Below are 72,089 nucleotides of genomic sequence, written 5' to 3' on the forward strand. Positions count from 1 at the left end.
TAAATCTCAGTTCCTCTCCCTCCCTGTAACATACCACCATATTAACCCTCATCTTGAAATCAGTGTTAATTATTTTTCACTTATCTCTACAAATTTACCAGTATTATTGGAATTCTAAAAAATTCTTTAGTATCATTTGCCTTTGAATTCTGGATAAATTAGATAATGGCTCTGTAATATGACTTAATTCTATCATTCAATACCATATTTATGAATTTTATATAAGGTAGATTCATTTTTACATAATTTTGTATGTGCTGATCATTTTAATAAAATATCATTTCATTTTGTGATAACACCAACATATATTTATTTGGTCCATTGTTGCTTAGAAAATTGTGTTACTTACAGCTTTACTACTATGAATAATGCTGCTTTCAAATTTTTATACTGCTTTCCACAACACATGTGTTAGAGATAATTAGAGATACTCTGGGATAGATATGTAGGAGTCGAATTACTGGCTCACAGCATATGTATATCTTCAACTTCACCAAATAGTACAAACAATTCTCAAAATGGTTGTACCAAGTTTGCCGTGCACAAAAGCAATTTATGAAAGTGCCTCTTCCTCCACCTACTGGCCATTTCATAGACTGGCAGACTTTTATATTGTTGCCAAATAACTTGTATAATGCCCATTTGCTCTCTGTACTATTTGCTATTTCATAAAAGCTTTTAAATTTTTTTTTGTAACTAATCATTCATCACATATATGTGACATAAAATTGTCTCTGTAATGCTTTTTGAAAGGAATTGTCTATTGTTTAATTTTTCTCTTATGCTTCTCAAAATCGTAATTACATACTATATTGTCTTCTAGTAAATGAATAAATTTGTATTTTATATTTAGAACTTTCATCTACTTAAAATCGATTTTTCTGTATAATATGAGATAGATATTCAACTTTATTTTCCATATATGGGTAACCAGTTTCCCAGTACAAAGTGTTGGAAAGATCATCAATTTCCAATCTCTGTATAAATCTAAATTTCATATATGTGTAGTTTGATTTTGGACTTTGTTTTCTTTCTTTTATTCGGTCAATATATCACATCTACATGAGTGCAGCACTATCTTAATTACTATAGCATTATAAAAATTCTTGATGACTGGAAAGGCAAGTCTCACAGCATTGTTTTTGTTCTTTAGCAGTGCTTGTCAATATAGGAATTTTGAATGAAAGTGCATTGAATTTATGGGTAAAATAATGATGCATCTTTAAAATATGAAATAATTTATGAACTTGATATAGCCTATAAAATTGAGTTCTTTAAATGACATTTAAACATTCTTCTTGGACTTTTTCCTTAAACATATTTCTAGAAACTTGCATTTTGTATTTTGCCACTATAAATGGTGTTTTAAAGACTGTGTTTTCTGACTTTTGTATCCATTAATATTCTAATTATGTAACTCTAAGTTGTTTTGCTTTTTCTGTCTAGACAATTATGTCATCTCCTACTAATAGCAGTTTTATTTTTTCATTAATTATAAATTTTAATATCACTTTCTAGCTTTGATGTACTGCTTAAAACTTTCAGTACTCATTTGAATGGAGGTGGTGATAGCAGGCTCTCTTGTTTTGTTCTAAATAAAACCTTCTAAGCATCTCATCACTAAGTGTAATATTTATTATAGGTGTTCTATTGCCTTTGTGAGGTGAAGGAAGCTATCTGCTGTGAATACTTTCTTGAGTTTTCTCTTTAAGTCATAAAAATTAATATTAAATTACATTATTTTTAAATCCTGGGATTTTTCACTCCTAATTTAAAGATGGCCAAGCTCACACCTAATAGACTTCTGGGGAATCCTGAAGATCTAAGTAGAGCCCTGTGGTCTGTGAAGAGCAGTTGAAGCTTCAGAATTAACTTAAATGGAAACTCAGAAAAATAAAACACAGAACACTTTAATTTCAATCTGGAAAATGAAGGTTGTTTTTCCCCAATAACAAATGAAATCAGATTCTAAAAGCAAAACAAACAACTGACCAAAAGGGCTGTCAGAGATATAATGCTAAAAAATATATGGTATGTATTCTATGGTAGCAACTTGGGAGATATTGTGTAGATTACCTAACCTAACACAGAACCTTATACATAGTAAGAAAGGGGTTCTGATCAGTTTACTGCTAAAAAGTTCCTATTGTAGATTATAACTGACATTATTCATAGTCAATGGCAGAAAATATGATTAATGCATTTAGAAAATTATATCCTAAATATATAGTAGAATAATATCTGAAACAAATTTATTTTGAAATACATATATTATATAGTTGTTAAAAATACATACTATTAAAATATGTTGGAATTTTGAATGAACCCTTTTTTAACAGATAGTATTACCATTTTAAAACAATTTCCAAGTGTTTTCCTTTTTAGAGTCACATTGACATAAAAGTTAGTTTTCTTTGGCTCTTGAGGATGTATGAGTAATGATCATTATCTAAAAGATTAAAGAGAAGTATGGTACATGACATTAAATAAAAATTACAAGAGGCTATTGTTTTAGAGTAAGCTCCTGCACAGTTCATGCTCAGAGTGAAAGTGGATTTATTCACACTGAAGTGTCAGGTCACTAAGCTGAAACTAAGCTGTTTGTTTGATCTTTGGAGAAATCAGGATTAGAGTGTGTTAATCGGCTTTCCATTACTGTAACAACAACCTGAGGTAAACCAGCTATAAAGAAGAAAAGTGTATTTTGGCTCACAGTTTTGAGATTTTATTCTATGACCTATGGGCCCCATTTCTCTGTGCTGGTAGCAGGAAAGTATGTTGTGATAGGAACATGTGGCAGAGGCAGCTCATTAACCTTATGACCAGGTGTGAAGAAAGGAGGGGAAGAGACCAGAGTCTCAGGATCCCTTCAAGGGCACGACCCCCACACCAATGTTCTAAACCCTCCCATTCAGCCCACCTCTGAAAATTTCTACCATCTTCCAACAGTGTCACAGACTGGGGACCAAGTCTTTAACACATGGATTCTTTGGGGGCTGTTTAACTATACCACAGTAGAGAGGGAACAGACAAATCTCCTGAAAAGACCAGTTTTAATTGGCATGATAATGAAATTTCTTCTATTTTAATCCTCACATGAAATAAGTAACCTGAAATAACCTAATGTTAATTAATCAGTTATTTTCCTATTGTTCTGTCTCCCTGTCCCCACCTTATAAAGAAAGTAATTTTGAAATGGCCAATTGCCTTTTTGTTTTGTTCTGTTTTCTTCAAGCCCTTCTCTGTCTATAAAATCCAAATCTTTTGTTCAGAGCCCTATTCTGTTTCATGGAATGAGATGTTGCCTAATCTGGCATTGAAAATAGAGCCAATTAAGATGATTAAACTAAATTCCTGTGATTTTTGTCCCTTGAAAATGCCAAAGCATCTTGATGTTAGTATTTTTTTTCTTAAGTAGACTATTATTTAAACAAAATTTCTGTTCTAGATTTGAATGAATGGAACTATACTTTTCATGTCATGTGACAGGATATTCAAAGTGATCTATGTTGTAATTATCTTCCCTAAATATCCCAGTGATGAGTTGTTAGGTGAAGATCAGCACCTAGTTCTTACACAGATCAAACAGACATATTAGCTAAGAAAATTTTTTTTAAAAAATTATTATTTTTTTCTTCTTTAGAGGATATCCTTTATCTCCAACATGGTGTCAACTCCAAACACAGTCGGCCAATCATTGGGTAGAAAATGGATAATAAGAATAGACCTTGAGACAAGGATTGAAGTGCAAGTATGTGCTTGAGAAGCACAGGGAAGGTTAGCAGAGAAGTAGACAGAAAACACTGCCAATTGAGGGTGTACTATTAAACCAGCTGCCCTGACACTGTGGACCATCAACTGAGCTCGTATAGTAGGCTGTGTTAGAGGAAGATCTGAATGATGTAATTCCATGGTCACTGGAGATAACAAGCCTCATATTCAGGAATCCCAACAAATTACATGCAGGGCAAATTAAAAGAATTGCATACCTTGACATCTCCAAGTAAGACATCAGAATGCAGAGGACGTAATGAAGATCTTATAATAAATTAATGTAATCTCCTATTGGTCAGTGTCTTACACAAGAGCATGGACAAATCAATTCATCCCATCTCACAAAAATGTAATTGGCTCATTATAAAAAATGAATTGATCTGTCTTATACTTAAAAAAAAAATGTGATTTGCATGGCTTTTCAGGTTCATTTTTCTTCTTTTTTTTAGGTACCAGGAATTGAACCCAAGGACACCTGGGCCACATCCCCAGCCATTTTAATTTTTTTTTTTTTTTTTATTTTGAGACAGAGTCTCATTAAGTTGCTTAGGACTTAACAAAGTTGCTGAGGCTGTCGTTAAACTTGTAGTCCTCCTGCCTTAGCCTACGGAGCGCTATGATTATAGGTGTGCACCATCGCACCCAGCTCAGGTTCATTTTCTGTTTAGTGAAATGTAAGTTTACAATACAAAACTAAGCATCAAAGTTTTGTATTGATCACAAACTCTGTTTTGAGATGGTTTTTGTATTTCTGGAGGAATATGGTAGAAACAAATGGTCATAGTTTATCCACTGATTTGTTTACTTAGTTTCACTTCCTCATTTTTGTAGTTTCTTTTTATATACCTGTAACATCCAAAGCAATGATCTCCTCTTGTTTGCATGGTTCAGTAGAAAGACTATATATAATTAACAGTTAAAATGCTAGTGCAATCATGAGCCAGGTCCTTGATAGCCAGGTAACCTTCAGCAAGTTATTTTGCTGCTAATAATTTAAGATTCCTAATTACTTAGCTATGAAACTCAATGCTCTAGTTACATCAAATCACTCTTTTCTTCCCTGAAATGACCATTTTCTGTTCTGGATCAGGACTTTACCCATTCTGTTTCCTTTAACTGAAACATCTTTCATCTCCTCACTAAGATTTAGCCCATTCATCTGGTTAAGTTTTACTGACTCTTCAACTCTTAGTTTACAAATCACTTCCTCCAAGAGACATTTCCTGAGCCCTTCCAGTATTATTTAGCTAATGAGATGTCATGATAACAATCATTTCATTTTACTATGATTTGCTAGTGAAAGGAAATGAGCAAAGAGAAATGAACTGACTTGTCCAAGGTTATAAAACCTACTAACGGCAGAGCCAAGGCTTGATGCCGGATTGTTGTCTCCAGTTTCTTCCATTATTACCACATCAGTAAGCAGTACCCAACTCCACCCCAGTTTCACCCAGCCTCTGTGGAATACTGAGATGTAAAATCTAAAAAACAAACAAACAAACAAAGGCCTTCTATGAGTGCCTACATGAGGTGGAGCTAATTCAGGAAGCCGACTAAGACATCCTGACTGCTGCTCCTTGCCAGCTCTGCCAAGCCTCCTGCCCTGGAACATCAAGTTCTATGATCTTACTGAGGACTGATGCATATCTGCTTTCTTCTTGCTGCCAATGTTAACATGTAACAATTATAATTTGGTTAGCTCTCCCCAGAGTTCACATTAAGAGCCCACTGTTCTCTGTTTTGCCACTTTGCTTTTTGAACAATTCCCTCAGGAGCACAAAGTATGTTTTGCATTACTCTTTGAAGCTAGACTACAAAGAAAAAAAAAGAAAAAAGCAACATAATTCAAGGCCATAAAAATATGTTTGTTTTCCACCCCATTCATTTAGGAACTCCAGTTACATTGTATTTTGTGTCTTAAAGTTAACCCATGGCTTGCTGATGACTTATTATTATTTTTTATCTTTTCCCTCTCTCTCTCTCTCTCTCTCTCTCTCTCTCTCTCTCTCTCTGTGTGTGTGTGTGTGTGTGTGTGTGTATATATATATATATATATATATATATATATAACATTTATATATAATATAATAAATTTATATATATAATATAATATAATACATTTATATATAATATAATACATTTATATATATAATGTAATACATTTATATATAATGTAATACATTTATATATATAATGTAATACATTTATATATATAATGTAATACATTTATATATATATATATATATATTTCACATAAGAAAGAAGTGAAGGCTGGTACCATGGCACAGACTGTATGTAATTCCAGCTATTTGAGAAGCTAAAGCATGAGGACCACACGTTCAAGGCCAGCCTGGGAAACTTTATGAGATACTGTCTCAACATAAAATGTGCTAGTGATATAGCTTAGTGGTAGAGAGTTTGCCTAATATGTGAGAGGCCCTTGGTTCAATATATATATATATATATATATATATATATATATATATATATATAGAGAGAGAGAGAGAGAGAGAGAGAGAGAGAGAGAGAGAGAGATACACACACATATTGGGTATAAAAAAATGGGTACTTTACCACTAAGCTACATACCAAGTTTTTTTTTTTCTCTTTATTTTGAGACAGGGTCTTGCCAAGTTGCTGAGACTGGCCTCAAACATGCCATTCTCATGCCTCAGCCTCTGGAGTTACTGGGATCACAGGCCTGCATCAACACTTCAGTCTTCACTTTTTTTTTTAAATTGGTACATTATAGTCGTACATAATGATGATATTTGTCATCACATATTTTTACATACACACAATATAAAAGTATAATTTGGCCAATATAATTCCCCAGTATTTCCTCTTTCCTTTCTCTCCTCCCTCCCCTGATCCCTTTCCTCTATTCTACTGATCTCTGTGATTTTCATGAAATCTCCCCACCTTTTTTTCCCTTCTTTTCCCTTTAGTTTCCACTTATGAAAGAAAACTTTCTTTACAATTATCCACTCGTTTTCCTGCACATGACATAATTTCATTCTTCTTCAAGGCTGTATAAAACTCCATTGTGTAGATATACCACATTTTCTTATTCGCTCACCTGTTGACAGACACCTAGACTGGTTCCAGGGGCTATTGTGAATTGTGCTGCTGTAAACATGGGTCTGCATATATCACTATAGTATGATGTTTTGAATTCTTTAGGAGAAATACCAAGGAGTGGTATAACTGAGTTCCTATGATGGTTCCATTCCTAAACTTTTGAGGAACTTCTGTCTCGCCCGTGTCCCACTTAGGCAATTGAAATGGGGTTCCTCTCTGTGGAATGGGCTGGCTGCAAAATGAAAGCTAAGAAAAACAGAAATGTGAAAGAACTACAGAACCCAAAATATTTTTAGAAAGAAGGGCCAGGCGGGTTAGCCAATCTTAGGGATCAAGTTTCCACACTGAAAAAGGCAAAAGGCAGCCTACTCTTGCTTTATTTATATGGAAAGACATCAAAGGTAGGGATAAGGTTTCAAGGGCAGAGTCTTGAGTTGTTTTTCAGTCAGCAGGTTGATTGACATCTTGGCAGGTCATACCCATCTCAGGTGCTGTATGGGACCTCTGGCAGAGCTTGAGGGGGAAGTTCACCTGCATCAGGTGATCCAGGGGGTGTCACAGGAGGTTCCCAATGCCAGACTTAACCCCTCATTCGGCTACTATGGACAACATAGTCCACACAGCCCACAGACGGATTGTGACACTTTTGCACTAATTTCCATAGTGGTTGTTCTAATTTACAGTCCCACTAACAGTGTAAAAGTGTTCCTTTTTCTCCACATCCTCTCCAGCATTTATTATGGTTCATATTCTTGATGACTGCCATTCTGACTTGTGTGAGCTGAAATCTCAGTGTAGTTGTGATTTGCATTTCCCTAATTGCTAATGATATTGAACTTTTTAAAAAATATTTTTTGGCCATTTGTATTTCTTATTTTGAGAAGTATCTGTTTAATCCACTTGCCCATATACGTTTTTAATTTTTTTTTTGTAGTTGTAGATGGACAGCATGCCTTTATTTTATTTTATTTTATTTTTATGTGGTGGTAAGGATCAAACCCAGTGCCTCACACATGCTAGGCAAGTGCTTTGCCACTGAGCTACAGCCCCAGCTCTATTTGCCCATTTATTAATTGTTGTTTTTTTTTTTTTGGTGTTAAGTTTTTTGAGTTCTTTATATATTATAGATATCAATCCTTGATCACAAGAGTAGCTACCAAAGTCTTTCTCCAGTTCTGTAGATTCTCTCTCCACATTCTTAATTGTTTCCTTTCTGTGCAGATGTTTTTTAGTTTGCTGTCATCCTATATATTAACACTTGGTATTATTACCTGAGCTTAAGAGGTCCTATTGAGAAAATGATTGCCAGTGTCTCTATGCTAGAGTGTTAACCCTATGTTTTCTTCTAGGAGTTGCATAGTTTATGACCTAATTCTTAGGTCTTGATCCATTTTGAGTTGATTTTTCTGCAGGGTGTAAGTGTCATTCTTCTACACACCCATAACCAGCATCATTTGTTTAAAAGTTTGTCTTTTCTGTTTTTAGCTGCTTTGTTAGGGAATATTTGTGTGGATTTGTCTCCATGTCGTCTATTCTTTACCATTGGTCTATGTGTCTGTTTTTATGTAGTACCTTGCAGTTTTTGTTACTATAGCCCTGTAGTTTAACTTGAAGTTAGATATTGTAATGTCTCCAGAATTGCTTTTTTGCCTTAGCTATTCTGGGCCTTCTATTCATCCAAATAAATTTTAGGACTTTTTTTTTTCTAGTTTTGTGAAGAATGTCACTGGTATTTTTATGGCGATTACATTAAATCTGTGTATTGTTTTTGATAGTATGGCCACTTTAACAATATTAATTCTATATATTTCTTTTTTGATGATTTGTATGTCTTCAGGTTCACTAATATTTATGCCACATCAATCTGTCATTAACTAATTTAGAAAATGAGAACAGTAGCAGACCTATGCTTATATGAGATTTCACATACGAAAGAAGTGAAGGCTGGTACCATGGCACAGACTGTATGTAATTCCAGCTATTTGAGAAGCTAAAGCATGAGGACCACACATTCAAGGCCAGCCTGGGAAACTTTATGAGATACTGTCTCAACATAAAATGTGCTAGGGATATAGCTTAGTGGTAGAGAGTTTGCCTAGTATGTGAGAGGCCCTTGGTTCAATCTCTAGTGTGGGGGAAAAATGTGAGGTTGCAAACAAGAGAAATGGATGGATTAGTAATAAATGCTCTTGTTATAATTGCTAGTTAATATTTAACAAAAATATATTTGAAATATAGTTGAGCCTGGTATGGTGGTGCACACCTGTAATCCCAGTGGCTTGGGAGGCTGAGGCAGAAGGACAGCAAATTCAAGGCCAGACTCAGCAACTTAGTGAGACCCTGTCTCTAAATATAAAAAAGGGCTGGGGATGTGGCCTAGTGGTTAAGCATCCCTGGGTTCAATCGCTGGTGTGTGTGTGTGTGTGTGTGTGTGTGTGTATGCAAGATGTGCATTGTAATCCTTATTAGAAATTTGAATCTGTAAATCAAAACTTATGTAAAAAGCTCTAGAGTAAAAAAGCAGAAATATACATGTATAATCTTAAAGTAGGGAACAATTACTTTAACATTACAATAAGCTCCAAACATAAAAGATTGATTAGTTAGACCACAAATAAGAAATTTCATTTATTGAAAATCTCAACAAAAAAGAAAGACACAAACTTAAATACCTGTTACTCATGAAACTGAAAATGAATTGACATTCAAATATAAATCACATATCAATTAGAAAAAAAATAAAATGACACATTTCATAGAAGAGAAAATAAAATGCAGATGAAAAAGAAAAAAAATATGCTTCTTAATTAGCAGTGAAGAAAAGTAAATAAATTAAGCAAATTAAGATGTTTATAAATCCTACTTATTGCCCAGTCTATTAGCTAAAACTAAAAATATGACTAATTTATAATCTTGTGAAAGATGTGATTCAGTTATTTATTTCCTATTTCTGGAAATAAAAAAGTTAAACTATAACTATCATGTGATCCAACTACCCCAGAAGAGGTATAACAGCCAAGGAAATGGAATCAGAATGTAAAAGAGACATTCACATTCCCATGTTTATTTGCAGTACTACTCACAATATCCAAGACAAATGAAATCAGCTGAAATGTGTATCAATGGATTAGTGGGTTTTAAAAAATGTGGTATTTATATGTAATAAATATTAGTCATACATAAATTATTTTTCATAAAAACAATGCAATTCTGTTATTTAGGGTAACATGATTATATTTGGGGGATGTTATATCAAATGAAATAACTCAGGCACAGAAAGACAAATACTATATGCTCTGGCTTGTATGCAAAAACTTAAGTTGATCTTATAGTGTAAAGAGTGGAATAGGGGTTACCAGAGGCTGGGAACAGTAGAATGGAGGATGGGATGGAAAGAGGTTAGTTCTGGGGCACATTAAATCAGATTGATAAATTCTTGTGTCTGTCACATTGCAGAATGACTGTAATTATTGCATATTTTAATAGAGCTACAATTATTGCATATTTTAAAAGAGCTAAGAAATTAGGTGATGGATATACCAATTGACTTGTTTTGATGATTATACAAGGTATATATGTACCTCTCCCCCCAAATCATATTATACTAATCCATCCATTTCTCTTGTTTGCAACCTCACATTTTCCCCCCATACTAGAGTTTGAACCAAGGGCCTCTCACACACTAGGCAAACTCTCTACCACTAATTTTATATTTAAAATTACTGAGTCAAAATCATTTTAAAATAGTGTTGAAAAAATTAAATTTAATGAAGTTTTGGGGGTTTTTTGTTTGTTTTTTAAAGGAGCAGTTAGAGAAAAGCAGGAAGCAACAATCTGTATTCAAAAGAACCATTCTAGGCCAAAAAAATGTAGTGATCCTAAAATATCCTCTGGAAGTTGCCCATCCAGGTTGATATTGCCAAGACAACTTTCTTCAGCTCCTTGGGCTGCTGCTTCCTCTCAGTCCATAGCTACTCATCTGGCTATTGCTTGGGCGTCACTCCTGTTTCTTGTATCTTGTTTTCCTCCACATCTAAGCTCTTTGTTGAGCTTTTGACCAACCTTCTTCTTTGCTCTTCTCTGTTCACAGTAAGCTAATGCACATGTCATTAGTACCAACTCTATTTGCCTCAAGGCAATCTACTCTTATTTTGCTGGCTTCTGATACCAGTTTTAACTGTTTGCATTTTAATAATCAATTTTTTTTTTGCACTGGGGAATAAATCCAGGGCTGCTTTACCACTGAGCTATATTGCCAGTCTTTTTTATTTTGAGACAGAGCATCATTATGTTGTACAGGCTGGCCTTGAACTTGTGATTCTACTGCATCAGTCTCCCAAATCACTCTCAAATATTTTGTTACAATAATGAATATCACACACACACATTATATATATATAAATTAGACCAATGCAGATTAATAAAGTTATCTAAGACAGTGCTTTGCCTCAAAAGTAGAACATGCTCACTCACATAATTTTTTAACACAGATGTCAACACTTCATAGTTACTTTGTGGCATGACTTTTCATTTCACTCTTTCTTTCTTATAAAAGTAGGAAGTGAAAAGCAAGCTAGATCCAGGATGGCACAGGAAGTGTTTGAGTGAATTATTGCATACCAAGATAAAGATATTATCTTTTAACTCATTCATATTTAACACTTTATAGATATGTAGAGACTACCTACAAGGAATATGAATATATTAACTGTAGAACTCAATCAAATGATGATTATAAATTGTTTTAACAATTATTTCTTTAAAAGCTTTTTGAGTCTTTTGATTTGGTACAAATTAACACTTTTAACACTTTTGATCTGAGTTACTTAAGATAGTTTTAAAGGTTTTGTCTTTTCATATCGTGTTAACATTTGTGAATTCATTTAGTCCACTGAAAAGTATTAAATTAAGTCAACTTAACTTAGGCAACTGGGGTTTTTCATCTAACACTAACATTTCATGCTTTCCTTAAGAGTCATCTTAAGAAAACTAAATTATTTCTGTTTTAGTCAGCTTTTTTGAAGCTGCAACTAAAAGTTTATTTGGTGGCTCATGATTTCAGAGGTCTCAGTCCATGGGCACCCGGCTCATTCTTCAGGTATCCAGGTGAGGCAAAAGAGCATTGCAGAAGAATGTGGCAGAGGGAGATGGGTCACAAGATGATCAGAAGGCAGAGACAAACTCCACTTGCCAGATTATATATATATATATATATATATATATATATATATATATATATATATATATATATATTTATACACACACACACATACCCGAAAGGCACGCCCGCCATGACCCACCTCCTCCAGCTACTCCCTTCCTACATTCAGTTACCACTCAGTTAATCCCTCTCAGGGGATTCATTCACTGATTGGGTTCACCCACATGGAACTGCCCACCAAAGCTGCAACCAAAAGTGGAGATGTACATAGAAGATGTGACAGCACCAACAGCACCCAAATCAGCCCAGCCCTCATACCACACAGATCCAATTATGGCCACTGTAAATCCACCATATGGAAAGCTTGAGGGAGAGGCCAGTTGTAATTTCTAAAAAACACAGTACAGGAGGTTCAGACATTCAGTGGAACTTGCTGGTCCCATTGCTGTTTGTGCTCATGATCACAATTTTTTGTTTCTCTCTTCCACATCCTTTCTAGAACTTTCTAATTCTTGGCCATTACTTCAGCTGTAATCTAAGCTGTTTTCTTGGAACAGATGTCCACACCTTCACTACTGAGGCCTCAGAGACATTATTACAGAGAAACATTGAGTTACTTCTCTGAATTCTCTACCCATTATGTAGAGGGCTAGTAATCCTGCCCTTCACTGTCACAGGGATGACCACTATTATAATGCCTTTCCTTGCTGCTGTGACACCACTGTGGAAATCCCAAAGTGACAAAGGGGCAGCTACTTTCAGATTTTGTGGAACCTTTCCTGTATTGCCATGTGCCCCCGTCTACCTACTCTTCAGGATTAAAGATGTCTATACAGCAGATCCTAAAGGTGCCTAGACCTAAAGCATAAATTCTGCAAATGAGTTCATGGAAATTATGTTGAAAGAGGCTGGTAATTGCTTGGCTTATGGACCTGTTTCCCACTTTTTGGAAACAGAACCTATGGATTTAATGTCAGTTTCTGTAAGCTTACAAAAAGGGTGAGATAGTAAATATTTTTGGTTTTACAAATGATCGTGGTCTTTCTTTCAATGACTTTGCTGTCGAAGAGCAAAAACAGCCATAACCAATACAAAAATATAACTCCATGAGGACCTATATCTTAATGCAGTGGTCCCCAAAGACATCAGGGATAATGACTCAGTTATTGCATGTCATCATTTTGCCACCAATTTGCTGACTTGTATGGTCTCCTGGAAGGGCAGGACCATACTAAAATATTAATTGCCCTCAGTCAATCAACCTTGGTGCTAGCCCAGGCTCTTGTAGGATCCATTGACAGCCTCCACCTCTGCCCCCTTGACAGCTCTTTTCTAAAGCCTATTGGAATCAGAAAAGACATCTCAAAAATCAGTATTACTACTTGTCAAAAGGATATAAGTGCAAGGAATTTTAATAAATTTCAAATCTTAGGTGCATGAAGATGACTTCAAAAACAGAGAAAGTGTTATATTTATTACCTCTTTAACACCTTTCTACATTACCCACATTTTCTTCCCTTCTTCCCTCCCTCCTCAACACACTGAGGAACATTTAATAGCAGCAGTCTTCTTTAAGTCTTGATTGGCATCCAAAGAAGAGTAACTGGGGAATAAATATCAACTGACATTTCATTTACTCCTGCATGATAGATCAGTTCCCGTCCTTTATAGATTACTTCTGACATGCAAGGAAATAAGAACAAATTACACAAGCATACATATGTGTTCTTACAGAAATTTCTATCAACTAACATTTTATTTTTTAACCTAAGAAAAATAATATCACACTTTTTAAATGTTCCTCAATTTAGAAGTTTGATAAGATGGTAATTTTTATTTTGTGTTTATTGACTCAATAAAAAGTATATAAAAAGGAAATTATAATGGAAAGAATAAATAAAATATGGTACAATTAAATGTCTAATAAATCCCAAAGAAGATATTGTTAATTTGAGCTATTTTTTAACCTGGCAGATATATGTTGTGTATAAATATGCATATATATTTCTCTCTGTGTGATGATTATATGTAGGTAACTGTAAGCACAGATACAGAAAAATTTTACCAAAAGTAGAAAAAATTATTTGACATTGACATTTCCATAAAACTTGGTAAAACAGATATTATTTGATGCATTAATCAAATGTCATAAAAAGCAGTATTCTTTAAAGTGTAAAGATAAACATCTAAAGTCAGCTCCTTAGACTGACATTGCAGCAACATGGAAAAGCACCCAATGATGGGTCAGTTATATTCCTAGAGAACCAAAGTAACAGGCATCTACATTGGTGAGTCCCTAGATCTTTTCATTCCTGTATTTCCTTCTGCAAGAGGGATCTAGACACAATGTGATACCCAAAATTTGATCCTAGAACAATAAATGAACATTAGTTAAAAAAAAACGGGGGGGGGGGGGGGATTTGTAACAATTGTGCAATTTGAACACAAAGATGTCCCAATGTTAATTTCTGATCTTTGACTGGTGGAGCTTGAAATATAAAAAGTTAAAATTAAATGAATCTTGGCTAAGAGCACATAGCAGATTTCCACACTCTCTTTGCACCTTTTCTGTAAATATAAGCTATTTAAACATTTAAAAGCTTTTTAAAAATGGAAGAGGGAATTAAGCATGTAACTTTCCACAAAAAAATACAAACCTGAGCTGCAGTGATGTTCTGATAATAGCAACAGAGAGGAATATACTTAAATCATTTCAAAAGCAACCCATAGAGAGAGGAGGAGGAATCAGAGATTAGGAAGGTGCATGCAGGACTCTCCTGTCAGGTCACATTCTACTTCTTGGCCTGGACTGGTGGCTGCACATGTGTCATCATTTTATGGTAACTCACTGAATTGTATTTTTTTGTTGTTGTTACACTGCCCTTCAACAAAAGAGAAGTTCTTAAACACAGTCATAGTACTGGTAAATAGTTCTCTATTACAGGTAAAGAATGAAATGAGTATACATAAATAAATTAAATCTGCAAGCATTGAATGGGATCTTGTGTAGGCAAAGATACCCAAGTTATTAAACCACAAGCATAACATTTTCAGAGCTGAGAGAGCATTAGAAATGGCCAAATTCAGCCCTGACAAGTTCTCCATGGAGGCGGCTCTCCAGGTGCTCCTTCAGTGGGAAAGGCAGGACCTGACATCTGTGTCTTAGCAAAGCCCTCAGAGATTCTGATGTAGCCAGATTATATACCACTGAGACATGCAAGGAGGCAAAGTGAAATTTCAGAGGCAGAATGTCCCAGAAATGGCACAAGAGTCATAACCCCTGACCCTGGCCCTCAACTCCACCTGCAGCCCAAGACCCCAGCTAAGACTCCTGAACTCTTACAATTCCATTAGCAAATATCTGTAAGTTCCACCAATCTAAATTATCTTATTTAAGACATGTTTTTTTTTTATCATCACGGATCTGTTTCACCCTAGAAATATCATTATGTTTTCAAAGTAATTAAGTTTCATACTTTTAATACAACAGTTACACAAGTTATTTATTTAATGGGATCATATTTAATGGTAGAGTCACAGAATATCAAAACTGGAGGGCTACTAGCCAGCCTACTCATTTTGTACATGAGGAACCTAATGCCAGAGATAAGAGAAAGTTGTCATGAGTTTCTAGAGATCAATTCTCCTTTTTTCAGGTCAATAAATTAGCCTGGATTTCTTCCCAACACTTATTGTCTGAGGGAGATAAAGTAATATGCACTAAGAAATACCATCAGATTTTGGCTTTGGTTTTTGGATATATAATTCAGTTTGTTGTTGTTTTGTGATCTTTTCTATTGAAGATGATTGTTGCTGATCAGCAGTGTGATGGAACTGAATAGAAGACAATAAAAAAATCATTAACTACTGACAGCCAATCCAGGTACTTTTTAAATGTGAAATTAATTCATAGTAAATGGAAGTAAAATTTAAGAATTTCTTTTAAGGTATAACATTCTTAGGTAGGCAATTATGAGAAAGATAATCATCAGAATGGACAGAGCTACATGATTCATCCACAAGCCCCAAGGTGAGATATCCATGTCCTGCATTAACAAGAATTCTTCACCAGAACATCTGAAATGAAACAGAAAATATAACTTTATTCCTGGCATCTGTGAAATTTTGGTCAATTTATTTGCTTTTCTTTAAAGAAACCTATGGATTAATAATATCTTCAAAATTATCCCTTCACATACAATAGCTATCAGTCATTGTTACTTGATGCTATGCTAAATAACTTGCATATAATTTCTTACTTATCCCTAAAATGTTCCAAAGGGGTATAGATATCATATTCATTTAAGAGGAGGGGAAGAAGGCTTAATTAACTTAGCCAAGTTTACAATCATATTATAAACCAAATTTCTAGTGTAAGTAGAAACCAGATTCATTTGTTTCCAAGTATATAATGCTACCCTCTTCAAAAACCAGAAATAGGCCAGGTGCGATGGCACAAATCTGTAATCCCAGCAGCTCCGAAGCTGAGTCAGGAGGATGGGGAGTTCAAAGCCAGCCTCAGCAACTTAGTAAGGCCCTAAGCAACTAAGTGATTCCCTGTCTCTAAATAAAGTATAAAAGGGCTGGGCCTGTGGTTCAGTGGTTAGTTGCCTCTGGGTTCAATCCATGGTGCCAAAAAAAAAAAAAAAAAAAAAAAAAGCACAAATAATTATCAACTGATCTTTCACTGACTGCTGATGGGGACAACTTGCTCACCCATGAGATAGCCATCCTGAAAAAAAATGGCTAAAAATTCTAAAACCAGAAGGGAGCAAGGGCTTGTGGGCAGAGTCAAGTCTGTCAGTTGTCAGTCTAACACTGTGATGACCATCACAGATACTCAGCTACAGGATGTTACCTGCAGGCACAGAAAAAAGACTCAGACCTTAAGAACCAGCTGAAGCAGGGCAGGATGGAGCATTCCTGCCACATAGAAAAGTACCTGATACTAAAACACATGATGCAGCCACAGTTGTTGCCTGCTGCCATTTTTGTGCATGCTGGCATTTAGCAGTTCCTAAAATAGCCATGCCCTCATTCTGCCTAGAGGAGAGATTCCTCCTTCCTCTTGTGAGGATAGCTCTTTGTGAATAGTTAGGCTGTCGTGGCTTCTGCTTATCTGTTCCCCTGTTTCCAACCACTGCATCCTGCCTAGAAGCCTGATGGTGACTCTGTGTTACAAAGACACCACAGCCAGATCAAACCAAGGTCAAGGGGGCCCAGTAGAGAAAACTCTATTCATAGAGGTTTTACCTGTCAGTAATTCAAAATAGGAACTTGTCTGATTATTACAAATTATTCTATGTTATTTGAACATTCAAAAGGGATTCAGGACATCAGCATTCTCTTTTCTCTCATTAATAGGCACCTGGCCTATTAGCAGCAATAATAGAAAAGTAAAATATTAAAATATAAAACAAGGTCTTTTAATTTTTTAAACCTCTGCATTTCTTTTTTAAGGACATGATGCAGAAATAATATTTACTTCTCAATTGGCTGAAATATGTGTTTCTTTCATTGAAAAACATAGCCACTGTGAGAGAATATTCCATTTCAGAACACATACACACACAAATATATATACACACACACAGGCACACACTCACACATGCACTACATGGCCTTGGATTTTATGTGTCTTCCAATGGCCTGAGCAAAATGAAGGGCCAAAATCTTGGGGGACCATGTTCACTTCATGTATACTATGGCTGCCCTGAAACTTCTTACTAACATGAGCTCAGCTGACATGTAGCACAGAACCCATACACTGAGAGATTAAAACCTTTGCTAAACTGTCAGAACAACCCATTTTCAACTTAAATGGCCTGAAAATTGAGAACTCAAAATTACCCAAAACTCAACTGTAAATTAAAAAGTCAACATGATCTTTTGAAAGGGCCCAAACATTTCTCCACAATAAGTACAATTTTCACTGTACTTATAGCATGTTCATATTGATTAGTGCACAATGACTCAATTTATGAGGGAGAAAATATAGGCTCAGAATGTTTGTTGACCTTGAAAGTTTTCATACCAGCTATAAGCCCAGGGAACTTGCTGTATCTCATTACAGTATTATGTAAACCCCTGATGACACTGGACACAAACTCACATTACATAGTCAGGACACTTATTGCTGGTTGTTGTATTGAGTTCTGGACAGAAGTTTCCTCCCCAAAACTCATTATGCTGCAAAGCCTATGTGACACAAAGAATAAGACATGATGATTTTAAATTTCAAAAACTTTCCAAAGAATTATCACAATGAAATCCTCAAACTTAATCTTTACTAGTCTTTTTTATTTCTGCTTTTTAGTTATATATGACAGTAGAATGTATTTTGATATATTATAAATACATGGAGTATAACTTATTCTAATTAGCATCCTATTCTTGTGGTTATACATGATGCAGAGTTACACTGGTCATGTACTCAAATACAAGGCTAGGGAAGTTATGTCCAATTAATTCTATTGTCCTTCCTATCCCCTCTCCCTCTCTTCTCTTAGCTTCCCTTTGTCTAATCCAATGGACTACTATTCTTCCCCTCCTCACTCTCCTTTGTGGGTTAGCATCCACATATCAGACAGAACATTCAGCTTTTGGTTTGGGGGGATTGGCTTATTGAGCTAAACATGATATTTAAAAGACAAACCAAGCTTCATATTCACAATCTGTCATGGCAAAGTGATTAAAGTTATGAATCAAGAGGTCCAGAGTTGGGATGATGTTTTCAATTAACCAAGAAGAAAGACCTCTTGTTAGATGACCCCATAGCCCTTTCCATCTTCTCTCCCTGTGACCTCTACAGCTTTATAAGTAAAATGATTCATTGTTGGTCATTGAAAACTGAAGACTTATTTTAATGACACTTCTTCTTTTCAATAAAAACACTTACAATGAATGATAGGTGGTAGAATCTTGGTTACACTGTATTAAGACACTGTTTTCTTTGGAGTTGGTTAGCTTGCTAGAGCCAATAGGGCTGAGTGTTACATAACCTTTGTTCCTCTTATAATTTCCCTTTCAACATGATCTACTATTCTGGTCTCCCATCTTCTCATTTCCTTATTGAATGCAAACAATGTTTCACATCATTATTTCTGCTTTACTATGAGATTTATTCTCCCCACCCTTCCTCACCCTCAAAAAACAGGATGATAGAAGGAAACTACAGATGATGCCCTGACCTTGTGCTAATGAAGGCTATTAGGAAATCCTCATTCACTGCTCCTGAAAGGACATTCCTGGGTGGGAGGTGTCCACAGGTCATAGCAGGGAAGGCTGGGTTTTATTTTCACTGTTCCCATCTTGGAGAAACACTCACAGGTGTAGATAAGGACAGCTTACCATAAAGCCATAATATGGAATGCTGAAGTACTGAAGCCAGGGGAACTGAGATCTTCTGGTTCCAAAATACAAAGACACACCTGAAAGAATCTACAGAGAAAAAAGTATGAATTAGAAGAGTCCAGAGATTTCAGGAAAAATTGTTCAGAAGATGCCTTTTGAGATCTCTAGAAACTTCTCCACATTACTGCTGGGAAGAACTCTTGAAATCCTTTGCACTTATTCTAAACATTAACCTTCCTTTACATGTGTAAACCTCTGCCTGGCAAAGGATGTTCATGGTTTTAAGTTAATAAAAATATACTAACATCTATATTATATAGTCCATTTATTTGAAAGATCCTTATTGTCAATACTTTGTACTTAACTTCCTCTGTACCAGTACACAATGGAAGATTAAGAAGTATACTTTTCTCTTGGGAGATCAACTCCAGGACACATGCATACAGATACCCAAATCTGCAGATACTCAAGGCCCTTTATTTCACAATAGCATAGTATTTGTGTGTAATTCCAAGTAAATCCTTCATATTTAAATGTATATATATTCTTTGATTTTAAATTAGCTCCATATTTCTTATAATACCTAGTAGCATAGAAATGCTATGTATGTATTTTATACCATAGATAACTTATACATACTAAATAGTTTAGAGAATAATGAATAAAAAAAGAAAAATTATGCAGACACAGTACTTGTTTTGTAAGTTTTGTTTGTAGTCAATTGCATCTTATAATCCATAAAGTATGTATTTGAAGGGCTGACTGTACTCTATATTCTAATTATATCTCTACCATGTGTTACCTCTAAAAATCTTAGAAATCTAGAAACATATACAGAACATTCCTGAGCAACACATATCCCTCTCTACTTCCATATATCAATAAGTGTTGTTATTTACAAAGTTTGCATGTTGTATCCATGATGTTAATAATAATTTGGGCTTCAGAATTGCAGGTTTCAGGTTACCCAAAGCCTAGAACTGATAAACAGCAGAATGCAGTGTAGTACAGCAAAATACATAGTGAATCTTTTCATTTAAGGCTATAAAAAAGCAGCAGTGTAATGCTGACTCAGGAAGGAATGCTGGAGATGAACTAGAGGGACTGCTAAGGAATCCACATTATACTTGTCCTAACTTGTACAGGGTATGTTGGGATATGCATAGCAATGATAGTGTTGGTGTACCTGCGTATATCAGAATTGACCTAACAAGTGCCTGATACATAACATGGCAATCCTGAGTGAAATGCAATTTCATGACTAGCTTTTAAAATTCTACATGGAAACCTTTAAATAAAAAAAATCAATCAAGTATCAAATAAAACAAAACATTTTATTTTATTGAAGTACATTTTTGTTACAGTAGATGATATAAAAACAAGACATCACTTTTTTAATGATATTCATATTCATATTCATCTCCAAATTCAGAAACAGAAGAACTCAACTTTGGCAATAGTATGTGCTAAGCTATGCTGGAATGGTTAAACCCAAATGAACCCCAATATTATTGGATAACTATAACTCAATAATAAACAATTCTTAATAAGAATATGTGCTCCATAAATGTCATTGAAAGACATCTTTTCCTTCTGTAGGTTGAGCATGTCTGCATCACTGACATAGTAGTGGAGGGAATGTGATAATTTGTTCTGTTTATCTGTTGATTCATCTAAGTGAGGGCAAGATTTAGGAGCATGATAGATTAAGCAACTTTTTTTAAAAGCATAAAACAGAAATATATTAATGTAAGAGATTCTCAGTAACCCACACAACAGGTGACCTAATACTATGGACTTTAGAATTTTCCAATAAATTTTAAAACGTTTTCAAAATGCAAGAGGCATCTGGCTAGACCCCCCTAATACACTTCTCAGGGAGCTTGACTTTCACCTTGGAGAGTAGTGAATCCAACCAAACCACCTCTGCTGCTTACACAGCTGGCAGTTCTCTAACACCAGCATGAAAGGCAGGCAGAGAGCTATGTTTTTTTGTGAGGGAATCAGCCAATTTTTCTGGGTTTTGAAGTCCCAACCTATGAAGGTTTTATATGTCACCAAGAAGTCCCTTTTAAAAGCTCATTAGTAAGTACATGGGGCCAAAGTTAAGTAACTACATTAGAAACTGGCAAAAAAGACTGGATAAGAGGAAGAAGAAAAGTTGCACATTCTCTAATGTAAACTGTATTTTAATATATAACCTCCTTGAAGCATCAGAGACCCATCCCACAATCCTCAAAGCTGGTTTTACATGACAGAAGGTGAAGGGACAAACAAGGGGAAAAATTCTGTCCCAGAGAAGCACAGTTCACACTCACCAGCATAAATGTAAAATAGGTGTCCACAACATTTCCTTGTATAGAGACTTTGCTATAACCTGCTGCTAGAGCCAGGGTCATGGAAATGGATGAAAAACCAAAGATAAGGAGGGTAAAGGTCATGACAAAGAAAGTCTCCGTCCATGGCTTTGATCCTTAAAGAAAAGAATGGATGAGTCCAGCTGGTGTAGCTCCCTGTGTATTTATAAATATTTATTGTGCAAATATCAGGATAATATTAAGCAAACAGTAAGAGAACAAAAATAATCATCCTCTGTCCTAACACCCTGGGTCACCAATTTCATTATTTCCCTCCATATAACTGAGAGGGGGTATCACTAAGTACTCATAGACAAATTGCCACATGACTCTGTGATTGTGAATAGGGCTGCTAAGTTCTTAAAGTAGTTTATAATTATCATGAGCTAATGCTTTGTGTCATATGATCTGAAGATTTGGGAACAACTGAAAAAACACTGATAGGAGTTCAGGGCTCCAGATTCCATGAATAATTCTTATCACATACATATATTTCTAAAATGGAAAGTTTAAGCTCTATCAATGATTCAAACTCTATAGTGGGTTGTTAAAGAAACTTTTGTTGTGTGTGAATGTATGTGTTTGTGTATGTGTTTGTATGTGTGTATCAGTGAAAATTATGGAAACAATAACTCAATGAGTCTAGGGTAAACCCAGAGTATAATTCACAAATGATATTGTCCACTTCATCAAACAAGTAATTTCATTAAATCAATAAACCCCGAAGTCATCATCTTTATCTAATTAGAAAAGTAAACATGAAGAGAATATAAGTGTATAATGATTTCTTATCTCTCTATATATGTCTCTACAGATATTAGAGGTAACACTTCCTATTGATATTTTATCTCTATATTGAAATATATACAGAGAGAGAAAAAAAAAAAACGTAGAAAAAGGCAATAAATATCCTGGCTCCTCTAGCACAGTTTCAAATAATTTTATAAATTTGGACCATATTTGTGTAAAACACACAGCATCTGTATAGTTTTATAAATGGTGATAGGTAAATTACCATTTTATAAGTAGTTTTAATAGTTCAGTTAGGAAAAGTCTAGAAAAGAGTGTCCGCATTAACCAGCTATTTATAAAGTACTCAATAGACACATGCTTTCTCCCTATAGATTGCTTTGCCATTTGGGGAACAAAATTCATGTTTGCAAACAGAAGTTAACTTCTCCACATATCCAAAAGTAAAGACACATTCTCTTTGTCGTGTTACTTACTGGCCATAAAGTATAGTGTATAAATAAATATAAAACTTGTCAATATCATGTCGAGTAGTAAATCAAGCAAAAGACTTCCAAAGAAATAAGATGACACTCTGTAATACCCACTGATGGACACATGTCTATAGAATAAAAACATACACCACACAGGCCAGGTTAGTTTAAAAAGGCACAGCCCAGATAAGATGCTGTTCAGACTCCTGCTGCCACCAGGTCTAACCCTGCAGCTGCCCACAAGCTCTGTGCTCATCCCCCCATGTCCTTCCCCATCGCAGGTGCATCCTCTCTGGGACATCAGCCCCATGCTGTGGACCTCTCTCATGGCAGCACCCTTCCTGCTTCCATCCCCTCTGGCCCCACATCACCCCTCCAGGAACACAGAGTCTGCATTTCCTCACTCTCCTCGGAGCCTCTGCTTTTCCTCTGAGGCTAGCTCACTGCAAAGGGCTAATATCAGTGGTAATAGAGGCTTGGTAAAAGAGGCTTTTCTGGCTTGGCTTGGCACTCACTCGGTGCATGCCTGTAATCCCAGAGGCCCTTGAGGCTGAGACAGGAGGATTGCAAGTTTAAAGCCATCCTCAGCAAAAGAGAGGTGCTAAGCAACTCAGTGAGACTCTGTCTCTAAATAAAACACAAAATGGGCATGGGGAGGTGGCTCAGTGGTCAAAAGCCTTTGAATTCAATCCCCAGTACCCCTCCCCTCCAAAAAAGAAGCTTTTCTTCTTCCCACAAGTGAACTTGTTATACTCATGACAAAGAGAGTCTCCATCCATAGCTTTGATCCTTAAAGAAAAGAAGGGATGAGTACAGCTGGTGTAGCTCCCTGTGTACTTGTGAATATTAATTGTGCCAATATCAGTATAATATTAAGCAAACAATAAAAGAACAAAAGAATCATCCTCTATCCAACATAGATGAAGATCCCAAAACCTCTTTTCAAATCTATTCTTATGTTGAAGCAAGAAAATGATCATGCCTTTCAACAAGATACCCTTGTCAGATACCAAACCTTAATCTTTGCTATTCCTAATGCCTCTCTTTCCAAATTCCAAACTCTTTCACCACTGCCTTCATTCCTTCCCTCTGCGGTGATCCCACTCCGGGCATGTAGGCATGGGCAAATCTCCTCCATCTTTGCAAACTACAATGAACAAAACCATCCTGCCCTTTCCTGTAAGGCTGCCCTCTGGCTCTCTCCATTCTTTGATCCACTCAGGGCTGCGCTTGGCCACATACTTTGTAAACTTCATATCCCATCTCCAATTTGATACTTAACACTTAAATATCTATCAAACTCCTGAATTTTCCTAGAGAGGGGCTTTATGACCTATTACTTTTTCAAAACCAAAGACAATTCTCAATCCTTTTATTCCTCACTTTCTCTGCAAAATTGGGACTTGCTGACCACACCTAAACCTTGATATTTTTTTCCCTTAGTAGCAGACCTCATGTGCTCTTGGTTTTCCACTCCATTGAAGACTGCTTTTTCTCAAATAATATTGGTAAACTATATATACTTCAAAAGCTTGTGTTGTACAGATAGACACAATTTAAATATGACAATTTTAAACATAAGATATGGGAAAGAAATGAGAAGAAAATAAATTTTCCAGTTATCCCCATTATGAAATCCTTGGCCCAATTCTGGATGTGACCAGTTTGCCCACCAGGCTGCAATGCCCCTTCCCTGAACAGAGTCCAACTCACACAAACCGCTTCTTCTGGATCATGAAGAGATCCACTGCCACTGTTCTTCTGCAACACAGGTAGACCATCAGGAAGAAGAGCATCAGTGCTCTGTCAAGAGAAAATGGGAATAAAAGCAGCTCAGTCAAATCAGAGCTCTTAGGTTGGTTTCTTCCCTCAGAACTCCTTCCAGAAGTAATGTAAAATCAAAGACATTAAAAAAGTGGAACTTTTTCATTTAAACAGATAGGAAAGCATCACCCCATCAGGGCTCTCCCTGAGTGTCCTCAGAGGTGCCCTGGTTACTCCACACTATAGTACATATTGAAATTTCTGTGTGGACTGCTGTGCACTGACTTGTATTCACTAAAATTCATATGATAAAGAAATAACCTCCAATGCAATAGTACTGAGAGGTACATTTTTAAATTTTATTTATTTATTTATTTTGTAAGGAAATGACAGTGGAATGCATTACAATTCATATTACACATATAGACCACAATTTTTCATACCTCTGGTTGTATATAAAGTATGCTCAGACTAACCCGTATCTTCATACATGTACTTTGGATAATGATGTCCATCACATTCACCATCATTTCTAACCCTACGTCCCCTCCCTTCTCCTCCCACCCCTCTGCCCTATCTAGAGTTCATCTATTCCTCCCATTCTCCCATCCCTACCCCACTATGAGTCAGTTACCTTATGTCAGAGAAAACATTTGGCACTTGTTTTTTTGAGATTGGTAACTTAAGTAATGAGGTTTAGGCAAGGTCATGAGAGTGGAGCCCCCATGATGGGACCAGTGCCCTGGTAAGAGCAAGAAACCCCAGAAACTCTATGCCATGAGAGATGCAGGGTGATGGCGCCATCTATAGGAAGAGCAGGACCCTCACAGGAGCCTACTGCTGGAAGGGAGCTCTGAACCCAAACTCCCAGACTCTACAACTGAAACAAAACAAAGTTTTGTCCTCTAAGTCCCCCAGTCTGGTGCATTGCTATGACAGCCTGTGCTAACACTTAGGTTATAAAATACTTTCACCTTGAATTTAACTCACAAAAATCCTGAGTATCATTCCTAATGTATGAAGAGAAACTTTAAGTTAAATAGAGCTCCAAAGGGTTAAGGTATTCAATTCAATTTGGTTTTGAAGTGAAGAAACAAAAGAGTAAAGGCATGTGGAAAGAAAATGCCAGAACTACACAAGACCACCAGAAAGCCTGGACACCATCCTTGATTTGGAACAACCACTTTCCTATGGGGTTTCCAAAGTGATAAAAAAAAATCAAACTGATGTTTATTCATAATAAAAATCAATTTGATCACCTGTGTGAAGACTATTAATATGTATATCAGTAAAATAATTGAGGGTTAGCAAGAAAAGTGTTCGGCTAGTTTATATTTCAAGTGAAATAAGTTTATATTTCAAGTGAAATAAGGAGTTTGTCAACATCCTTAAAACATGGGCTTCCCTGCCTAATCAGACACCTAAACTGATATTACTATAAACATGTAAAGAAAGGATATATGTACATCATTTAAATTACTTAAAAAAAGAGAAAGTTTTTCAAATGTAAACACAATTGAACAATTCCAACTACCTTAAAGAGTTTATAGAAAACTTTTTATTCATGCACATGAGAAGGTTCATTTGAAACCTATACATAATCACGCTTTCCCAGCTTATATCCATGTTATAAAAACAGCTATCCTCCCTACAAGCAGTAAGTACACTTTACTTCATTCAGATGTGGGTGTGAATGTGTACTTTCAATTTAAATAAACACTCTATATCACCTCAAATCACCCACTTAAGTCCATCCTTTTCCACAACAGCCTCTCATCAACAGAAAATTATGGTGCAGCCTGGCTTCTCTAGACAGATATTTATCACATCTAAGAAATGAAGAAGTAAGAGTGCAGGTTCTTTTAAATATGAAAGTTCATCAATAATTAAAAAGAATGGAAAATAGTCAGGTCCAAGAATCAAACAGCCAAATAAGTATTAGTACATAGTAAACCTAATATCAAGCTGAAGGTCCATGGGAAAACAATGGGATAGAAGAAAAATTCAATTAAATTTTTTTCTCACATTTAACAATACAGTAATATTCATAAATCCTTTCTAAGACAGAAGATGATTTACTTCATAATAAACAGGTTTTTATCATGAAAAAAGTTTAATGCACTCAATGTTTTTTAAGGTGGCAATTCATGTGCCATGTATAAATAGAGATCAGATTTTTTTTAAATTTTTTATTGTTGGTAGAGATCAGATTTATTTTTATTTATAAATTGACAAACTATATTCATACATTTGTAGGGCACAAAGTAAAGTTATCCTTCAAGAATTCAATGCTAGTTGGGTATGATGGCTCATACCTGTATTCTCAGGCACTCAGGAGGCTGCATCAGGAGGATCACAAATTCAAAGCCAACCTCAGCTATTTAGGGAGGCCCAAATCAACTTAATGAGACTCTGTCTCAAAAAATTAAAAGGACTGAGAAAAAAACGTCCCTAGAGAGTAAAATGTCAAAGAATAATAAAATGAGTCTATTATGGAGATCCATTACTTTTAAAGTTAATATACTTTAATTTTCATCATTTTTATGGTGAGAACATTTGGAGTTTATGCTCAGCAAATTTGAATTCTACACTATTATTTACTGCATTCACTACCCTGTTCAATGTATCTCAATAGAAAGAATATCCTATTCTTCCTGCCTTCTTGAGATTTGTACCTTTGACCTTCACATACTCCATTCTGGCATACACCATTCTACTCTTGTCTTTAAAAGACTAAAAGTGTCAGAATTTACATATAAGCAAGAATATGTGGCTTTTGTCTTTCTCAGTCTGGATCACTTTATTTAGCATAACATTCTCAATTTCGTCTATGGTGTCACAAATGGTAAAATTCCTTTTCCTGTGGCTGAACAGCATTCCCTGGGGCATTCACCCATTTTCCTTATCTGTTTGTTAGCTGACAGATACTTAGATTGATGTCCAAATTGACTGTTGTGCACAGGGCTACAATGAACACTGGAGCGCAGATCCCTCTTCAACTAATTGACTTCAAATATTTTGTGTGAACACCCTGAAGTAGGATTAATAGATCCAATTAAAAAAAAAAAAACCCATCATTTTCCTAATTTGTTTAGCTGTCAAAACAACACATTAAGGCTATAAAGTCAAAGTGCTTCACACTCTACACAGGATTCAAACCCAGTTCCTCAGTTACATAGGTAAGAGGAATTGCTAAGACACCACTTGATTCCAAGAACAGTACTAAACCACTGGCTTTCACAGCAATGTCAAATGAAGGAAGGATATTCCTGCCCAAAGAAAGTTCTAACTACTTGGTTCCAGAGAAGAAGCTGAGACATCATTTTCTTACCCAAACAGTCATCACTAATCACCTGGTCATCCAAAGCAGAGGTAGATGAACCACACACACAGAGGCTACTCTCACAGAGTCCAAATATTCTTTAAAAAGTAGCTAATGATAGTCAAAAATGCAAATTAAAATAAGGTTAGTGTCCAATTTCTCCAGAAAACATCTGAAGAAATGACTACACTCATGTATTTCTCTGACGTTTTTGACCAAAAGCTGTGGTGGTCAGCTTTTCATTTCTTTCAAACTGCAGTTGATGACAGATTCCTCAACACAGTCTTCTTGCTGCACAGTATACATGTTTCATGGCCTCAAAACCCTGTGATTCTTCTGAGCTTTGTTAAGAAACAGCATGTACATAGGGCACAGACACTAACGGTTGTAAAAAAAAAAAAAATTCAGAGATCTCTTCCTGAAGAAGGTAAAAAAGTGACTTAACTCTGGAAAACAGCTGTAATAGTCATCTTTTTGTAAGAAAACACCATCTACTTCAACAAATAGGAAAATCCACTTTAATAAACAAATTTAAATAAAGAATTTTTATGGTTATTTTTCATTCAAAAACAATTTGCCTGTATCCAGAGTTCACTTCAGGCTTTTGGTATGCATCTTGCTGCTCAAACACAGGAGGCTTAATTAAAAACTGACATGTCTTCCTTTTCTTTTCCTTAGTCTTTTCCTTTCCTCCTTCCCTACCTGTGGGGATCAAGATTAACACTGTTTCTCCCCCAGGACGGTTGTCATGTCCTTCAATTCTTGGGTTCAATTCCCAGTACAAAAACAAAAACAAAAACAAAACAAAACAACAAACAAAACACCATCTCATTATTTGGATCAAGATCAGCATCTGGGACAAAGACCAAGCTCCACCATTCTCAACAGTAAAATGGGGATGAGACCACCCACTCCTCTGGCCCTTGGGAGTTAACATTAGCCATAGCTGTCAAGCATGAAGCTCAGTGCCTAGTGAGAAGTGCTTCTGTATATATGAATTGTGATGAGAACCATGAATTCTGGAATGTTGAGAATCTATGTTTAGAACATGAGCCAGCTGTTTAAAATAACACCTAGGAATAAGAGTTTTAAGGGCACATTATGACTGAAACTAGAAAGGAGCACAACACTAATGTAAGTGCTTTCCATGCAGAGTTAGGAACAACTGACTCCCATCCATACATCTTACACTCCCAAATCATACAAACACCAAAATTGAGGAAACTGTCTCACAAACCACCAAAGAAAACAGAGCAAAAGTATATTTCAAAATCAAAAACATCTCAGCATAAAAGGCATTATGAACTGAGTGCAAAAAACCCCACAAAATGGAATAAAATGTTTGTAAATCATATATCTGAAAATGAATGAAAAACCCATAACTATAAAGAATTCCAACCATCATCAACAACAAAACACCCCAAAACCAAAGAATGCAACTTAAAAATTGGCAAAGGACTAAAAACAAACATCTCTCCAAAGATCATGTAGATCACTGTTATTTGAAAACAAAGTAAGTTTTTGTGAGAATGAGAAGATATTGTAACTTTATGTGTTGATGTTAAGAATGTAAAATGCAGTAGGAGAGGCTTTGGCAGGTATTCAAAAAATTACCACATGACCCAGCAATTCCACTGCTGGGTATCTGCCCCAAATGACTGTTGAAAGAAAGATTCAGACAAGTGTGTGCCCACCCATAGCAACATGACTACAATAGCTCAAAGGTGTAAGCAACCCTGATTTTCAGCAATGGATGAGTGGATAAATAAAATGTAGTTTCTACATATATATTATTTGGCTTTAAAAAAAGAATATAACACATGCTACAAATGGAAGAAACTTAAGGACTTTATGCTGAGGAAAATAAGGCAGTCATGAAAAGACAAGTACTGTATGACTTCACATTGATAAGTTTCCTAGAATGGCCACATTCAGAGACAGAAAGTTGCCGATGGTTGCAGAGGTGGCAATAGTGAGTATGGGTAGTTACTCTAAGGTGGGTTGAAGATTGCATCTGAGAAGATAAAGAAAAGGCAGTTGGATGGTGTTGACAGGTGACAACATAAATGGACGTTTTGGCACTAAACTGTGCACTTCAAAATGGTTAGGATATGTCCGTGATGTGTAATTTACACACATACATACATATGTGAAACCGAAAATTAACTCTTCCATTCACATTTCAATACACTATCTGATCCTACCCCATAATAAAACAGCAATGTTTACCCTGTATTGTCAATAATTCAAATTCTGAATGGATTTTCATTAGTTTCATCAAAGTAAGAGCATTTTCACAAAATTGAGATTCAAATTTACTTACCTATTTCGGATTTCAGTACAATCATCTCTCAGCAAAAGGATAATGGTGCCTGTAACCAGTCCCAAAACCAATGTGACAATTATCTTTTCAAAGAGAAAAATGAAAATTAGAAAGAAAAAATTTCAATTACAGGTAAAACTTTTTATTACCTAATCAAATCTCTCCACTGAAATACACACTTTAAATGGATTGGCCAGAGTAACTGGGGAATTATCAGACAGTGGTTATTATTAGAACATTTTCTAAATTAAATTGAGAATGTCAGGATTCTGTGTTTTGGGCACTGACAGGACAAGAGAACAGATGACCTGATGAGATAAGTTTCTTCCAGTGTCTACCAATTTCTGTCCACAAATACCATACAGGGTATCTGTGTGAGGAAGGCATATGAGGGAGATGTTTTGGGAACAAAATAAGAATGCTGACTTAACCTGAATTTTCAACTTTCATGCCAGTGAATGTGCACAGCTTTAAACTTCAAGAGATTCAAATTAAAACAAGATGACTCACTAATTGTGAGAAATAAAGGAAATTTCAGGGCTGTGGATGTAGTTAAGCAATAGACTGCTTGCCTACCATGTGCTAGACCTGGGGTTTGATCCCCATCACTGCAAAGTACAGAAATACATAAAATTTTAATGCCACATCCAAATTCTAAGAATGGAATTTTGAATGATAAGGAAGAAGTGGAATGCACCTAGCTAACATGTGGGGAATCCCCACCTGCACAGGAAAAGTGCATTGTCACTGTCACCAAAGTACTTGGCCAGATGGGGTTACCCAAATCCTCCCATTACCATCTCCGCTCATATTTCTTGTCTTTCTTTCCCAGCCAATGAGGCTTACAGATAACTTGACACACCTGAGCTACCAATTTTTTGCCTTTCCCACCCATCTTCACCTACTCAGACTATATACCTCCCAGAGAAAATGGAACAATATTACATTTCCTCTTAGAATAAAAACTCTCTTAAAGGTGCTTCAGTTGGCAAAAGATTAGGGTTACATTAGAACATATTTTATATAAGGAATTCTTATAATTATATGTGAGTTAAATATAATAATAAAGGAGATAGGAATGTAAAGAAAACTAAATACCTACCAGTTATCCTGCAATAATCAAAGTTTTAAAAAAATATCTCAATATTACAACAGTATCAAGCCATGAACTAATTTGTAATGGATACTTGGCAAAAATGCAGGCAACATGCAAAGAAAGGAACAATGAATTGTAAAGAATAATTTGTAAAAACCAGACTCTGGAAAAATTAGTGAAATGTTTCACCTATGAAATGTCCTTTGCTAATAATACAGAAATTTGGGGTAGGGGGTAGGAATCCATTCCCCTGCTATATCCCTCAAGACCCTCAGAATCTGTTCTTTGTTGCAACTAATCAAGTTTCCAAAATCTATGCTAATGGCTCTACCACCATGCAGCATGCACATCTATGCAAGAGTCTATGCTTTTCCATTGTATAACTGTCAATATATTCAGACTTCAAATTAGACACTCTGTATCCTTCATTTCTCTTGCATTCACACTTCATTTCTTTCACTGACTGAATATTATCACTTGGATATTCCTTAGTTATTTTTAGCCAATTTTCAAATATGTTGACAAAATGATGAATCCATGATAATGCCATGCTTTTACGAAGTTCACATGTATTATATCTTCTTGCATGAAGAAAAACAAAGCCATTGAGTAAACTGAACATTTCACAACAGTGTAGATGAACCTAACTATGAGCTTTTTGTATATGTACAAATGGTCTCTGTTCAAAACAGATCAAGATGAGATATTCTTCAACTATGTCATTCTCCCTTTTTCCAGAAGTATTTAAAGAACACATCTCAAGGTATGGATTGATGGATGTTTGTAGCTTGCACTAAAAAAATTAAAAATTGAATGCATAATATTTAGCAAGAAGAGTGAAGCCGGTGGTATTACTATTCCAGACCTTAAACTATACTACAGAACAATAATAACAAAAACAGCATGGTATTGGCACCAAAACAGACAGGTAGACCAATGGTACAGAAGAGAGGACATAGAGACAAATCCACATAATTATAGCTATCTCATATTAGACAAAGGTGCCAAAAACATATATTGGAGAAAAGATAGCCTCTTCAACAAATGGTGCTGGGAAAACTGAAACTCCACATGTAACACAATGAAATTAAACCCTTATCTCTCACCATGCACAAAACTCAACTCAAAGTGGATCAAGGACCTAGGAATTAAACCAGAGACCTTGTGTCTAATGGAAGAAAAAACAGGCCACATCTTCATTATGTTGTATTAGGCCCCAACTTTCTTAATAAGACTCCTATAGCACAAGAATTAAAACCAAGAATCAATAAATGGGATGCATTCAAGCTAAAAAGCTTCTTCTCAGAAAAAGAAACAATCAGTGAGGTGAATAGAGAGCCTACAGAATCGGAGCAAATCTTTACCACAAGCACATCAGATAGAACACTAACTCTAGGATATATACAGCACTCAAAAACCTTAACACCAAAAAATAAATAAATAATCCAATCAACAAATGAGCCAAGGACCTGAACAGACACTTCTCAAAAGAGGATATACAATCAATCAACAAATATATGAAAAAATATTCATCATCACTAGCAATTAGAAAAATGCAAATCAAAACTACTCTAAGATTTCCACTCACTCCAGTTGGAATGGCAGCTATTAAGAATACAAACAACAGTAAGTCTTGGTGAGGATGTGGGGGAAAAAGGCACACTCATACATTGGGACCACAAATTTATGCAGCCAATATGGAAAGCAGTATAGAGACTCCTTGGAAAACTTGGAATGGAACCACCAGTTGACCCAGCTATTCCACTCTTCCATTTATACCCGAAGGACCTAGAAACAGCATACTACAGGGACATAGCCACATCAATGTTTATAGCAGCATAATTCATAATAGCTAAATTGTGGAGCCAACCCAGATACCCTTCAGTAGATGAATGGATAGGGAAACTTTGGTATATATACACAGTGGAACATTATTCAGCACTAAAAGAGAATAAAATCATGGCATTTGCAGGTAAATGGATGGAGTCAGAGAATATAATGCTAAGTGAAGTAAGCCAATCCCCAAAACCCAAAAGCCCAATGTATCCTTTGATATGAGGATGCTGTCTCATAATGGCAATGGGGGTCAGAGCATGGGAGGAATGGAGGAACTTTAGATAGGGAAAAGGGGCAGGAGAGAAAGGGAGGGGGTTTGGGGGTAGGAAAGATGGTGAAATGAGTTAGACATCATTACCCTAAGTACATGTATGAAGACAGAATGGTGTGAAAATATTTGAGTACAACCAGAGACTTTAAAAATTGTCTTCTATATGTGTAATATGAAATGAACTGCATTCTGGTATCATATATAACAAATTGGAATAAATAAATAATTTAATAAAAAATTGAATGCATAGTCAAATATTTAGTATGCAAATATAGACAATGAATCTCAGAGAGATCAATGAGAATGTTGTCAAAGTAGACTTAAATGAACAATAAACCTTTTTTTTTTTTTCCAAATAATCCATTCATTCCTATACCTTCCCAACATATCTGGTTAAATGTCAAGTCTGAATCATGTCAACAAATAACTAGTTTACAACAAAATACAAAAATCAGGCAATAAATTAAGGAATGTCACTAAGAAAGCATTAGTTTTGATTTGAATTTTTCTAATTGCTAGCGATAATGTACATTTTTTTCATATATTTGTTGATTGATTGTGTATCTTCTACATTTAAATAACTCCATTTCACAAAACTTACAAAAATAAAAATCATACGAGATTAAGGACTCGATGTTAGAGCCAGGCATGGTGGCACATGTGGAAAGCCATTCTTGTACGTGATTGGGCACCTCCCAGATTGGGTGTGAGGAGCTCTGGCTAAACTGTGTCGGAGCTTTCCCCACCCTCTCCTGGTGTGAGAGCCTGTCCGTGTGGGGGTGTGACTGACCACTGACCCTGAGGCCAATCACTGACCCTGACCTTGGAATGCTGCCCCCTAGACCTTCATTGGATGGAATTTCCCCTGAATTTCTTGTTCCCCAATAAAAGGCCACTCCCTGGTGTGATCTCTCTCTCTCTCTCTCCTGCTAGCCCTGAGTAAACCTTGCTGCCCTGCCGGGTGGTTCGAGGTATGAGCCAGAGAGGTGAGAGCCGTCTCGGACCTGGTCATAGAAAAAGGTAATTGAGTCTGTGTGTTTATTTTGATCTCACTAGCTAACTTTTATGCCACGAACCTCTTTAATGAAACCAGTGCGCTGGTCGCATGGTGGAAGGCACATGCCTGTACTCCTGGTGAATTGAGAGGCTAAGACAGGAGGATGGCAAATTTAAAGCCAACCTCAGAAACTTACCAAGGCCCTAATACACATAGCATCACCCTGTCCTAAAAAAAATGTGAAAAGGTGTGGCAATATGTCTCAGTGGTACAGCCCCCCAATGTTAAATCCTCAGTACCAAAAAACAAAACAGAACAAAACAAAAATCACTTATACCAAGGATCAGTAAACTATGGGCCAAAAACAGTCAACCAATAGTTTGGTTTTTCCATTTTTTTTTAATACTTGGGAGATAAAAGGTCAAGAATAATATTTCTTTCAATATGAATTTCAAAATTCAGTGTCCTTAAATAAAGTTTATGGGAATGCTGCCATGTTCATTTGCTCATATGTTAGCTGTGGCTGCTTTAATCATGAAATGGCAGAATAGACTTTGTGAAACAAATGACATATGTGGCCATGAAAGTCTAAAACGAATAACTTCTGAGATTTTACCTACAAGGGTTTGCCTGTTCCTGAGCTAACATTTCAACATTTAAAATCCTGAACAAGAGTTGTTCCACTAAGCTCAGGGATCTACAAGGTTCTTCCCTTATGGTAGAGACTATTGCTTCCCTGATCATTGCTGGAATTGGTTTTGGAGAACCCAATTCGATGATGAGACAAGTAGGCTGAATGTGCTACCTGGAGGCTCTGGGCCTGCTGTTTGACTCTTAAGGAAGCCTAAGCTCAAAACACTCATAATCCTGATGTAAAAACACCTGTGTTCTAATAACATCTTGCCCAGAATACCATATGTTTCTTGGATAAGACACTTAAAAATCAGTTTTAGAGACATGTAAGAAAAGCCTAATGAATAAATCACTCTGAAGAATCAGCTTATTATACTGCATCTTCCTGTTGAACAATGGGCTACCAAAGTTAATGCATCTAATTGGCCTGACATTTTTCCAAATGATGTCAAATCGATGACCTAAGAATAAAATATTGTCCTTGAACAATGGGACACAAAACTGCTTGAGAGAAATGCCAAATCACATGCACTAAAGAAGTCTGAAACAATGAACATCATCACTGAAATGGGGATGCAGGCCCTCAGGTACACCTGGAGAGCAACAATACTTAAATATGAAAATTGTGGTCCTTATGCTGAGAAGTCAGTTAATTAAGGCAACAACATGCCATATCTTAATACATAGAAATGCAACGATTGACAATGAAAATATCAATAAAATAATAACCAGCTAAATTGATTTCCCTACAAATGTTGGACAAATTAACTGAAGGAATCAGTGTTTTGTGTGACATAGGGATTAAGATTAACTAATAAATAGGCCAGAGATATAGCCCAATAGCAGAGCACTGGCCTAGCATGTGTGAAGTTCTGAGTTCAATCCTCAGTATTGCAAAAAACAAACAAACAAACAAAACAAAATATAATAAAAACCGGGAGGACTGAAAACACCTACCACAAAGTAGATCAAAAGGATAAAAGAACACTATCATGTCATATTTAAGGCAATTAACCCCACCATGAATATTCTTGTTGTATCTGGTTACTTCCTGTGCATAAACCACACATACTTTGAGTTATCTATTGTTTTGCCAATAATAAAATCTCTCAATGATGAGGGTCAATCCTAAGGAATAGCATTCTGCCTACAGTCCCCTCCCTCTGACAGTGGACAGAACAAACTACCTTCAAGAATATAAATGACACTGGGATCCTTTAACACCTGATTTTATTGGCAAATCAATCCTCTTCTCCCTATTTTGAGCCTTCTCTCTTCTTCATTTCTACGATTTATCTCTTTCCTTCTGCATAGTCCATCCTACCATCTGACATAGTCTGTATTTTCTTTATTCATCTATCATTTCCCTTCCCTCATATGGAAAAAAGATCTACACAAGCAGAGATTTTTATTTTTACTCATTTCATTCACTAGTGTAGTACAGTCTCTAAATGGAACACATGATATTTCAATGTATCTTTGGAATGAATCAATAAATGACAATGGACAGCTTTCAGCAAATTCCATATGTGGTTGATATCATCTGTCTGAACATTTTTAACAAAAAAATTGTGACTAACATTATCCATTATAGTGTGTGTATATATATATATATATATATATATATATATATATATTCAACATTTTTGAGTTATAAAATACAGAAGCCACTTGAAGAGCTTTACATGAGTAAAAACTCAATTGCTTTTTACTTGTTGTATTTCTCAACTTTTATCACTGAGACAAAAATAAAAATTTAAAACACCAAGAAAGAACATGTTATGGTTGGACATTAGATGTCCCCCAAAAGCTCCTATGGTAATACAGGAAAATTCACAGGTGAATGATTGAATTGTGTAATCTAATTTGTCTGTCCTAGTTTGAATGGACTGACTGGGCAGTAACTGCAGGCAGGTGGGCTGTGGCTGAAAGAGATGAGTCACTGGGAGTAAAGCAGGGGGTGCCCTGAAAGCATTGCTCTTCCTGCAGCCCTGCTCCCTCTCTCTGCTTCTTGAGCCCATCATTAGCTAGACAGCATTTTATGCTGAGCCCTTCCTACATGATGTGCTGCCTCATCATGGGCCCAGAACAATGCAGTCACTTCTCTATGAATTGAAACTTCTGAAGCCATGATCCCCAAATAAATGTTTTGTTTTTTTTCTCTAAGTTGTTTTTGTCAGGATACTGGTCACAGCAACATGAAAACCAAGTAAGAGAGAACTTTTATTTTGACTCACAGTTTTAGACATGTCAGTTCAGATTCTGTGGTTTAAGAGTAAGGTGAGGCAGAACTTCAAGGCATGTGGGTGTGGAGGCTGAAAGCTGCTCATCTAATGGCAGTCCGGAAACAGAGCAAGGAAGGTGTCAGGGACAACACAACCCTTCCAAGGCAGGCAACCTTGACCTACTTCCTCTCACTAGATCCTGATTGGAACAGTTTATATCACCTCCTAATAATGTCATCAAATTATGAATCCATCAAAGGATTAGTCCGTTGATGATGTCAAATGATACAGCCACTTCCAAAGAGCCCTACCTCTGAATATTGTTCCTTTGGAGACCAGTCTTCAACCATGAGTTTTGGGGGACCATTCATATCAAAGATAATACACTAGATTGATTGGCTGTTTCTAAATTCCAAACGGAGGGGGCATGACTAATAAATGGAAGGATGGGTAGAAGAAAAAATAATCCTGCATAAGTCCATATTAGAAACAAATAGCTCTCACATGGGTATTTCACAGCATAATTGGAAGAATTTTTCACTTACCTCATTTATCCAGTGCTGGGGATTACCCACAAAGCTTTGGAATGAACGCTTGGTGAGGCTAATAAGCTGATGACCAAAGGAGGTGACATAAGGAATCTCCTTCCTGACCCAGCACCTCTTATTCTCATCCCTTTTGAATTCATGCAGTTCAGTTTTTATGTCTTTGTAGAAAGTGGACTTGGACAAATTATTAGCTAATTCTTTTATCTGTGAATCATCTGTCTTTGAAGGCATTTCAGTCTTGTTAGCTTTGGAATGGAAGAGGATAACAGGTCACAGATTACTGCATAGAGTACTAACTCATTATAAACAAATTACTCCTGATTTCACAAGTTTTCTCTTGACCTTTTATTTGTACAACTCCTATATTTTGAAGCTTGAGTACAAAAAGGAATTAGCATGTACATTCACAAATAAAAATGCCCACAGCACTCACTGACAATGTCTATTTGCTCATCACATTAACATGTAAATTCACAAGATCATGTTTTCATGAATCACCTCATTGCTAAATCTCGGGCAAAAATGTGAAAATGTGAAAGGTTCACATACCTTCATGTTCTTCTGACTCTCTCTTTATTACACCATGAAAGAAGTCCAGGAATATTTCTGCAGGATTAGTGTAGAATTCACAGGGAAAACCTACAAAATAAGATACCCCAAGAACTCAAGCTGATAGTCTTGGAAGGTAAAGAAGACTCACATGCAGAGGATGCTGGAGGTGAGGGGTAGGGAAGGCAGACTGAACAACTTTTTCCTCATCTTCTTGCTCTCTTTTGCCCTCTCTAATTTATCCTTTCCTCTTCTTTATTCAATCACATAACATTTCAACAACTGTCTCTCTCAGGCAAAAAAATAAATAAAACAAAAAAAACGTATTCCAAACTATTCTTGGACTCTTCAGAACATCTTACATTAGTGTTTACCTCTCATAAAAATTCAAAATCCAAGCAGCTATCAATATGCTCTACTGTTTATTAGTACTTCTTCAAAAATCTAAATGTAGAGCCTAGAAAGGATATTAAGTTTCTGGTGAACTGTGCTCTCTCAGTTCACCTAGAGAATACTGGAACAGCAGTAGGTATGTTAGCAGATGTTGCTTTGCAACCTACTAATTTCAGAGTTCCAAATGATCATCTCTCAAGCTGCCATAATTTCAAATAGACAACAAATTCCCAGAGAAGCATTATCGAGAGACATGACCAGCACAGCACACCTGACCTCTCACCTCAACATCTAAATTTGGCCCGAGCTCTGACTCTTTAGTTCATCTTCCCTGGATTCCCAACTCTCATGTGTCTGATGTTTTTTTAAGTGACAGATGTTTAATAAAAACAAATTAAGAAGGAATGATTATTTACAACTTCATTTGGGGTCGTGGATAAACATCTATAATCATATCCACAAACCCCTGAAAGTGAAGCAGAAAGGTAAACCATTAAAGAAATCAGAGTACTCAGTCTGAAATAGAAAGAACCAGACAGACCAGAAATTTTGGCCCATTATATCAGATTCAGGGCCAACCATTCAAAACTTAAATATTCAATTTAATGTTTCTAAGAAACATTTCCATGAGCCCTGAAGAAGGCAGAGCAAGATTATGTGCCAGGGGAAACACTGTAATATCACAATCTGTTACATGTTTTAAAAGGCAACTTTTCAAAAAAGTTCAACTGACAGAATACTAAGTGTGAGTCCAACATGTTAATTACTGAACTTTCAGGGAAAGGTCAACATAACTGAAAAGGAGAAAAAAGTCCCATGAAACACACACACACACACACACACACACACACACACACACACACACCATGCATATTCAAATAAGACAGGAAAAGGGAAGAGACCTGAAAAACAAGCAAATGCTGCAAAATGAAAAAGAATTCTGGCATTGAACTGACCAAAGATGTTTTAGAGTGGAGGCACCCCAGTTAAGTCTATGCAAGATCAAAGAGCATTCCTGTAGCACTCCTGGGGACTCCTGTGCTCTGCCAGGAGTCTATGAATGAAGGATCTAGGGCATAAAATGTTTAACCGCACCTGCAGACTCAAAGTACTCTAAAGTCCTTTGGGCCGGACCGTGATACATTAGTTCTCCTGAGGCCGGTATGGTGAGGCTGTCAAACAGCTGGAAGATGGAATAGCGAGGCAGATGGATGGAGAAGATGATCGTGCGTCCCTGCTCAGAAATCCTAAGTGAAAAAGGAAAATAATAAATCATTAATTATCTGAACCTTGCTGGTAAGGTGGTGCACGACTATAATCCCAGTGGCTCAGGCTGAGGCAGGAGGATCAAAGTTCAAAGCCAGCCACAGAAAAAGCAAGAACTATGCACTCAGTGAGAACCTGTCTCTAAATAAAATACAAAATAGGGCTGGGGTAGTGGCTCAGTGGTCAAGTGTCCCTGAGTTCAATCCCCAGTATCCTCCATCCAAAATATCTGAACCTTGCAATATTTTGTAAAATACTTATTTCTGCCAGTAGAGCGTTTTCTCTCAGTTCAACTTGATTTTCTCTTACAAATTTCTCATCTCAACTCATTACATACATGGTAGTTGAGAATATTTAAATTCAATGCTTTTATTAAAAGACTAAAGAATCTTAAAGTTTATTGGTTTAGCAGTCTAGAATTGACTAGAAATTGGTGAAAATGCAGTTTCCTAGAGAGTTTTCCAAGACAGTAAATTCAGGGAAATTGGTATACAATCTCTGGTGGTTGGAATAGAGAGTCCATATTATTAACAAGTATCTTAGATTATCTTTGAGTATACTCACTTTTGAAACTAGTTATCAATGAAGTATTAAAAGGATGTTCATATACAAATTTTCATTGATCATTTAAGTATCCTGGATCTTTAGTAATTGCTTTTCATCCTACCTTAGTAATACATTAATACTGTTAAGCACTTTGAATGTTATTTAGCACTTAGCTATATGTTTTAGAGATAAATTGAATTTTCACAATGTTTTCACAAGGCTATTATAATATTAGTATTTTCTTCTTTTGACATATAAAGTTTAAAGGTCAAGTAATTAACCAATGGCTCACAGTTACTAAATAGCAAGGCTGGAATCTGAGTCTGGTTTGATTTTATAGTAGAAACATTTCTCACCTACCTGTTATAGGAATTATTACTTATGGGTATAAGAAACAAAGGCAGAAAAAAAAACTTTCCCAAACTGTTTTGTAAATATTTTATGAGAAGAATCACTTCAATTTAAGAATTTGATAAGCACCTAGTATATCTAATATATCCAAAGATGATCTTCCTCAAAGAGAAACAAGAGATAAGGTCTATAATTTCAATATGATTGGATTCGAAGAAGTTAATGGCTCCTTATAAACAAAAAAGAGAAAGTGATAACCCATTCTGGAGGTGATAAAAGTAGAATATCCAAATTCCCAATGATAGTGAACTAAGAAAAGAGATACAAGGTGAACAAAGTGTGAAATGAACAGGTCTAAAATTCAAAACTATAAGAAGCGTTTCTGTGTAACACAACAAGCAGTGTCTATGTGTGTGCTTGTGTTGCTGTTGTTTTGGGTGAAGAAGATAACAAATAGAGAGGACCAAAGAGGACCATTTTGAACCCTTCCAAAAGAAACTGGAAATTATTCAACTGACAATAAGAAGCTGAGAAAGGACTGGAAGATGGACATGGGATACCTGAGAGTTCTAACACTCAAAGTGGGGCCTGAGGACTAACTGAATCAATGTCAGTAATTCTTTAAAACTACTGTAGAGAACTTTGATTCCTTCCGGGAACCTAGAGAAACAGGATCTGCATTTCAACAAGTCCCCAAGTGATGAGTATGCTCAGCAGTGCTCGGGAAGGACTGACCAAAGCTCTGGGCATGAGGAAAGAGGACTGTGTGCTAAGCAGAGCAACCCACAAAGAAAATGTCTGTGAATAAAAATATCCTACATATGTTTTGTAATGGGGCCTGAACTCCAGAACCATGTCTTGGCATCTTCACTTATACGTGTAAATGACATCTTAAACTTAAGAAGTTTAAACCCATACATATCTTCAGTTCTTGTTGTTTCCTCTCTTGTAGCATAGAGACTTCCTCAAAGAGTCATGGGCATCAGAGGAAGCAAGGTTGTGACAGAAGGGAGGCCATGAAAGTAGTGTGATTGGCAGCTTAAAACAATGGGGCAGAGGAGTTTCTAGAGGTGGTGGACAAAGGGAGAGACCATAGCTACTGGGAGACTGGCTTCCTTAAACAAATAAATTACTGCATAAGAAAGTAAGTGCATATTTTGAGATAATGGGAGTTGAATATCTCCATGTCTGAAGACACTTACAAATGTGAAAATAGCAAAGACTAAAAGTAAGACAGAGGTGTCAGATTGGCATCAGAAATATTGTTATGAGTTCCTGGGCTTTTCAATGTATTCAATAACAGAAATAGCAATAAATATAGATATATCTCTGCTCATGCATGTATTTTTAGGAAGCATCTATGTATACATATATGTGCACCACAATTAGATGATAAAGGCTGTGTAGGTTGCATGCCCAGGTGTGTTTCACTGAGAACTCAGCATCCTTTCATGCCTGAGTCAGCTCATACAACACACACTGGGATAAACCCTGCAGTGTGCCATTAACTTTTCAGATTGAAAAAAGACAGGAAAAATATATTTCTGTAGAGGATCCCAAAAAGGCAGGAAACAGAGACACTAGGGAGAACTGGGGAAATCTGAGTAGCCCTGATTGGATATTGGCAAAGCAATATCTGTGGAGTGAACTGTGGAGTGCAGATGATGGCATGTCCTCCCTGATTGGAGGTTGTAGTAGCACATGATGGCAGAAAAGCCTATGTGGGAAACAGCAGAGAAGAAAGGAGGGGCTGCATATGGAATGAAAAGTAACAGAGGGGAATCCAGGTGAGAAGAGTAGGATTTCATCTGTATTGTTCTTAGATACTTTCTGTCAGTTTGAAATATGTTTATATTTTAAAGATGTTGTATAAATCTCAACTATTGAAAAATTTCCTATAAACATCCCTTCCCACCTTCCTTCCTTCCTTCTTTCCTTTCTTTCTTTCTTTTTTTGTGGGGAGAGGGGGCAGGGATTGAGTACAGGTGCACTCAACCACTGAGCCACATCCCCAGCCCTATTTTGTATTTTATTTAGAGACAAGATGTCACTGAGTGCTTGGAGTCTTGCTTTTGCTGATGCTGGATTTTAATGTGTGATCCTCCTGCCTCAGCCTCCAGAGCTGCTGGGATTATAGGTGTGCGGCACCCCACCTGGCCATTTTTCTTTCTTGATAAAGGAAATCCCATTTATTTAATTTCATTCTTCCACTTCTTCAAGCCCCAAATCTCAGCAGTCATTGTCTTAATCCTCCCATCCCAGGTGCAAATACTGACCTGATCCTATTGGTTCCCTTGAAAACAGAAACCACCTTCTGCTCACCATGACCATTCTGGTTGAAGCTCAGCAGCTCCTTCACTGGGTCTTCTCTCATCCTTGCCTAACTGCACAGTCTTCCCCACAGCCATTGCTGTGCTCTAAAACTCTCAAAATATCACTATGTCCCCTAGTGACAGAAGAAGCCATATTTCTTTGATCGTCTATGAGATCTATGAAATCTGCCATCAGCCCAACTTCACCTCACATCCTAAACACATTTCATTGGCTGATCTGTGTCCTCCCCAAACTCAGATGTTGAAGTTCTATTCCCCAGTGCCTTAGAATGCAACCACATTGGACATAGCACCATCAAGGAGGTCTTTAAGTTTAAATGAGATCATCAGGGGGTTCTCATCTGACTACGTACAGTTAGGAGGAGATTAGGACACAGACACATAAGGGAGAAGGTGCCATTTACAAACTAATGAAGAAATGACCAGAAGACACATTAGTTTCAACTTTCTGTCTCCAGAGATATAAGAAAATTTTTTGTTGTTGAGCCCCCAATCTGTAGCATTGTTGTGACAGTTCATCAGGCAACCTCCACTCCCCTCAGTCTCTGGGTCTGTCCTTCTGGCCTTGCTGATATTCCACACACATAAGACATGCTCTATCTCAGGGCCACTGGCTGCTTCTTCCAACCAGAACCCTCTTCTGATTTATAGCACATCTCACTCTCTCCCAACTCAGGCGTAACATGCTTGTGGTCTTCTCTGACCTTCCTGTTTAAAACAGCTCCCTGCCCTCACCATGACCTTACTTCCCTATGTATTTTTTCATCATTCTTGATACACTTCTTGTTTATTAACTGTAACTTGCTAAAAAAGAAAGAACACTATTTTTTTAGCTTCTGAATCTCCTGCACCAAGAATACCGGTAGTAAACAGATGAAATGTAATGTTGCCATAGCATTTACCTTTTTAGGAGTCTGATGACATCATTAGCTGTTCTCCTATCTAAGCCAGTTGTGGGCCTATCCAGGAACAAGATGAGAGGATCAAGGACCAGCTCCATTCCTATACTAGTCCTTTTTCTTTCTCCTTTAGATTTTACCTAAAACACAAATTATTATCATTTTCACGAATTTTCATCATCACTATCTTTTGGTGAATTAACCACCAGCAGTTCTGCTAGAGACACTTTACCTAATTTTCCTCATTATTCTGAACAGCAAGTAAATGACACCTAGGAGAAGGGGGATGTTTCACTCTAACCACATGTGGAAGCTGAGCCCCAGTGCAAAGTTCTCGAGTGATTGCACCTGATATGAAGCTCATTCTTTTAATAGTCCTGTGAATTCCTCACCAAATAGTCAGTTTTAAGAGAGTAAGTTAAACACTAAAAAAGAAAGAAAAGAAAAGCCTATAAAATGGAGAAATGACTACTAAGATAGGAGAAGACCTGTTCTCAGTGGAGCATGCCTGCAATCACAGTACTTTGAGAGGCTGAGGCAGGAATTCATGAATACAAAGCCAGCCTGAGCAATTTAGTGAGGATCTAAGCAACTTAGTGAGGCCCTAAGCAACTTAGTGAGACCCTGTCTCTAAATAGAATATCAAAAAAGGACTGGAGATATAGCTCAATGTTTAAGTACCCTTGGGTTCAATCCCTGGTACCAAAAATAAACAAACAAACAAATAAAATAGGAGGAAATATAAAGGACACTACTTATAATGATCTTTTAGAGTGTTGTGACAACTTCCTACAGACGTACCATCTCCACAAAGGATCCCAATTGGATTGAAAAAAAAAAAAGAGAATCACCTTGGAGCAAGAAACATACTACCCATCATTCCATATTCACATATTTTCAATTTCATAATTTTTTCACAATAATTATTTCTACAAGTTAACATACCTCAGAATTGCTCATTCATCTTTTCAGTAAATCCCAGAAGAGGGTATATTTCACAGGGCAACTGGCCCAATCTTTTCACCAGTATATGTGTGGAAAGGGAATAAAGAAGCTCTGGGGGAGGTAGGAAGTAAAAAATACATCTAGAATTTGGAGTCTCTAAACATCATTATTGAATGCTCCTTATGGCCCTTGATTGGTTTCCATTAACAATTGTACTATAAAAGACATTTGGGTACCTAATTCAAAGTATTATATAAATGTCTAAATATACCACAATGAAATCTATTATTCTTTATAATTATTATAAACCAATAAATAAGGCCTTTGGGAACAATTATGGAAATGTGAATGAATATAAATATAGTCATAAAACAGTTGATAATACAGAGACCTTGTCCATTTTTTCACTGATACTGATATTGGTAAGGTAAGGAAATGTGCTTATTTTCTTATGTTAGTATGGGAGAAAAGGGGGAAAATGAGCAATTGAAGTGAATGATATTATTACTAATACAGTGGCATTAATACTTTAATTATTAGGTAATTGTTCATATCATTAGAGTAATCAAACTATTTTTTTTTACGTTTCTGTTATGTTCACATCATAAAGAACTAAAAAATAAATTATTTCAATCAATGAGACTTTATGGTTGTAGGAAGCCAACAACTTTGTACATTTCCCCTGGAAATCTAAGCAAAAAACTAATGGAAGTGCCAGCTTGCAGCTAAATAAGAGAGTAAAGAAAGTACTTTCCTAAAAAGACAAAATCAGTTAAAAAATAGCAGCCCCAAAGTAAACCTGACTCAATCACTCAGCAAACAAAAATAACTGGTGAAAGGTGGCTCCTACACCACTGTAACTCAGGAGAGATCCACAGCCAAGGAATGATGTTCATCTGCTACAGGTCCAAACCCCTCTGAAATCCAAACCAAGATTCAGCATCATTTTTCTTTACCTTGGCATGTTTTACTATAAATAACTCTAACATCAACTTTGATAATTTACAGAATTCGTTAACATGAATGAGAGTAGTGACCCCAATAGCCAACACTGTACCTTCAACCCATTTGAATGTATTTTATCTAATGGTTTAAAGTATTATTTGGTGTCAATCTTCCTATCTTTGTTTTCATTTCTCTGGTTTATACTTGTTTTTCATATCCCTGATTCATTCTCTTGCATTATCTAATACTACCTTACATACTCATCATCCATCTATTTTGCCTTTGTATCTGGGTGTGAATTATATTTTACATCTTTTTTCTCTCTCTTTAGTTTTACATCCTATATTTTCTCAAATTATTTTTGGCCTATCTTTCTCCCATACCCTTATTCCTCTTTTAAGGTTACACTAATTGTACTAAATTTAATAACTATTAACTATTTTTTGAGCTATTCCAGAACTTTATTACAGGTTTACATGTATATATGGGGAACTGTGGAAAAAATAGCAAAAAGTTTTATTTCTTATAAGGTGAATAGTATTTAACTTGGCTCTGAAAAGATTATGGTAAATAGGATTCACTGGCATTTTAAAAAGTGGTGCTGATATTAGGAGAAGCAGAAGTGACACACTGAAAAAGTAAATAAATATTTGGATATTCTATCAATACAGGGGTCTTAAGAGAAATAAACTCACAAGTAGTCCCTCCATTAATAAAGAAGTGAAAACTATACTAATAGATGGGTAGTCATAGAAATGGTATGAAAAAGCAAGCGAACAAATCAACCCCAAACCAATAATGCTTCAACAACCGACTCCATGGACACTACCACGGAGGACATGTAGAAAAATAATTTAGGAACTTCATAGTTAAAATGTTCTATTACCTAAAAAGATGTAAAAAGCAAAATAGGGGGTAAAATACAGGAAGTGAAAGATCACTTCAGTAAAGATAAAGAAATTCTAAAAATGATATTCAAGAAATCTGGGATATCATTAAAACACCAAACTTAAGATTCATTGAGATAGATAAAGGATAAAGGGATTCATGATCTTTTCAATGAATAATATTGGAAAATTTTCAAACCTTAAGAATGAGATAGAAATTCAAATAAAAGAGACAAAAGGAATCAAATTATACAAAAATCACAATGCATCCATACCTAGAAACATTATTAAAAAATGTGCAACCTATAGAATAAGGATAGAATTGTAAAAACTTCAAGGGAAAAAGGATTGATCACATTTAAAACTAAACCAAGGAGCAAAGATGGCGCAGTAGAGGAGATACTGCTTCTGGTGGCTCTGCGCAGGAATCCGAGAAAACAGTCAAAAGGCTTCTCCACAGGATCCTGCCTCAATGAAAAACTACATCTCAGAGCATGTGACAGGATACCATACAGGGAATCTTTTGCAGATTCCACTGGAGCGGCAAGCGTGACACGGAATGCAGAGGCTTTGCTTGCTGGTCAGACTCCAGACTCTGGCCCCAAAGCCCACAGTCTGAACACACACGTGACCACAAGCAGCACTTCTACAGAACTGTAGATCACCAGACTATGCTCCGCTCCCATATGGGTCACCAGACTGAGTTCTGGCCCCAGCACAAGGTCACCCCAGCACCCCCCACCTCACCAAACACCCAGGAAACAGACGGAATCCATCTTGGAAAACCTTTCTCACCATCTCTTGGTGGGCATGGCTACCAGCATAGTTCTGCAGCTAGTCAGGTACCTGGTTTCCAATTGCCCCACCCCCAGATGTAATAACTCAAAACCTTTCTCAAATTTTTTTGGGGGGCATGGCTATCAACATGGAACTGCAACTGTACAGAGAGTTGGGGGGCATGGCTATCAACATGGAACTGCAACTGTACAACTTCAACTCAAGAGAGACTAAGAGCAGGGAGGCTCCAGGAAGATGCCCAAGCCCTCTCACACTGGTTACCTGAGGGCAGAGACACAAGCTTGGAATAGACAATGAGACCTACTGGAAGAAAAGAAAACAGAATTCTAACAGTTTTTTTTTTTTCTCTCTTCTCATCCATTCTCCTCTACCCTTCCCCCACTGGGTACTACAACCCCAACATATGTGAAACCAAGTAGTTTGCATGAAATAGGACTTTCAGAACTGAATCACCAGAATGATATATTATAGAGGAATTGCATAATCCCCCCCTTTTTTCTTATTTTCTTTCTCCCTCTCTTTTTTCTCTTTCTTTCTTTTCTTTTTAATTTTCTTACACCCTCTCTCCCATTTTCAACCTCCTAACTTTTACTGTTTATACTTCAGGTAATTTTCTAAATACATATAGTTGTTTGATTTTATGCATTCTCCCCTAAACTATCTCCTGTCTATTCACTAGAGTTTTCCTCCAAAGTTGCTAAGATAGATTAACTCCATACCTTCACACCTTTCCCCTTTAACATAATGTCCTATGCCTGATCTTCAGTTCTCTGTACACCATCAGAAATGGTATGGCTTTTATGAAACTAATGACTATATTTAAAATAATGATTGAATCCAACATCTCTAGGCATAGAGACTAACTATAAATGTATTGATAATGAAAACTTGTTCATAGACGATGGATTGTTGATATTGGGAACTGTTAACATTGTCTTTCCCCACAAAGGAGAGATTTTGGAACTATACAAGTGCAATATAAATCTATAGGGGAAAAACAATAACACAATAGACTCACAGAGCTGGAAAGAAACATGAGCAGCATGAAAAGACAAGGAAAGAAAGGACCACAAACAATGCAATACAATACAACATTAAAAGAGGTAACATCTACAGCAGAAAGAAAGTCAGATAAAGATTTCAGGATATTCATGGTTCAGATGTTCTGGAGTCTCAGGAAAGACATTAGACAACAAATGCAGACAATGAAAGATCACTTCAACAATGAATTACATAAACAAATCCAGGAAGCAAAAGATCACCTCTACAGGAAGATAGATGTTATACAAAAAAAAAAATCCTAGAAATGATAAACCAAATTAAAATTAAAAACTCAAATGAGAGTATCATCAACAGAGTAGAACACTTAGAACAAAGAACATCAATGAAGACAAAGTATGTCATCTCGAAAAGAATGTATACATCACAGCGAGACTGATAAGAAGCAACAAGCAGAACATTCAAGATATATGGATAGAATAAAGAGACCAAATTTAAGAGTTATTGGGATAGAGGAAGGTATTGAGGTCAAAATCAAAGGAATGAGCAATCTATTCAATGAAATAATATTAGAAAACTTTCCAGAAATGAAGAAAGAAACAGAAATCCAAATCCTAGAAGCCTACAGGACACTGAATGTGCAAAATTATAAAAGATTCAAACCAAGACACATTACAATTAAAATGCCCAACATACAGAACAAAGAGAAAATTTTAAAAGCCACAAGAGAAAGGAAGCAGATTACATAGAGGGGGAAACCAACTAGGTTAATGGCTTATCTTTTCACACAGATCCTGAAAGCTAGAAGATCCTGGAACAACATATTTCAAAGGCTGAAAGATAATGGGTTTCAACCAAGAATCTTGTATCCAGCAAAATTAGGCTTCAGATATGAAGATGAAATAAAAACCTTCCACGATAAACGAAAGTAAAAAGAATTTGCAAATAGAAAACCAGTGCTTCAAAACATCCTTGGCAAAACATTTCATGAAGAAGAAATGAAAAATAACAATAAAAACCAACAGTGGGTGGTAGAACACTAAAGGAAAAAAAAACTAATTAAAGAGGAAAATCAAGTCAAGTTAAATAACAACAACAACAAAAAAAACAAAACACAAATATGGCTGGAAATACAAACCATATCTCATAGTAATCCTAAATGTTAATGGCTTAAACTCACCATTCAAAAAACATAGGCTACTAGACTGGGTTAAAAAAATATCCAACAATATGCTGCCTATAGGAGACTCATTTGATAGGAAAAGACATACACAGACTGAAGGTGAAAGTTTGGGAAAAATCATACCACTCACATGGACCTTGTAAGCAAGCAGGGGAATTCATACTCATATCAAATAAAGTAGACTTCAAGCCAAAGTTAATCAAAAGGGATAAATGAGGACACTACATATGGCTCAAGGAAACCATACAACAACAAGACATAACAATTATTAATATATATGCCCCAAACAATGGTGCAGTTATGTTCATCAAACAAACACTTCCCAAGTTCAAGAGTCAAATAGTCTGCAACACAAAAATCATGGGTGACTTTAACACACCTCTCTCACCACTAGATAGATCTTCCAAACACAAGTTGAATAAAGAAACTATAGAACTCAATAACACAATTAATAATTAGACTTAATTAACATATATAGAAAATATCATCCAACATCAAGCAGATACACTTTTTTTCTCAGCAGCACATGGAACCTTCTCAAAAATATACTATATATATTGTGCCACAGGGCAACTCTTAGCAAATAAAAATGAGAAGAGATACTACCATGAATTTTATCTGATCATAATGGAATTAAATTGGAAGTCAAAAATAAAATAAGGAAGAAAAATTCCTACATCACATGGAGAATGAACAATATGCTACTCAATGAAGAATGGGTTACAGAAGACATCAAGGAGGAAATTAAAAAATTCTTTGAGGTAAATGAGAACACAGACACAACACATCGAAATCTATGGGACACTATGAAAGCAGTACTAAGAGGAAAATTTATTGCATGGAGTTCATTCCTTAAAAGAAGAAAAAGCCAACAAATAAATGACCTCACACTACATCTCAAAGCCCTAGAAAAAGAAGAACAAACCAGCAGCAAAAGCAGTAGAAGGCAAGAAATAATTAAAATCAGAGCTGAAATCAAAACAAAAGAAACAACTGAAAAAATTGAAAAAACTAAAAGTTGGTTCTTTGAAAAAATAAATAAGATTGACAGACCCTTAGCTATGCTAACAAAGAGAAGAAGGTAGAGAACCCAAATTACTAGCAAATGTGATGAAAAAGGCAATATCACAACAGACACTACAAACATACAGAAGATAATTAGAAATTATTTTTAAACCTTATACTTTAATAAATTAGAATATAGTGAAGGCATCGATAAATTCCTAAAGTCATATGACCTCCCCAGATTGAGTCAGGAGGATATACACAACTTAAACAGACCAATATCAAGTGAGGAAACAGAAAAAGCCATCAAAATATTACAAAACAATAAAAGCCCAGAACTGAACAGATATACAGCCAAGTTTTACAAGATCTTTAAAAAAGAACTAATACCAATTTTCTACAATCTATTTCAGGAAATAGAAAAAGAGGTAGTACTTCCAAATTCATTCTACAAGGTCAATATCACCCTGATTCTAAAACCAGACAAAGACACTTCAAAGAAAGAAAACTTCAGACTAACATCTCTAATGAATACACATGCATGCAAAAATCCTCAATAAAATTCTGGCAAATCAGATACAAAAACATATCAAAAATATCATGTACCATGATCAAGTGGGATTCATCCCCAGGATGCAAGGTTAGTTCAACATACGGAAATCAATAAATGTAATTCATCACATCAATAGACTTAAAGATAAGAACCATATAATCATCTTGATAGATGCAGAAAAAGCATTTGACAAAATACAGCACCACTTTATGTTCAAAACTCTAGAAAAACTAGGGATAACAGGAACTTATCTCAACATTGTAAAGGCTATCTATGCTAAGCCTCAGGCCAACGTCATTCTAAACCGAGAAAAACTGAAGGCATTCCCTCTAAGATCTGGAACAAGACAAGGATGCCCTCTCTCACCACTTCTATTCAACAAAGTTCTTGAAACACTGGCCAGAGCAATTAGACAGACAAAAGAAATTAAAGGAATAACTGTAGGAAAGAAGAACTTAAAGTAGCACTATTTGCTGACGATATGATTCTATACATAGAAGACCCAAAAAATTCCATCAGGAAACTTCTGGAATTAGTAAATGAACTCAGCAAAGTGGCAGGATATAAAATCAGCACCCATAAATCAAAGGCATTTCTGTATATCAGTGAAAAATCCTCTGAAAAGGAAATGAGGAAAACTACCCCATTCACAATATCTCAAAAAATAAATATCTCAATAAAACATCTCAATAAAATACTTGGAAATCAACTTAACAAAAAGGTGAAAGATCTATACAATAAAACTATAGAACCCTAAAGAGAGAAACAGAAGAAGACCTTAGAAGATAGAAAGATCTACCTTGCTCGTGGATAGGCAGAATTAATATTATTAAAATGAACGTACTAGCAAAAGCACTATAAAGGTTCAATGCAATTCCGATCAAAATCCTGATGGCATTCCTCATAGAAATAGAAAAACAATCATGAAATTCATCAGGAAAATAAGAGACCCAGAATAGGTAAAGCAATTCTAAGCAGAAAGAGTGAAATAGGTGGTATCGCTATACCAGATCTTAAACTATACTGCAGACAATAGTAACAAAAACAGCATGGTACTGGCACCAAAACAGGCTGGTAGACCAATGGTACAGAATACAGGACACAGAGTCTAACCCACAAAATTACAACTATCTTATATTGGACAAAGGTGCCAAAAGTATGAACTGGAGAAAGGATAGCATCTTTAACAAATGGTGCTTAGAAAACTAGAAATCCATATGCAACAAAATGAGATTGAATCCCTATCTCTCACCATGCACAAAAGTTAACTCAAAATGGATCAAGGATCTAGGAATTAAACCAGAGACTCTGCGTGTAATAGAAAAAAAAGTAGACCCTAATCTTCATCACGAGGGGCTAGGCCCCAACTTCCTTAATAAGATGCCTATAGCACAAGAATTAAAACCAAGAATCAACAAATGGGATGGATTCAAACTAAAAAGTTTTTTTCTCAACAAAAGAAATAATCTGTGAGGTGAACAGGGAGCCTACATCCTGGGAACAAATTTTACCCCTCACACATCAAACAGAGCTCTAATCTCTAGGGTATATAAAAAGCTCAAAAAGATACGCACCAAAAAAAAAAAAAAACCCCAAAACAAAAACAAATAATCCAATCAATAAATGAGCCAGGTACCTGAACAGACACTTCTCAGAAGACGATATACAATAAATCAACAAATATACGAAAAAATGCTCATCATCTTTAGCAATCAGAGAAATGCAAATCACACTTCAGATAGAGCCCTAATATCCAGAGTATACAAAGAACTCAAAAAATTAAGCAATAAGAAAACAAATAAACCAATCAACAAATGGGCCAAGGACCTGAACAGACACTTCTCAGAGGAGGATATACAATCAATCAACAAGTACATGAAAAAATGCTCACCATCTCTAGCTGTCAGAGAAATGCAAATCAAAACCACCCTAAGATACCATCTCACTCCAGTAAGATTGGCAGCCATTATGAAGTCAAACAACAACAAATGCTGGCGAGGATGTGGGGAAAAGGGTACACTTGTACATTGCTGGTGGGACTGCAAATTGGTGCGGCCAATTTGGAAAGCAGTATGGAGATTCCTGGGAAAGCTGGGAATGGAACCACCATTTGACCCAGCTATTGCCCTTCTCGGACTATTCCCTGAAGTCCTTAAAAGAGCGTACTATAGGGATACTGCTACATCGATGTTCATAGCAGCACAATTCACAATAGCTAGACTATGGAACCAACTTAGATGCCCTTCAATAGATGAATGAATTAAAAAAATGTGGCATTTATACACAATGGAGTATTATGCAACACTAAAAAATGACAAAATCATGGAATTTGCAGGGAAATGGATGGCATTAGAGCAGATTATGCTAAGTGAAGCTAGCCAATCCCTAAAAAAACAAATGCCAAATGTCTTCTTTGATATAAGGAGAGCAACTAAAAACAGAGCATGGAGGAAGAGCATGAGAAAAAGATTAACATTAAACAGGGATGAGAGGTGGGAGGGAAAGGGAGAGAGAAGGGAAATTGCATGGAAATGGAAGGTGAGCCTCATTGTTATACAAAATTACATATAAGAGGATGTGAGGGGAAAGGGAAAAAAATCAAGGGAGAGAAATGAATTACAGTAGATGGGGTAGAGATAGAAGATGGGAGGGGAGTGGAGGGGAGGGGGGATAGTAGAGGATAGGAAAGATAGCAGGATACAACAGTCACTAGTATGGCAATATGTAAAAACGTGGATGTGTAACCAATGTGATTCTGCAATCTGTATATGGGGTAAAAATTCATAACCCACTTGAATCAAATGTATGAAATATGATATTTCGACCCAGCTATCGCCCTTCTCGGTCTATTCCCTGAAGACCTTAAAAGAGCATACTATAGGGATACTGCCACATGCATGATCATAGCAGCACAATTCACAATAGCTAGACTCTGGAATCAACCTAGATGTCCTTCAATAGATGAATGGATAAAAAAAATGTGGCATTTATACACAATGGAGTATTACGCAGCACTAAAAAATGACAAAATCATGGAATTTGCAGGGAAATGGATGGCATTAGAGCAGATTATGCTAAGTGAAGCTAGCCAATCCTTAAAAAACAAATGCCAAATGTCTTCTTTGATATAAAGAGAGCAACTAAGAACAGAACAGGGAGGAAGAGCATGAGGAAAAGATTAACATTAAACAGAGATGAGTGGGGGGAGAGAAAGGGAGAGAGAAGGGAAACTGTATGGAAATGGAAGGAGATCCTCATTGTTACACAAAATTACATATAAGAGTTTGTAAGGGGAAAGGGGAAAAAAAACAAGGGAGAGAATTGAATAACAGCAGATGGGTTAGAGAGGGAAGATGAGAGGGAAGGGGAGGGGGGATAGTAGGGGATAGGAAAGGTAGCAGAATACAACAGTCACTAATATGGCATTATGTAAAAATGTGGATGTGTAACCGATGTGATTCTGCAAGTTGTATTTGGGGTAAAAATGGGAGTTCATAACCCACTTGAATCAAATGCATGAAAGATGATATGTCATGAGCTTTGTAATGTTTTGAACAACCAATAAAAAAAAAAAACTACTGTAAGATACCATCTCACTCCAGTAAGAATGGCAGTCATTATGAAGACAAACAACAACAAGTGTTGGTGAGGATGCAGGGTTAAAGGTACACTCATACTCTACTGGTGGGATTGCAAATTAGTGCAGCCATTTTGGAAAGCAGTATGGAGATTCCTTAGAAAGCTGGGAATAGAACCACCAATTGACCCAGTTATTCCCCTTTTTGGACTATACCCAAAGGACCTAAAAACAGCATACTACAGGGACACAGCCACATCAATGTTTATAGCAGCACAATTCACAATAGCTAAACTGTGGTGCCAATCTAGGTGTCCTTCAGTGAATGAATGGATTTAAAAATGTGGCATTTATACATAATAGATTATTACTCAGCCCTAAAAAAAGAATAAGATCATGACATTTGCAGAGAAATGGATGGCATTAGAGAAGATTATAATGAGTGAAATTAGCCAATCCCCCCAAAAAATGTCAAATGTTTTTTCTGATATAAGGAGGATGACTCAAAGTGGGTTAGGGAGGGACAGCATGGGAGGAAGATTACTTCTAGACAGGGAATAGGGAGAGAGAAGGGGAATAACAAGGGTGGTGGAAGGAGACAGTCATCATTATACAAAATACATGTATGAAGATGTGAAAAAACTAAACCAAAACAGATTTCAATTGATTTCTCAAGCTAGACCCTAAAAGCTAGAAGTACTTGGTATAATGTATAAGCTTCTGAAAGAAAATGGATGTCAACCAAGAATTTCTACACCCAGCATAATTAGGCTTCAAAATTGAAAATTGAAAAAAAAAACATTTCATAAAAAGAAAACCAAAATAATTCATAACTAATAAGCATGCACTACAAGACATACACAATGAAAGTTTTCATGAAGAAGAAATGACGAATGAAAATGAAAAGCACCATAGGAATGAAGTGCTCAAGAAGAATAGTCAATTAAAGAGGAATCAAGTCTTCTTTAAACATTAGAAATAATTCAAATGTTTAGAAATATAAACCATCTCTAAATAACAACATTGGGGATCCAACATGGCGGCGAGAGGGGAGGCAGTGCTTTCAGTACCTCCTCAACAACGGGGTCAGAGAGACGCATGGATACGCTTAGATTCGACCTGCTGAGAAACTCCTAGCAAAATTCCACTAAAGAGAGACCGGCCGGGAATTGGAAGGATTTTTGGAGGTGACAGTCTGCGCTAGACGAGTGAATCTCCGCCACGCAGTGCAGAGGTCCAGACCCGCCAGCCGCTGCCCGCGCGACTCGGCGACTGTCGGCTGCCTGCACGCGGCCCCCGCGTCAGGGCGGATAGCCTCCGAGGCGCAGCGCAGCAGGAGCAGTGCAGGGACTCTAGGAAGAGGTCTCTCGCCAAGCCTTCATGAAATAGCAAACCGGGAGCTGAAACCAACCAGACAGACCATTCCCACCCCTCCCTTCGGACACTCCGGCAAGGAGCCTGGGGCCCGCCATAGCAGAGTGGTGACATCACCAGAGTTCCGCCGACAGAATTCCTTCCCAGCGGAATCCACATTAGCAGGTGTGTGACTCCCACCCCCTCCAGATACAAGCAGCCAGGAAACCACCGAGGGCGTGTCTGTAGGGAAGCAGAGGGGATTCCAGATCCCCACCTCCCCTTAACACCAGCGGCGACACCCAAGATCTTAGCCGCCAGTTTCTGGGGGCGTGCCCACCAAAGGGGTCCGGAAAAATTAAACTGTTGGTTCCCAGATCACCCCACCACAGCACTGGGGCTTAATTGAATGACAGAGAGGGTGTTCATTGTTCGGGATATAGGACACGCGGTGGGGCTGCAAGTGTAATCAGATCCTTGGGGAACCGCCTCTGGTGAAAAGGACCTGGCTGGCTGGCTGGGAGGAGGAACAGGGGGAGGGGCCGGATAAGTGAAAGGGCTATGGACTAACAGGATTGAGAGGCTCCCAGGAGCCACCGTACAGGGATTTCTGTCAGCACATAGAGGGCAGAAGCTCGGCTCAGAGGGCACAGCTCCGCCTATTGGAAGAGAAGAAAATGGGATTCAGCCATAGAACAGGGGATGCCAGCATGGCAGAGATCTGATGTCATCGGAGAGCGGCCGAGGTGAAAACTTCATCGGTGCCAGCGGCGACGGAAACAGTTGGTCCCCTGGTAGGGAGGGTGAGTCACAGATACCCGAGTCTCTCTCGCTTTGTCGTCGAGCCAGAGGGGAGGAGAGGGGCTGCCGCCCGCACCCGCAAAGTAGGCAGACCTGCGACCAATCAACCTGCAGATCAGGCCCAGCGGTCTGCAGGCGTGGTAGGAGGGGCAGGGCAGAGCCACCGCCCGCGCTGGCAAGGTAAGCAGACCTGCGACAGACCGGTGGATCAGGCCCAGCGGCCTGCCAGCGCGGTACACACTTCATCCCAACTGGAGTAGGGGCAGAGCAGAGCCTTCGCCCGCGCCCAGATCAGGCCCAGCAGCCCGCCTGTGTGGTGGTCAAGTGACCCCAATTGGAGTGGGGGCGGAGCGGAACTGACACCCAGCCCGCAAGGTGGGCAGACCTGCGACCAACCTGCAGATCAGGCCTAGCGGTCCCCGGGCGTGGTAGGAGGGGCAGGGCAGAGCCTCCGCCCCCACCTGCAAGGTAGGCAGACCTGCGACAGAACGGGGGATCAGGCCCAGGGGTCCGCGGGCGTGGTAGACACCTCACACCAATTGGAGGAGGGGCAGAGCTGAGCCCCTGCCCGCACCTGCAAGGGAGACTTTTCAACTATACAAGAGCAATATAAATATATAGGGGGGGAAAAACTTTCAAAAACACAACAGTTTCACCAAGAAGAAAGAAACGCAAGCAGTATGAAAAGACAAGGAAAGAAAGGACTACAAGCAATGCAGGTCAGCTCAACTTTAGAAGAGGTAACAGCTGCAGCAGATGGAATGTCAGATAAAGAATTCAGGATATATATGCTTCAGATGATCTGGAGTATCAAGGAAGAAATTAGACAGCAAAATCAGACAATGAAAGATCACTTCGACAAGGAATTACACAAACAAATCCAGGAAGCAAAGGATCAATTATACAGGGAGATAGAGGTTATAAAAAACAAACAAACAGAAATCCTAGAAATGCAGGAAGCAATAAACCAACTTAAAAACTCAATTGAGAGTACTACCAGCAGAGTAGAACACTTAGAAGATAGAACATCAGACAATGAAGACAAAGTATTTGAACTTGAAAAGAACATAGACAGCTCAGCAAGATTGTTAAGAAACCATGAGCAGAACATCCAAGAAATATGGGATAACATTAAGAGACCAAACTTAAGAGTCATTGGGATACAGGAAGGTATAGAACTCCATACCAAAGGAATGAGCAATTTATTCAAGGAAATAATACGAGAAAACTTCCCAGACTTGAAGAATGAGACAGAATCCCAAATTCTAGAAGCCTACAGGACGCCGAATGTGCAAAATCATAAGAGATCCACACCTAGACACATTATAATGAAGATGCCCAACATACAGAATAAGGAGAGAATTTTAAAAGCTACAAGAGAAAGGAAGCAGATTACATTTAGGGGCAAGCCAATAAGGATAACAGCTGATCTTTCAACACAGACTCTGAAAGCTAGAAGATCCTGGAATAACATATTTCAAACACTGAAAGAAAATGGGTTCCAACCAAGAATTGTGTATCCAGCGAAATTAAGCTTCAGGATGGAAGATGAAATTAAAACCTTCCACGACAAACAAAAGTTAAAAGAATATGCAGCTAGAAAACCATCTCTTCAAAACATCCTCGGCAAAACATTACAGGAAGAGGAAATGGAAAATAACAATGAAAACCAACAGTGGGAGGTAAGACAGTAAAGGGGGGGGGATAATCAAAGAGGAAAACAAACCATGTTTAGTAACATAAATAAACAAATATGGCTGGATCAACAACCCATATCTCAATAATAACCCTAAATGTTAATGGCTTAAACTCACCAATTAAGAGACACAGGCTAGTAGAATGGATCACAAAACAAGACCCAACAATATGCTGCCTACAGGAGACGCATTTGATAGGAAAAGACATACATAGGCTGAAGGTGAAAGGTTGGGAAAAATCATATCACTCATATGGACTTCGGAAACAAGCAGGAGTGTCCATACTCATATCAAATAAAATAGATTTCAAGCCAAAGTTAATCAAAAGGGATAAAGAGGGACACTACATACTGCTTAAGGGAACCATACACCAACAAGACATAACAATCATAAATATATATGCCCCAAACAATGGTGCAGCTATGTTCATCAAACAAACTCTTCTCAAGTTCAAGAGTCTAATAGACCACCATACAATAATCATGGGAGACTTCAACACACCTCTCTCGCCACTGGACAGATCTTCCAAACAAAAGTTGAATAAGGAAACTATAGAACTCAATAACACAATTAACAACCTAGACTTAATTGACATATATAGAATATACCACCCAACATCAAGCAGTTACACTTTTTTCTCAGCAGCACATGGATCCTTCTCAAAAATAGATCATATATTATGTCACAGGGCAACTCTTAGACAATATAAAGGAGTAGAGATAATACCATGCATCTTATCTGATCATAATGGAATGAAACTGAAAATCAACGATAAAAGAAGGAAGGAAAAAGCATACATCACTTGGAGAATGAACAATAGGTTACTGAATGATCAATGGGTTATAGAAGACATCAAGGAGGAAATTAAAAAATTCTTAGAGATTAATGAAAACACAGACACAACATATCGGAATCTGTGGGACACATTGAAAGCAGTTCTAAGAGGAAAATTCATTGCTTGGAGTTCATTCCTTAAAAAAAGAAAAAACCAACAAATAAATGATCTCATGCTTCATCTCAAAATCCTAGAAAAAGAAGAGCAAAACAACAGCAAAAGAAGTAGAAGGCAAGAAATAATTAAAATCAGAGCTGAAATTAATGAAATCGAAACAAAAGAAACAATTGAAAAAATTGACAAAACTAAAAGTTGGTTCTTTGAAAAAATAAACAAAATCGACAGACCCTTAGCCATGCTAGCGAAGAGAAGAAGAGAGAGAACTCAAATTACTAGCATACGGGATGAAAAAGGCAATATCACAACAGACACTTCAGAAATACAGAAGATAATCAAAAATTATTTTGAATCCTTATACTCCAATAAATTAGAAGATAGTGAAGGCATCGATAAATTTCTGAAGTCATATGATCTGCCCAGTTTGAGTCAGGAGGATATAGACAACCTAAACAGACCAATATCAATTGAGGAAATAGAAGAAACCATCAAAAGACTACCAACTAAGAAAAGCCCGGGACCGGATGGGTATACAGCAGAATTTTACAAAACCTTTAAAGAGGAACTAATACCAATACTTTTCAAGCTACTTCAGGAAATAGAAAAAGAGGGAGAACTTCCAAATTCATTCTACGAGGCCAACATCACCCTGATACCTAAACCAGACAAAGACACTTCAAAGAAAGAAAACTTCAGACCAATATCTCTAATGAACCTAGATGCAAAAATCCTCAATAAAATTCTGGCGAATCGGATACAAAAACATATCAAAAAAATTGTGCACCATGATCAAGTAGGATTCATCCCTGGGATGCAAGGCTGGTTCAATATACGGAAATCAATAAATGTTATTCACCACATCAATAGACTTAAAAATAAGAACCATATGATCATCTCGATAGATGCGGAAAAAGCATTCGACAAAGTACAGCATCCCTTTATGTTTAAAACTCTAGAAAAACTAGGGATAACAGGAACATACCTCAATATTGTAAAAGCAATCTATGCTAAGCCTCAGGCTAGCATCATTCTGAATGGAGAAAAATTGAAGGCATTCCCTCTAAAATCTGGAACAAGACAGGGATGCCCTCTCTCACCACTTCTGTTCAACATAGTTCTCGAAACACTGGCCACAGCAATTAGACAGACGAAAGAAATTAAAGGCATAAAAATAGGAAAAGAAGAACTTAAATTATCACTATTTGCAGATGATATGATTCTATACCTAGGTGACCCAAAAGGCTCTACAAAGAAACTATTAGAGCTAATAAATGAATTCAGCAAAGTGGCAGGATATAAAATCAACACGCATAAATCAAAGGCATTCCTGTATATCAGCGACAAATCCTCTGAAATGGAAATGAGGACAACCACTCCATTCACAATATCTTCAAAAAAAATAAAATACTTGGGAATCAACCTAACAAAAGACGTGAAAGACTTATACAATGAAAACTACAGAACCCTAAAGAGAGAAATAGAAGAAGATCTTAGAAGATGGAAAAATATACCCTGTTCATGGATAGGCAGAACTAACATCATCAAAATGGCGATATTACCAAAAGTTCTCTATAGGTTTAATGCAATGCCAATCAAAATCCCAAAGGCATTTCTTGTAGAAATAGAGAAAGCAATCATGAAATTCATATGGAAAAATAAAAGACCTAGAATAGCAAAAACAATGCTAAGCAGGAAGTGTGAATCAGGCGGTATAGCGATACCAGACTTCAAACTATACTACAGAGCAATAGTAACAAAAACAGCATGGTACTGGTACCAAAACAGGCGGGTGGACCAATGGTACAGAATAGAGGACACAGAAACCAATCCACAAAACTACAACTATCTTATATTCGATAAAGGGGCTAAAAGCATGCAATGGAGGAAGGATAGCATCTTCAACAAATGGTGCTGGGAAAACTGGAAATCCATATGCAACAAAATGAAACTGAATCCCTTTCTCTCACCATGCACAAAAGTTAATTCAAAATGGATCAAGGAGCTTGATATCAAATCAGAGACACGCCGTCTGATAGAAGAAAAAGTTGGCTACGATCTACATACTGTGGGGTCGGGCTCCAAATTCCTCAATAGGACACCCATAGCACAAAAGTTAATAACTAGAATCAACAAATGGGACTTACTCAAACTAAAAAGTTTTTTCTCAGCTAAAGAAACAATAAGAGAGGTAAATAGAGAGCCTACATCCTGGGAACAAATCTTTACTCCTCACACTTCAGACAGAGCCCTAATATCCAGAGTATACAAAGAACTCCAAAAATTAGACAATAAGATAACTAACAACCCAATCAACAAATGGGCCAAGGACCTGAATAGACACTTCTCAGAGGAGGACATACAATCAATCAACAAGTACATGAAAAAATGCTCACCATCTCTAGCAGTCAGAGAAATGCAAATCAAAACCACCCTAAGATACCATCTCACTCCAGTAAGATTGGCAGCCATTAGGAAGTTAAACAACAACAAGTGCTGGCGAGGATGTGGGGAAAAGGGTACACTTGTACATTGCTGGTGGGACTGCAAATTGGTGCAGCCAATTTGGAAAGCAGTATGGAGATGTCTTGGAAAGCTGGGAATGGAGCCACCATTTGACCCAGCTATTCCCCTTCTTGGTCTATTCCCTAAAGACCTAAAAAGAGCATGCTACAGGGACACTGCTACATCGATGTTCATAGCAGCTCAATTCACAATAGCAAGACTGTGGAACCAACCCAGATGCCCTTCAATAGACGAATGGATTAAAAAAATGTGGCATTTATACACAATGGAGTATTACTCTGCATTAAAAAATGACAAAATCATAGAATTTGCAGGGAAATGGATGGCACTAGAGCAGATTATGCTAAGTGAAGCTAGCCAATCCCTAAAAAGCAAATGCAAAATGTCTTCTTTGATATAAGGAGAGTAACTAAGAACAGAGTAGGGACGAAGAGCATGAGAAGAAGATTAACATTAAACAGAGATGAGAGGTGGGAGGGAAAGGGAGAGAAAAAGGAAATTGCATGGAAATGGAAGGAGACCCTCAGGGTTATACAAAAGAACATACAAGAGGAAATGAGGGGAGAGGGAAAAATAATACAAGGGGGAGAAATGAAGGTCAGTAGAGGGGGTAGAGAGAGAAGAGGGGTGGGGAGGGGAGGGGAGGGGGGATAGTAGAGGATAGGAAATGTAGCAGAATACAACAGACACTAGTATGGCAATATGTAAATCAATGGATGTGTAATTGATGTGATTCTGCAATCTGTATATGGGCTAAAAATGGGAGTTCATAACCCACTTGAAGAAAAGTGTGAAAGATGATATATCAAGAACTATGTAATGTTTTGAACAACCAACAATAAAAAAAAAAAAAAAAAATAAAAAAAAAAAAAAAAAAAAAAAAATAAATAAATAACAACATTGAATGTAAATAGTCTAAAATCATCAATCAAAAGACATATGATGGAAGACCAGAATAAAGAACAACATCCAACTGTATGTTGTCTGCAAAAGACTCACCTCACAGACAAAGACATCCTTAGACTCAAGGTGAAAGGAGGGGAAAAGATATACCTTTAAAGTAGGACTCATGAACAATCAAGTGTAACTACTGTCATATTAGATAAAGTACATTTCAAGCCAAAATTAATCAGAAGAGAGAAGGAAAGGCACTTCATACTGCTAAAGGAAATCATATAGCAACAAGATAATGATGGCAAAGATTAATGCCTCAACCAACAGATCATCTATGTACATGAAACAAACACTTATCAATATTAAGAATAAAATGGACCACAATACATTGATACTGGGTGACTTTAAATTTTCTCCCTCAACACTGGATAGATCAACCAAACCAAAACTAAGTAAAGATTCTACAGAACAAAAAGTTAAATTAATTCATAGACCTAAGAGACATTTATAGAATACTTCATTCATCAATGCCTAAATTCACTTTCCTCTCAATAGCACATGGAACATTTTCTGAAACAAACCATATTTTCAGTCACAAAACAAATAACTGCAAATATAGGAAAACAGAGATAATATCTTGAATTTTATCATAACATACAGGAATGAAATTGGAAATCAACAATAAGATTTTTAAAAGCACTGTACAGATTTAATGCAATTCCAATTAAAATCTCAATGGCATTCCTCATATAAATAGAAAAGGCAGTAATGAAATTCATCTGGAAAAATAAGAGACCCAGCATAGCTAAAGCAATCCTGACAGGAACAGTGAAGCCAGTGGCATCACTATACCAGACCTTAAACTATACTACAGAGCAATAGTAACAAAAACAGCATGGTATTGGCACCAAAACAGACTGGTAGACCAATGGTATAGAATAGAGGACACAGAGACTAACCCACAAAATTACAATTATCTTATATTAGACAAAGGCACTCAAAACATGCATTGGAGAAAAGATAGCCTCTACAACAAATGGTGCTGGGAAAACTAGAAATCCATATGCAACAAAATGAAATTAAACCCCTATCTCTCACCATGCAAAAAACTTAACTCAAAGTGGATCAAGGACCTAGGAATTAAACCAGAGACTCTGCTCCTAATAGAAGAAAAAGTAGGTCCTAATCTCCATCATGTGGGATTAGGCCCCAACTTCCTTAATAAGACTCCTATAGTGCAAGAATTAAAACCAAGAATCAATAAATGAAATGGAATCCAACTAAAAAGTTTCTTCTCAGAAAAAGAAACAATCTATGAGGTGAACAGAGAGCCTACATCCTGGGAGCAAATATTTTTCCCTCACACATCAGATAGAGCACTAACCTCTAGGGTATATAAAGAACTCAAAAAACTAAGCACCAAAAAGAAAAAAAAAAAAACCCAAATACCCCCATCAACAAATGGGCCAAGGACTTGAACAGACACTACTCAGAAGAGGATATACAATCAATCCAGTCAACAAATATATAAAAAAATGTTCATCATTGTTAGCAATTTGAGAAATGCAAATTAAAACTACTATAATATTTCATCGCACTCCAGTTAGAATGGCAGCTATTATGAAGACATATAATAATAAGTGTTGGTGAGGATGTAGAGAAAAAGGTACACTCATACATTGCTGGTGGGACGGCAAATTGGTGCAGCCAATATGAAAAGCAATATAGAGATTCCTTGGATAATTGGGAATTATCCATTTGACCCAGCTATCTCTATCCTTGGTCTATACCCAAAGGAGTTAAAAACAGCATACTGTAGGGACACAGCCACATTAATGTTTAGAGCAGCATAATTCACAATAGCTAAACTGTGGAACCAACCTAGATGCCCTTCTGTAGATGAATGGATAAAAAAACTCTGGCATTTATACACAATGGAATATTACTCACCAATAAAAGAGAATAACATCATGGCATTTTCAGGTAAATGAATGGAGTTGGAGGAGATAATTTTGCTAAGTGAAGTTAGCCAATCCCAAAAAACTAAAAGCTGAATGTTTTTTCTGATATAATGAGGCTTATTCACTCTGGGGTAAGGAGGGGAGCATGGGAGGAATAGACGAACTCTAGATAGGGCAGAGGGGTAGGAAAGAAAGGGAGGGGTGTGAGGGAAAGGGAGGGGGTTGGGGTTAGAAATGATGGTGGAATGTGATGGACATTATTATCCAAAGTACATGTATAAAGACATGAATTGGTGTGAATATACTTTGTATACAACCAGAGATATGAAAAATTGTGCTCTATATGTATAATATGAATTGTAAAGTATTCCACTGTCATATATAAATTTAAAAAATAATAATAAAAAATTAAAAAGTAAATGAAAATTTAAATTAAATAAAAGATAAAAAACAGAAATCACTCTAACACCAGCAGATTAAATAATACTCTTCTGAAGGTGAATGGATAGCAGAAGAAATAAGGGGAGAAATAAAAAAAATTAAAAATAAATGAGAATAGCGATAGAACATATCAAAATCTCTTGGACAGTATGAAGACAGCTCTAAGAGGAAAGTTTGTAACATTGAGCTAGTGCAACAAGTATGTAATCTAAAATTACATCTCAAGGCCTTAAGAAACAGGAACAAACCAACACCAAAATCAATAAAAGATAGGAAATAATCAACATCAGAACAGAAACCAATGAAATTGAGAATGAAAAAAAGATCCAAAGATCAATGAAAAAAGTGGGTTTTTTGAAAGGTAAACAAAATAGATAAACTCTTAGCCAAACTAACTAAAAGAAAGAGATAAAATAACTTAAACAAAATTTAAGATGAAAAATGAACTATCACTACAAGAAATTAGAAAGACTATCTTATTCACAATAGCATCAAAAAAACCCTTATAATAAATCTAACAAAGGAAGTGAAGCATCACCTACAATGAACACTAAAAAAAAATGAAGTAGACTTCAGAAGATGAAAAGACATCTCTTGTTCTTGGATAGACAGAATTAATATTGTCAAAATGGCCATTCTACCTAAAGCACTGTACAGATTCACTACTAGTGAGAAAAGCAGGAGGCATCACAATATTGAACCTCAAATTATACTACAGAACTATAGAAAGAAAAACAGCATGGTACTGGCATCAATGCAGATATGACGTCTAATGGAATGGAGTAGAAGACACAGAGACAAAGTCCCATAAATACAGTTACCTCATACTAGAAAAAGATGCCAAAATCATGTTGAAAAAAAGACAGCTTCTCCAACAAATAGTGCTGGGATGACTGGAAATCCATATAGAGTAGAATGAAATTTAGGTTCTATCTCTCAGACTGGACAAAGCTCAAATTCACATAATTTCCCTCTTCTTAGTATGTAAATAATCACTTTTCTCATCACTACAGAAAACCACCAATTTTGACAACACAAACTTTGGGAAACTTCTGATTAAGTTCACATTGCCCACGTGGGAGCCCCTCCTTCCTGGTTATGATTCTATCAGGTTTCTTATATTACCTTGGAATCTGCCACTTCCTCCAGATCTAATTCTTTAATGACCTTGTTGATCCTCTCATTTTTCTCCTGTTTTGACATAGTTGTTGGAAGCTGAAGAGCCGCTGAGAACCATATATTTTCTCTCACTGACAGGGTGTCCGTCACAACATCATCCTGAAGGCAAATGCGATTTCCTTAAGAAACAGTTCGTCTTTTCTAAGACTATCAATTCAGTGTATGTAATTTAATATATGAAAATAACAAACCCAAAGGAAAGTTCTAGCTATTGTGAACATTCAACTCTAAGGATTTCAGTAACTCTACACACACAGCTTCAGAGCCCAAGGGAAGCATTTTCACTCCCTATTTGCATACCCAGGTGGAGCACACAAAATTATGTCTTCTAGACACTTACAAATCTTTCAATGAGGAATTGCTAAAGTCATCCTTTAGGAGAAGAAGAGAGGTGAATGTAGGGCAAAAAAGACAACAATAGATCCTTTTGGAAATGATAGGAGAGCTAGAATTGATACCACTGCCTAAAAGTTAATATTCCAGGTTCTTTCTGTCTCTCCTTTTGATCCCTCCCTCAATTTTTATAAATGTGGTGTAAATAAAGTTGGTTCTGAGCATGTTCAATTGGAAGCACACTAAACTATAAGCCAAGGCTCTTGCCTTACAGGAACAGGGTAAACCTAAAAGGCAAAATCACTAATACTTACCTGTACCACATAACCTGTATTATGTGGGAAATTGGGATCCTCAGGTACTCCATGTACCCAGACATCTCCAGATAAACCACTTAGATCTTTCCTTGCAGCTAAGATATCTAACAACCTATAAAAGGACACATATATTGTGAGATTTTTCCTTCTTACAAAGGCTACAACTCTCACATACACAGAATCCAAATTTTGTTCATGTTAAAAATGAACTAATCAAAAAATTCTATGGTTTAACATATGGTCTGTACACACACATACACACACACACTCTACCTCTCTCTCTCTCTCTCTCTCTCTCTCTCTCTCTCTCTCACACACACACACACACACACACACACATACATACAGAAATTCTTACCTTCCTTTACATCATGTACTATACAAAATCCCAAACACATTAAAGCAAGAGATGATTGGCTTATCCAGTATAGATTCCCAATGACCCTTACCTTGATGATCCCAACACAGGAAGTAGGATCTTTTTATCTCAGATGCATGTGCTCATTGAGAACTTCATCTCCTTCTCTCCATTTTAATAGTATTCCCTTATCTTCCTTCCTCATTTGCTGATAACACGGCCAGCTGCTATGACTTATCACCTTATCATGTTGTGTTACTCATACTGAATTTTAATAAGAATTTCTGGTCCTATGATTAAAACCACAAGCTAGTCTAAAAGCAAGTGATATACACTACTTAGGACCAGACCAGGAATGTCCATCAAATGCCTGTGATTTTTCAAAGAACATTGAAACAGCTCCAAAAGGACTTTGAATTATACATTCTATTGTACTCACAAAGTTTTGCCTCCACCTGAGGGTCCCATGATAGCATTAAGGCCAGGTTTCATGATCCCACTGTAAACACAAAAATATACTGATTTAGTATTTCAGTTTTTAAAGTGTTCTATAGTTTTAGAGGCTGCATTGAATATGTTTAGTTGATGAAATTCCAGACAGATAACAAGCGCCGAAACTTAAAGAAAATAAGTCATTCTTAATAGAAGTCTAGCATACATAGGATATCATCCAATAGTCAGGAATTAAGAAAAATCCCTCACATTTCCCAAAATATCTTGAAACCATTAATGCTGTTTGGGAAATGACATATTTCCATTTGTGTTCACAGATCACAAAATGAATAGTAAATTCTTGTCAATTATCTGTATTACTCTTACGCCTCTTAAAACAACTTCTGAATAATGTTTGATGATCAGCCTCTTCAAATCCCCTCACCTGCTTCTCAGTCAAGTCAGACACAATGAATGAACCACTGATTTGGAGACTTTATAAGCAGCAGTGTTCTCATTTTAAGAATCTCATCAGAACAAAAATTAATGTGTCTTCAGTAGAAATTCAAGAGTGGAATAAAGCACTCCAGAATATAAGAAACCATTTTCTCTCAGAAAATGGATGCAACTATGATTCAATAAAATCAAGTGTATGCCTGAGGGCAGTGAAAAATTAGATAGTGCAGAAGGGGTAATTAGGGCACTATTGACTGTGCTAAGGCCCAAGAAGTCAAATAGGCTCAATGCTGTCCTAAATATAAGAGGTGAAACTACTAAGAAGAATGAAATGGAGGAAGAGAACTAAGGGCAGGGCTACTTCAGGAGCACAGGAGTGCACACAGCAGTCTGGCTTCATACATTCAGAACTCTGGTGTCTATGCCAGTCTCTCTTTAGAATTTCTAGGCACATCAAGATGTGTTCTACAGTGGAATCAGTATCTATTCCACGTGTAGGATCCAAGCCAACAGCTATGTGTCCTCACATACTGATACCCTATGAGTGTAGAGCTGTTATAAAATATGAAAGTCCCCACACAACTGCCCCACAGCACTCACATCCAGAATGATCTCACCTTTCTTGGCCTGTAACACCTGATCTATCCCAATGAAACTAGGGTTGCTAGTGGCTGGGGTGAAATGTACCTTTCACTTTGTTCATTGACTGAAGAAACTCTAAATCACTGGACTAGTGTAATGAGAGTGTGGTAAAGCAAGAGCCAGCTGTGACTCAGAAAACTCTTAATTCATTTGATATCCTTCCTCCCCCAGTGTAAAGACACACAAATGACTGGGTAGGTCTGGGGGTATAGGTCAGTGCTAGTATGGGTGTTTAGCATTCATGAAGTCTTGAGTTCAATCATTAGCCATCCCCAAATGCAAAATGTCTGGGTAAATTCTCAAAGCTCATTTCTCTACAGTTCTTAATACATCTCCCTTATTAATATCTACCTAGCAAGTGCTTCTAAAATGACCAGGAAAACCTTATTCCCTAAGTCTTCATTACTTGAAAAACTTTTAACGTTTTAACATACTTTCTCAAGGAATGATCAAGCCATTCTGAATGATTCAACCAGGAACGAAATGTGAATGTTAAGGCAAAGAATTTCACAGATTCTGCTATTTGGCTTTCTCTGACACTAAACCCCAGTGTTACAGAAAACAGCAGTACTGTAGAGTTGCAAATCCAACCGTTCCTATGTGGAGCAGTGACTGTTCCACAATTCATCAGGCAATACAATTATGACGTGTCTACTATGTGTGTACAACATACTCTTCTAGGAGATGGGACACAGATGAGAACAACCCAAGTAGATAAACAAATGGAAAAACAAATTCCTAGCACCCTGGAGTTCACATTCTAGCCCAGGGATCAGCCCCCTATAGCTGGTGACTTATTTTCTATTTTCACAAACACTGTGATTTGACAGAGTCTTGCTCATTGGTTTAAGTAGAGTCTAGAGCTACTTTCATTCCACCAAGACAGTTATGTCCATCAACTATGCTCCACTATTTCCTGGTTTCCCCACCCTCCCTCCACCATTCTCTGACCCCTCACAAGCCATTCCCCCTTCATTTTCCACTTTATAGCATGTGTCTGCAGAGGCCCTCTTTTTCCATACTGTAAAATCTTCATGACCAGCCTGTGTCTTACTGTAACCACTTCTCCCTCCTTCCTTTCCCTATTACCCACCGCACACTGAATCCCGAGAACTGAGTACAAAAGATGAAAGTCACCTGAAGGATTCCTGTTGGTTCTATTGCACTTTAGTAGATAATGGTACAACCTTTGGTCTTGTTCTCTTTATGGGCAAAGGATCTAAATGTCATTTTGGGGCTTGGTCAACCTCCTCCCAAATACACACACTTATCACAAATTCAATCTCCGTGCACCTGGCCCTCAATGCAGGGTGAGGAGCTTTTGTTCTGTCTTTGAATACTTCTGTCAATCACCACAAGAATGAGGGAAAATGCTTTAGTTTTCTGATTCATCCAGACTAAAAGAGGATTTATCTCTGTCGCCAGCATCTTGTACAACACCAGACACCTACTAGAAACCCATATTTTTTTGAATAAGTGAATCTCCACTTTAGTGTATTGAATCCCTAGTTGATTAGCTGGAAAGGATAAGTGAGGTAAATGAACCTCTATGCAATGTATGCATTATATATATATTCAACCTGCTCATATTCAAAGCATGGTACTTTCTACCTCTTTCATCACAAAATATGTAAGGACAACAATTTCTTAATTATTGTGTATTTCACAAAAGACTTGTCAGCTTTTCATAAGTCAAATCTATCTAATCGTGTAGCAAAAAAATCAAAGCCTTCCATCTACCATTCCTTTCCTTATTCTCCTAGTCAGGATTTCTTAACCAACAGAAGAGAGAGAAGTAGGCAAGGCAGCAGGTTTTGATGCATGGACAGAATTCCAATCCACACAGAAGCTCTGGCCTCAGCCCAGGAGCCCTCAGTTCCTTGCTATTTCTCTTCTGCCTGTGCCTCAACATTTCTATGCTATCTTGTCACTTTCTTGATTTATAATGGGAGTTGGCTAGCATTAATGGAAAAGTAGAGAGTTGCTTGAAAAATATCAAGGAAATACAACAAACACCAAATTCTGTATAGACCTTCAGCCACACTGAGTCAAAGATTCTTTTATAACCACTCTCCAGCCTTGGAGAACCAGGAGAAGGTGCTTGCTTTTTCTAGGAATGATTATTTCCCTTATTACTCAAACAGAACTCATAGGTCCTAGTATCTGAGCAAAGCCAAATTACATTGTGACACCATCAAAAGGAAAAAGAGGCTCACAAAATATCAGAAAAGCACTGACACTCCTAATGCCCAGCATCTGTGAACTCGTGGAGGTACCTCTTAGTGATAGGTTCTAAAGAAACACTCATCTCCCTTCCACTCTAGATCCCACTTCAAGACTGCACTTTGAATTCTGATTTTGTTGCTGGATGAAAAGAATAAAAATAAAATCACAATTATTAAGTATATTAAAAATTATGTAACTTCAATTAAATTGTAGGAATCTTATATTTAAATATGTTCTACCTGTTTTTATTAGAGTGAGTAATGAGTAAATTGTTATAAACTGTGAACAACGATAAATAGACCATTCATTTAAGCCAGGTCTATTTGAAAAG

General features: G+C 36.8%; 1 protein-coding gene and 2 long non-coding RNA genes across 3 annotated transcripts in view; all 3 read right to left on the bottom strand.

The window, feature by feature from the left end:
* Positions 1-15,889: 15,889 nt before the first annotated feature.
* LOC139706507 (broad substrate specificity ATP-binding cassette transporter ABCG2-like) lies at positions 15,890-21,821 on the bottom strand. Its single transcript, XM_071614811.1, has 4 exons — positions 21,688-21,821; positions 19,367-19,456; positions 18,129-18,214; positions 15,890-16,093 (listed from the first exon to the last, which is right to left on the bottom strand). The coding sequence occupies exons 1-4, from the start codon at positions 21,808-21,810 to the stop codon at positions 15,946-15,948; spliced, it is 447 nt and encodes a 148-aa protein (XP_071470912.1). The 5' UTR covers positions 21,811-21,821; the 3' UTR covers positions 15,890-15,945.
* A 16,374-nt stretch (positions 21,822-38,195) lies between these two features.
* LOC139706508 (uncharacterized) lies at positions 38,196-40,033 on the bottom strand. The gene is made up of 3 exons (XR_011708128.1): positions 40,002-40,033; positions 38,514-38,603; positions 38,196-38,209 (listed from the first exon to the last, which is right to left on the bottom strand). It is a non-coding gene; the product is annotated as an uncharacterized lncRNA (long non-coding RNA).
* Positions 40,034-67,725: 27,692 nt separating this feature from the next.
* Positions 67,726-72,089, bottom strand: part of LOC139706509 (uncharacterized) — a 5,187-nt gene continuing 823 nt past the window's right edge. The window contains exons 2-3 of the long non-coding RNA XR_011708129.1: positions 68,442-68,501; positions 67,726-67,756 (exon numbers count right to left, since the gene is read on the bottom strand). This is a non-coding gene — a long non-coding RNA (uncharacterized lncRNA). The remainder of the gene's footprint in view (positions 67,757-68,441; positions 68,502-72,089) is intronic.

This window comes from Marmota flaviventris, chromosome 7 (assembly GCF_047511675.1).
Source record: "Marmota flaviventris isolate mMarFla1 chromosome 7, mMarFla1.hap1, whole genome shotgun sequence".
In the NCBI taxonomy this organism is placed as follows: Eukaryota; Metazoa; Chordata; class Mammalia; order Rodentia; family Sciuridae; genus Marmota; species Marmota flaviventris.

What these genes read in the sequence shown, in the direction of transcription:
- LOC139706507 (XM_071614811.1), bottom strand. Translation starts at nt 21,810, where the DNA reads ATGACCTTTACCCTCCTTATCTTTGGTTTTTCATCCATTTCCATGACC. An exon ending in CCTATTTTACATTTATGCTG is followed by an intron (nt 19,457 to 21,687) that starts GTGAGTGTGAAC and finishes TTTTCTCTGTAG; the next exon opens with ATTCTTTCAGGTGTGTCTTT. An exon ending in AAGTGTCCTGACTATGTAAT is followed by an intron (nt 16,094 to 18,128) that starts GTGAGTTTGTGT and finishes GTTTCATTTCAG; the next exon opens with ATGTTCTGGTGAAGAATTCT.